Source organism: Ovis aries, chromosome 4, assembly GCF_016772045.2.
Source record: "Ovis aries strain OAR_USU_Benz2616 breed Rambouillet chromosome 4, ARS-UI_Ramb_v3.0, whole genome shotgun sequence".
Taxonomy (NCBI): domain Eukaryota; kingdom Metazoa; phylum Chordata; class Mammalia; order Artiodactyla; family Bovidae; genus Ovis; species Ovis aries.
In genome coordinates, this window is record NC_056057.1 from 78,935,720 (window position 1) to 79,007,808 (window position 72,089).

A 72,089-nucleotide genomic window follows, 5' to 3' on the forward strand; every position below is an offset into this window, starting at 1 on the left:
GCTCACAAAGGCAAGTAGGGAGCAGGAACAAACAGAGAGACACTGACATAAGCAAGACTCTTAACACCAACTTAGAAGATGCAACAGGGCCACCAGTGACACGGAAGAGCAGCTGCCTGGGACTCCACTCTGCCTCAAGGTCAGCAGACAGAACTGGACATGAGTCCAGAGGAGCCAAGGGCTGCAGCTACAAACACACGTGGCTCCCCTGGCCATCTCCTCCTGGGTCTCCAGTCTCCTCTCCAGGCAGCCTTCTTAGTTCTCTACCTAAACCAGAAACCTAACCATGCACACCCTCGCCCCCCTGCTTTAAGTAACACCTTTTGGTGCCTCTGCACAGCCTAATAACTCCCCAGCCCTTCACCTGGTCTACAGGGCCCCCACCATCAGCTCTGCCTCCCTGGGACTCCCACTTCCAGACTCAGTGCCCCAGGGCACCGGCCAGGCTGTTCCTCACTCCCTTCTGTTCACCCTGCTCCCCGCCACAATGCTCTCTCCTCTGACCTTCACATGGTTGACCTCTTCATCATCAGGACCTAGCATGGACATCTTCCCTGAACCCTTCTCCAGACGGCCAGGAGTACTCTGGACCTCCGGCAATGACTAGTTTATGTGACTTGCTTCCCTCTGGACATTGAGTTTTTGAAGGCAATGGCTACATCTTACTCATTTTTGGGATCCCCAGCACTAGGCATGATCACCCAGTTTGGTGGGACAGGGGTGGGGGGCACGTGGGTGGAAAGCAGGCTTTCCTGGTGGCTCAGATGGTAAAGAATCTGCCTGCAATGTGGGAGACCTGGGTTTGATCCCTGGGTCAGGAAGATCCCCTGGAGGAGAGCATGGCAACCCACTCCAGTGGTCTTGCCTGGAAAATTCCAGGAATACAGGAACCTGGTGGGCTACAGTCTATGGGGTCTCAAAGAGTGAGACATGACTGAGTGACTAAGACTTTTCCAAGGCAGGGAATAGGGGTCAAGGCACTGTTTCTTGGTGATTTAGCGTATGAGAGGGCTTTAAAGGCTGGTTCTGCTGTTTACTATCTGGGTGACTTCAAATAAGGTTTTCAAAGATACTAAGGAAAACATATCTGATAACACTCATCTGGCAGGGCCACTGGGAAGCCTGAGTGAAACCAGGCATCTTAAAGCATTTAGTGCTGCTCAACCAAGGTTGGCTGCTTGTTTTTTTTCATTCCCATGGGAGCCCCCACTGGAGGCCCCAACATAGCTGGTGACAATAAGCAAATCCTGTTTACCCAAGACATGTTTAATGGTAAGAACAGAGAGAAAGGTCAACTCTCGATAAAGATCAGGCTCCAGTTTTGCTGAGCAGAGCAGCACTGCCCCTTCCCCTCACTGCTTCGAGCAGCAGTGTTTCTGGATCTCTCCTGCGAGCCACAGGCAGTGCAGGATGCGTTTCTTCTCGGCAGCCAGCTCCTCTTCCGAGAACTGGCCCAGGAGTTTCTGGACAAATATATTCTGATCTTTCAGGAAAATATTCTTATTGATGCCTACGTTGGGCATATTCTCCAGGGACCCAGATCTGAAATGGAAGCTTAAACGTCTGTTTCGCTTTAGGCCAGGTGCTTTCTCTTCAATCCAGGTCAGCGGGCTGCAGAGGCAAGAGGCACAGTGTTAAATTCACTGAGGGCACATGGATGCTTGCTGGCACCTGAGCACCCCCTGCTAGATCTTCCTGTGAGCCCATCTCTCCTGCAGCAGCTGCATCCCAACCTCCACCAGCCCCCCAGAAGCCATGGCGACTGTTGGCAACTCTACTGACCAACGGTTCTTTTATTCAGTTTTGCCACCAGGCACGGGAATCTGTGCAATGATTTTGGTGTGAATATCAGTTCATTATTCAGGACTTTCTACCCTGAGCCCTGAGGATGCAGACCTGAGGTTCTGGAGCAAACTGCTGTTTCCAAGTATATGTGCATTTTTATGGGAAAGAATTCTTAGAGTGCTTTCATCCCATTTCAAAGAGGTCTGTGATCCCCCGCACATGCCAGAAAAGACTAGATACTCTCTGCCTGCTTGCAAAGCATTTGTTTCCATTTTACATGTGCCCCCCAGGTCAAGGTCAAGGTCAGCACTCAGAAAAATCTCCAGTCCTAATGGGACATACCCCACTTCTCTAAAGTTTCTCCTTTCTCTGGGTTTACCTCTTCTGTCTTTATAGTAGATAATAACTGTGTTACCTGCTTAATCAGAAACAGAGAAGCCTAATTACGCCTTTGATCTAAAGAAGCTTCACTGAATAATATGACAGCAGAAATACAAAATCTGCTTTAAAAAGTATTCTAAAAACAATACAGCATTGATTTAGACTTTTACAAGAAAAAGAAAAAAAATCCATAATTCTTTCACCTAAATAAAAACCTCTTCAGTTTGAGACAATCCTTTCAAGTATTTGTCTATAGTCAAGGCTATGGTTTTTCCTGTGGTCATGTGTGGATGTGAGAGTTGGACTGTGCAGAAGGCTGAGCGCCGAAGAATTGATGCTTTTGAACTGTGGTGTTGGAGAAGACTCTTGAGAGTCCCTTGGACTGCAAGGAGATCCAACCAGTCCATTCTGAAGGAGATCAGCCCTGAGATTTCTTTGGAAGGAATGATGCTGAAGCTGAAACTCCAGTACTTTGGCCACCTCATGTGAAGAGTTGACTGATTGGAAAAGACTCTGATGCTGGGAGGGGTTGGGGGCAGGAGGAGAAGGGGACGACAGAGGATGAGATGGCTGGATGGCATCACTGACTTGATGGATGTTGAGTTTGAGTGAACTCCGGGAGTTGGTGATGGACAGGGAGGCCTGGCGTGCTGTGATTCATGGGGTCGCAAAGTGTTGGACATGACTGAGTGACTGAACTGAACTGAACTGATGTGGTATATAAACCCTAAAGTATAACTAATTTTTGACTATGTTTATTTAAAAATATCATCCTACAGATACTGCTATCTGCATATCATGGACAACTGATTATTCATTTACTATTTTATTATTGCCAAATATTCAAGCTCTTTCCAATTTTAATTTAATATGGATAGCCTGCATTCAAACTTTTCACACATATACACGTAAGTTTTCCTTCCTTCTTCTGGGAACAAAGTTTCAGGAAGTCTTAAGAGGACTTGCTCTGGCTACTTCTCTTTGCCTTCCCGTCCTTACTTCTCCTACAAGGCTGAGTCAGGGTCAAGGACAAGGCAATCTGGTTGGACGGCTGTGATATGAACAGAGAAAGGGTTCAATCCTGAGCAGGCATCAGGGTCTTGTCTCCCATTACCCTTCCTCGGATTCCTTCCCCCTTTCCCCCAGGGTGCAGGCGGGCAGGTCCAGAATGGGCAGTTTAGACCAGTGTTGCTAATGGACAAAGCGGAACTACCTTTTGTTTGTTCTCTGCCTCTAGAGGGATGGGACATAATAAAGCTAAATGTACAGGTATGTGGGGACTTCCCTGGTGGCCCAGTGGTTAAGACTCTATACTTCCAATGCAGGGGGCATGGCTTAGACCCCTGGTTGGGAAACTCAGGGAACTAAAGTCCTACATGCTGTGAAGCATAAAACAAACAAACAAACAGATATAAGGTATGAGGTTGCAAGAAAGGGGCCCAGACGGATCATTTAAGATTCTTTTGAGTGCTGCAGGGAGCTCAGGGTAAACGAACCCTCCCTTCAGCTTACCGAGACCTACACTAGAGAGTGAGTAAAATGTTTAAGAGAAAAATATGTGAAGTATATAAAGGGGGAACCATGCCAACACCCACACATGCCGGGAAACATCAAGAGAGATGTGGACAGAGAAACTTCCTCCTTTTGTGGTCCCGCCTACTCAAAACTTGGTTATGCTGTTTCCTGTTCATATATATATGTGTATATAAATATATATATATAATTTTTGGCCGCACCATGCAGCATATGGATCTTAGTTCCCTGACCAGGGATTGAACCTCCACCCACTGCATTGGAAGCAGGGAGTCTTAACTACGAACCATCAGGGGGAGTCTCCCTGTTCACATATTTAAGTGAGGACACCAGCTGTTGGGACTTTACTGTCAATTAGAGAGGAGCTAAAGGTGGCCCCGGGCCTACCCATGTTCTGGGCTTGGACAGCTCTTAGCTCTAGGCCTCCCGACCCAAACCACAAGCTTGGACTCAGATGGCTCCTCTGGTCCTCTCTGGAAACCTCCACTTGCAAATATCTGCATTCACCAGCCTGAGCTCTGACTACCTGCAAAAATGCTTCTTACTTCTCACCTTCCACAGGAAGGTGTACACCCACAGCCACACTCCTCTAGTCAGCATGTGTCTCAAGCACTGCAGAGGTGGCAATTTCTAACTGTGTTCTTCTAACAGGACGAGGGGGTGGGGGTGCACCTGGCTCTGGTCCCAGCCCTACCAACCAGCTTGGACAAGAGGACTGAAATGTGCACCTCTTCTATATAGGTTTGGGTTGAAAAAGTGTTTGAATGCTTATTTTTACAAAGTTTGGAAACTGCTAGTAAAATGGAAAGAACACAGGCTTGGAAGTGAGCTGCACTGGGTTTTCCTGGATGATCTGGGGCCTGAGGCTAATGATACCTACTTCACTGATAGGTAAGGATGAGGTAAAGATAAGGCCTGATGTGTTTTCAATGATATTCCTTTTTTGTGCCCTTCCTGTGCATTGTGGAGGAGAAGGTGTGATCATTCGAGGACTGAAGACAGGCTGCTTGAGCATGATTCTCACATAATCATTTATTAGCTGTGTGCCCTTGGCGAGTTTCTTAACCTCTCTGAGTCTCGGGTGATCATAATTTCCCAAGTGATCATAGTAATGCCCGTTCCAGACAGTTGGTATAAACATTATATGAGAAAATTCTTGTAAAAGCGCTAGGCCCTGGCACATAGGCGAGAACTCAGTAAACGTTAGCAGATACTAGCACTTTGTGCAACAGGGCTTCAGGCAATGACCCTGGTCTCACTGGTCCTTTTACTGTGACCTTTCAACATCATGCCTCCCCACCTCCTCAATCCCTGCTGCAGCTCTGCTCTCTTCCACTATGTTGTTAGAAGGTGGCTCTAACTTAAGGAATTGTGTCTGCAAACAACTCGCAGAGGCTCCTAATGTTTTAAAGACTTGTTATGAAGCTTTTTATCTTGAAGGGTTGTTTGCTGGTGAAAGAGCTGCATTTCGTACCAGATGGGACCCATCATGATGTTGGTTTCCCAAATGGACCAAGAGGACTTGGTTTCAAAAAACAACACATCAAGGATATTCAGGTAAAATCTGCAAACATTTAGTGATTATTTCTGGCATGTTTTCTGTCATTTATGGACGTGTGGCAGTTTATGGAAGATGCTGGGAATCAAAGAGTATCACTACTACCCAACTGGAAGAATTATCAGGGTGTGTAATGAACCAGGATCAAATGGAGGCTTTAGCAATGGAAGAACCAACAGACACCACCTCAGTATGATCTTATAGTCAACCTGAACATCTTTGTACTATTTTAAAGCCTCTTGAACATTTTTAAATGAAAAAAAAAAAAAAAGACTTGGTATGGAGAATAAAGAATCAGTATTTGGGGAACATTACAACAGTATGATGTGATAAAGCTGATAAAGAGCTGGGCATGATACAGGCAAGCTGAGTATAATATTAATGGCAAGATTTAGGTGGTAGCTATACAGATGCTCATTGCAGAGTTCTTTCAACTTCACCAGTGCCTGCACCTTTCACAATAAAATGTTGGAATGAATGCAGGTCACAGATATAACTGGACTTCTGCTCCTATATCTGATATTGTTCACTGTGTGGCTTAGGCAACCTGCTCATATCTGTGTGTTATGTCTGAGTCGCTCAGTCATATCTGACTCTTTGCGACCCCAGGGACTGTAGCCCACCAGGATCCTCTGTTCATGAAATTCTCCAGGCAAGAATACTGGAGTGGGTTGCCATTTCCTTCTCCAGGGCTCCCATAGGGAAAATTAGAATTGGATGCCTCAAGTCCAAGGGAGCTCCTGGGGGCATCTTCATTACTAGAGTGTTCCTCCTCTGTAAGGCCTTCTGACTTCCAGATTGTTTAATTGTGAGCCATTCGGGGGCCCTTCTGATCCAAACATATCTAACATATCAGATCTGTATGCTTCTCTTAACCTTATGGGGCTACTAGGAGGAAGGCGTGAAGCAACGTAAATGAGATTTCAGCACCTTTCCCACTGCAGAAGCAGATGGCTCTTCTGGAGTCGGGGGTTGGGGTTTAGGTCCCTGGGTCTCCCCGAATTCTCCCTCATGAACACACAAGGATGTCCTTATATTGCCCATTCCTCACAGCTTTTCCCGGACTACCTTTTGTTCTCTGTCTCCAAGCACACGGTCATCTTCATATACTGGTCTTCCTTTCGCTCTTCCAAAGTGGCAGACACGAGAGAAAGCTCCCCGAAGAGGGAGACCAGCCAGGTCAGGCGAGAGATGCCGCTGAATGCAGGGAAGCCAAACCGCTCTTCTTCCAGTGGGGCAGCTGTGGGGAAACACAGACAAGTCGGGGACTGGAGGGGAAAGGCTGATGATTTGGGGGTGACAGGGAGCCAACAGATGTGGCTGGGGATCAGAACACACAACCTTGCCTCATAGCGGGGGTATGCAAGATGATTCTTATGGAGACTTTCAGAGAAACGTCTCCCTTTGCTCCTGCTTCTGAAATTCAGTTTGTTGGTAAAATAAAATATCTCATTGGATATTGCAGGTTATCTGGCCCACAGGGAAATAAAAATGTTTCAGGCTTCTAACATGTATATGTTATGTGTGTATGCGTGTATATATATATATATACACACACACACATATATATATGTGGTACACACATATGCATATATATTCTCTTAGTAACTTGAGGTAAAAGAATTAACATATTTTAGTCCTGCAAGCCTATATTCCTATAAATATATAACTGTATAAATTATAAGAGGGTGAAGGAATCGTGATAACTGTGAAGAAAACAGTAATACCTATAGACTACATCAATATCAAGATAATTGATACAGTGGTGTTTTCTTAGACTTCAATATCTATCATCCCAGGTACAACAGTACATTCCAAAGAGGATCTGGGTGAGAAACCTGGTCAAGATGTTACTCCCCTCTGTTCCCAGTCTAAATTTTAAACATAACTTCAATTTATAAGACATCATATCTGTTACACTGATTTTTAAACCACAGATTTCTTATAACTTGATACTGACTTAAACCAACTCATAATTATGAGTATGTTCTAAAGAAGATCACAAGCAAATCAAATAAAAAAGTAAATAATAGCAAACCAAGACTGTAAGTTTCATAGACTACATGGTTTGAAATAACTAGGACCTAAGTGTCAGACTTACACAGGAAACACAGCTCCCTCTGGGCTGGTCACTGTTTGCTCCTTCTCTTTGCAGAGGACTGAGCAGCTGTCACAAATCTGAGCCCCAAAGTCATAACTGTTGGGTCAACTTTGTGAAGCTACCCACCTCTGAGCTTCATTAAAAAAAATCTGTATGACGTAATGAATACCCACTTTATGGGATTATCCTATGAATCAACATGAAATAATGCATGTCACATACTTAGCACAATTCCTTGTGCACATTGATGGTTATTATTTGTTGCCACAATGCTCATTAGGTGGTCATTTTAAAGGATGAAGATGGATCTCAGCCTTGGAGAATGAACTTCTACAGTGGGGAAGAGAGTAGGGATGAGATGGTTAGGGTATTTGGGATTGACATGTACACTCCGCTATATTTAAAATGAATAACCAGCAAAGTCCTACTGTACAGCTCAGGGAACTCTACTCAGTGTTATGGCCGCCTGAATGGGAGGGGAGTTTGGGGAGAATGGATACATGTATATGTATGACTGAGTTCCTTTGCTGTCCACCTGTAACTATCACATTGTTAAATGGCTATGTGAAGTGAAGTCACTCAGTCGTGTCCGACTCTTTGCGACCCGTGGACTGTAGCCCACCAGGCTCATCCATCCATGGGATTCTCCAGGCAAGAATACTGGAGTGGGTTGCCATTTCCTTCTCCAGGGGATCTTCCTGACCCAGGGATCGAACCCAGGTCCCCCACATTGCGGGCAGATGCTTTAACCTCTGAGCCACCAGGGAAGCAATAAAGAGTTTAAAACATACAAAGCCACAGTCATCAAGACAGTATGGTACTGGCACAAAGACAGAAATATAGATCAACAGAACAAAATAGAAAGCCCAGAGATAAATCTACACACCTATGGACACCTTATCGTCAACAAAGGAGGCAAGAATATACAATGGATTAAAGACAGTCTCTTTAACAGGTGGGTGCTGGGAAAATTGGTCAACCACTTGTAAAAGAAAGAAACTAGAACACTTTCGAAGACCATACACAAAAATAAACTCAAAATAGATTAAAGATCTAAATATAAGACCAGAAACTATAAAACTCCTAGAGGAGAACATAGGCAAAACACTCTCTGACATACATCACAGCAGGATCCTCTATGACCCACCTCCCAGAATATTGGAAATAAAAGCAAAAATAAACAAATGGGACCTAATTAAAATTAAAAGCTTCTGTACAACAAAGGAAACTATAAGCAAGGTGAAAACACAGCCTTCGGAATGGGAGAAAATAATAGCAAATGAAGCAACTGACAAACAACTAATCTCAAAAATATACAAGCAACTTATGCAGCTCAATTCCAGAAAAATAAATGACCCAATCAAAAAATGGGCCAAAGAACTAAATAGACATTTCTCCAAAGAAGACATACAGATGGCAAACAAACACATGAAAAGATGCGCAACATCACTCATTATCAGAGAAATGCAAATCAAAACCACAATGAGGTACCATTTCACACTAGTCAGAATGGCTGCGATCAAAAGTCTACAAGCAATAAATGCTGGAGAGGGTGTGGAGAAAAGGGAACCCTCTTACACTGTTGGTGGGAATGCAAACTAGTACAGCCACTATGGAGAACAGTGTGGAGATTCCTTAAAAAACTGGAAATAGAATTGCCTTATGACCCAGCAATCCCACTACTGGGCATACACACTGAGGAAGCTAGAATTGAAAGAGACACGTGTACCCCAATGTTCATCACAGCACTGTTTACAATGGCCAGAACATGGAAGCAACCTAGATGTCCATCAGCAGATGAATGGATAAGAAAGCTGAAGTACATATACACAATGGAGTATTACTCAGCCATTAAAAAGAATACATTTGAATCAGTTCTAATGAGGTGGATGAAACTAGAGCCTATTATACAGAGTGAAGTAAGCCAGAAAGAAAAACACCAATACAGTATACTAATGCATATATATGGAATTTAGAAAGATGGTAACAATAACCCTGTATGCGAGACAACAAAAGAAATGCAGATGTACAGAACAGATTTTTGACTCTGTGGGAGAGGGAGAGGGTGGGATGATTTGGGAGAATGGCATTGAAACATGTATAATATCGTATAAGAAATGAATCGCCAGTCTAGGTTCGATGCAGGATACAGGATGCTTGGCTGGTGCACTGGGATAACCCAGAGGGATGGTATGGGGAAGGAGGTGGGAGGGGGTTCAGGAGTGGGAACATATGTACACCCCTGGTGGATTCATGTTGATGTATGGCAAAACCAATACAGTATTGTAAAGGAAAAAAAAAGTTTAAAACATACAAAAAGGAATAAAATAAAGGATGAAGATGGATTCTGAAATGAGATTAGAGATGAATGGTTTTCCCACTTAACAATGTCACACTTCCCTTCCTATAATGCAAGTCCTCAGGAAAGGTGGCCCAGATGCTTTAGGGTGCAGAGCTGGAGGCTCCAGCTTGTTAATTTCCTACTGCTAATGCCTTAGGGTACAGACAAATCTAAGGAGTCCGCCCAAAGGAGACTGCAGAGCTGGAAGCTCCAGGTTGTTCATTCTCTACTGCTAATGGAGGTGCTCCCAGGAAGACTAACATAAATAGCTGAATATATAGTAGACTGGATATTTTGGCTGCAGCTACTGTTCTGATAACTTGTTGGAGGGAGGAAGGAAGGGGCTATGCATATTCTATTTGCTGCACAGAGAAGTATAAAAATATTCTCTTCTCCAACGAACCTTTTCCTCAGTCCTTTTTAAAAGAGAGCTTTCATTTTTAATCTGTAGAATATAATCTCCAATTCGTCAGGATTTCATGAGAGAAGCTTCTGTCTAATCGACTGGGCCAAAAGTATAAATGTGCTTCAGATTTCTAACACATATTTTACCCAAGGCCCACCAAGCAATCAAATCTCATTTGAGGAAAGAAGCAAAATAGACATTTTTATTGTCTGTGGCTATTTGGGAAAATTAAATTGGCCCGCAGAGACTCTTTGGCAGAAATGAATCCAAGTTCACATCCTAGAGAGCTAGGAAAGAATTCAGCCTCCCCACCTCAGACCACCCTGCCTCACCAGTTACATATGACCTGTGATCTCACCAAGGACTGACCTGTGAAGAGGAGAGACCCTTTCAGCAGGTCCTTCCCCACCACTTCTTTCTTCAGGAATGCAAACTCCTCCATCAAGAGTTCAACATGCTCCTCATGCAAGACTTTCCCTGTCATGACAAGGATGGAGTGAAAAAGGCAGTTATCATCAACTGTGTTATTTGTAGGATATACACATGAAATTATCAGGGGATCAGCTGGGCAACTTACTCTTATATGATTCAAGAAAAAGTAGTTCTCTGTACTGTATTATATTTACTACTCTTCTGTAAGTCTGTCATTATCTCAAATAAATAATCTTCCACAAAACAAATAGTTATAGCAACAAAAATATGAGAGCAAGCCAGAAACAGCCATGGATTATGAAATAAGAACTTCTTAGGAGAAAATGAAAGGGCAGCTTGCAATTAATGGACTTGAAGTCTCAACTCATTCATTTTCTCCCACATATTTCAGCAGCTTTCTAAAATAACTAGTAATTTATGAAATTCTCAAGAGCCATTTTGGCCTCATCTTTCAAAATAGAGTGTTTTGTCTATCTTAGAAATAATACGTGTTTTTAAATTTGGGAGGAAAATGAGAAGTAAAAATACCATGATCCTATTTACCAGAAAGAACCACTACTAAGATATTGGTTTATTTCCCTTTTGTCATTCTGCTGTGAATTATTTTTCATGATTGTGATCATACGGTAGAAACAAAATTATTTTTATTTTTAAAGTATAAATGTAAATTCATTTCATTGTAGAAAATTGAGAAAACGTGAAAGAGCATAAAGAAAAAAATGAAACCACTCAGAATGCTACCAGTTAATCATTGTTGCCATTTTGTTTCATTTGCTTTTTTTCCCCTCCAGTGTATGTGACATGATGTTGACACTGATGTTTAAGCAATACAGAAAAGATCTCAGGTCCTAGCTGAGAGATAATCGGAAAGGTAGTTTGGTAGTAGATAATCAATGTTACTGTGGGTATAAATGACCGACAGGACGTGGGCACTAGGGAACTTTCTGGAATAATAAAAATGTTCTGTATCTTGACTGGAGTAATCATTACATGGGTATATATACTCTGCCCAAATTCATTTAACTCTGCTTAAAATCTCTGAATTTATCACAAGGCAATTCTGTCTCAAATTACAAAAACTCAGATAATCAGATGAACACCAGAATTATTATTCAATCTCTTCAGTGGCTTTGGTGTTAGCCTGTTCAGAGCTACTTTTGTAGAAGAAATAAAACGTACTTCTCAGAAATTCTTGGGTCATAGGGTTTGTGATTTGTAACTAGTTTAACCACTGATTCAAGTGCTAGAAAAGCTTATCTCACTCGTTATTTAAATATGTCAGACTTGGCAAGCTATCTCATCTGATTGGTGAGGAAACAGATGGGGCTAGAGATTCATTTTATGTGTGCCTGCCCATGAAAACAGAAATATGATTTTCCATTATATTTGTAATATTTAAAATGCAAACGGTACTCTTAACCAAGGAGTAGTAAACTATATGATACTCAATGCTGAAACTATTTTCTATGGCGTCCTGTTGGAACAGTTATGATTCTTAGAAAACTCTTTCTTGTATGAAGATGAGATCTCCATCTCTATAATTCTACCCCCTACCAGCAGAAGCAATACAACATAAATTTATTTTCTCTTTCTATGGAGCGCTTTTATTATATCTTAATTTTTTTCCTTTATATTAAATATTTAAATTTCTCTAGTGATTTGTCCAAATTATGTGTAACTTTTTAAAATTTGTTTTTGTTTTGGGGGGCTATACTATATATACAATTTCACACCTTAACAATTTTTAAAAATGTATTATTTCATATTACTAAAACAAATTATGCTCATTATAGGAAACATGAAAAATAAAGAAAAATAGAAAGTAAATAAAATCATCCAAAATACCACTACCAAGAAATAACCATCAAACAAATTGTCCACATATCTGTATTTGTTTTAAAGTGATACTACATGTAGTTCTGTTACCGTTTTGTATTTAGTCATGTATCATGTACCTTTTTTATGACAGTAAGAATCTATGACTTTTAGAGCCTGAATAGTATTCATCAGATGCAAATACCATAATTAACCATTAACCATTCTCTTTTGAATACTGAATTTGCATGCCAATTTTTGCTCTTAAAATGTTGGCATGTACACTTCTGTACAAAATAATTTTTTAATGTATTTTTGTAAAATTAGGTTTACAAAAGATCTGAATTTTTTACTATTCTTTGATACATATTTTGACTTGCCCAAATTGTTAAATTAATGATGTTGCATTTGGGGCTTTCTAATTATTGTGCATCAACATTCCACTTGAGGTCAAATCCTCTCTTCAATTTTGATTGCTCTGATTCTTCTAAATTTATTTTGTTTTTTAAAAAAATTGTAGTAAGATGTATAATGTAAAATTTACCCTATTAACCAATTTTCAGTCTACAGTCCAGTAGTATTAACTATAAGGACACTGTGCACAAAAGATCTTTAGAACTTTTTCACTTTGCAAAACTGAAATTTTGTACCCAACTAAAATAACTCCCTCTGTTCCTCCACACCACTCCCTAGCAGCCATCCTTCTATTTTCTGTTTCTACAAATTTAACTATTCTAGATACTTCATATAATCTCTTTGTGACTACTTATATTACTTAGCATAATATTCTCAAGATTCTTCCATGTTGCAGCTTGTGACAAGATTCACTTCTTTCTTAAGGCTGAATAATATTCCATTGTATATATTCACCACATTTTCTTTATCTATTCATTCATCAATGGACATCTGAGTTGTTTCTACTTCTTGGTTATTGTGAATAATGTGCTGTGAACCAGAGTGTGCAAATATCTCTTCCAAATCCTTTAAAGTCTTTTCAGATTATATCCAGAACTGGGATTGCTGGATCATATGGTAATTCTATTTATAAATTTTTCAGAAACCTCCATACAGTTTTCCAGAGTGGCTGAACCATATTATATTCCCACCAATAGGGCACAAGGGCTCTAATTAATTTCTCCACACTCTCACCGGCATTTGTTGTTTTGTTTTGTTTTTTTGTTTTGTTTTGGCCTTACTGTGTGGCACGTGGGATCTTAGTTCCCTTGCCAGGGATCAAACCTGTGCCCCCTGCATAGAAGCTTTGAGTCTTAACTACTGGACCAAAAGGGAAGTCCCAGTTTCGTTTTGTTTTTAATAGTGGCTGTCTTCATGGGTTTGAGGAGATATTTCAATGTGGCTTTGCTTTGCATTCCTTTAATCCTTAGTGATGTGTGCTCAGTTGCTCAGCTGTGTCCAACTCTCTGCGGCCCAGTGAACTGTAGCCCACCAGGCTCCTCTGTCCATGGAATTTTCCAGGCAAGAATACTGGAGCGAGTTGCCATTTCCTTCTCCAGGAGATCTTCCCGACCCAGGGATCGAACTCGCATCTTGTGTCTCCTGCATTGGCAGGTGGATTCTTTACCAGCTGCCATGTAAGTTTCTGTACCAATTATGGTTTCCCTGGACCCAGTGGTTTTGCAAACAGCAACATTAGCTCAAAGAATCGTGGCCATCACAAAGTATGGTTCTTTTAGACTTGAGAAATACATGCCCTTCAATAGTGCCTCAATACTCTATAATTTCTAATTTGAGTAAGGAAAAAATTCAGGCTGCTCTCAGAAGCACTTGGAAGTGAGATTCAATTCAGACCGATGGCCCCTCAGTTTCCTCCAGTGACCCTATGCTGAACAAGGAAATTGCAAATTCCATGTTCATCTATGCCTTTCTCTAGGGTGAATTCTCCAGTGTTCAAACAGATTTGCTCATAAAACATTTCCCACGTTTAGTGTACTCTTACGGCCTTTCTCCCGTGTGATAATCATTAGTGACAATCTTTATTGTATGCTTGTTGGTCATTTGTAAATCTTCTTCAGAGAAGTACCTTTGCAGGTTCTTTGTGTATTTTAAAATCAGGTTATTTATTGTTGTTGTCGAGTGTTAAGCGCTCTAAATAATCTGGATATTAACCCTTATCAGGTACCTGATTTGCAAGCTCATTCTCCCCTTCTGTAGGTTGCCTTGCCACCCTGTTGACTGCCTCCTTCGTTGTGCAGAAGCCTTGTTTAGTTTAGTGCGAAATCCCACGTCTACTTTTGCTTTTGTTGCCTGTACTTCGGGTGTCACACCCAGAAAAAAAGTCACTGCCATGGCCAATGTCCAGAAGCTTTTCCCTACATTTTCTCCCAGGAGTTTTATAGTTTTACACCTTACATTTAGGGCTGTGTGAGTTAAAATGGTATAAAGTAAAGGTACAACTTCATTCTTTTGCATGTGGCTATCCATCTCTCCCAGCACTTTCTGTTAAAGAGACTGTCCATTCCCTCCACTGTGTGATCTCAAAGTCCTTGTCAAAGATCACTTGACCATCTATATACACAAGGGTTTGTTTCTCGGCTCTCTATTCTATTCCATTGGACTACATGCCTTTTAAAAAATATTTCTTTATATTTGACTGCATCAGGTCTTACTGGTGGCATGTGGGCCTCTCTCTAGTTGTGGTGTTCAGCAAGGCTCAGAGGGAAAAACGTGGACTTCAGAGCCCAAAAGGATTGAAATCAAATCTCCACCTCTCATTTAGTGGTCACATTACTAGCTTTGTGACCTGGTACAAAACTTTTTTTAAAAGTATAGTAGATGTACAATATTATATAAATTACAGGCATACAATTTTTGAAGGTTATGCTCCATTTCTGGTAGAAAATTTTTGACTTCTGTGAGCCATGGATTCCTATACATAAGCTAGAGAAAATACCTACCTCCAAGGATTTCTAAGAGAATTAAGCAAAATAACATATGCTTAGAAGAGTTTCCAAGTTCCCAGTATTAATAAACAGTGCTCCTCTTGAGAAACAACAAAAACTATAAACTGTGCACATCAGACAATCAATTACCCTAATCTAGGCATTTTTCCATTAGCAATACAAGTATCACATGAATAAAAGCAAGATAATATTAGCATAAGTAGAAGCTAATTCATATTTTTCATTAGAGTAAAAGAAGCTGGTAAGTCTTGAACAAAAGTCTGCAAATTCCCATCCCTCCCTCTGCCCCGTGTTCCTCCACAAACACACCCCCACCCGACAGTATAGTGGGCTGGGCTCGGAGCCCCTAGGCCAGTAACATATCTGACACAGGGTTGTTTATAAGGCATGAAGATGGTACCATAGAAGTCTTAGAGGCAGGAATTCTTAGTAAGAGGGTGTGCGCTCCAGACGCACAGAACATACATCACCTTTCTGCTCGGCCAACTCCCACAGGTCCTTAGCTGCCACCCAAGACAGTGTCATGGGGTATTCTACAAGGACATGCTTTCCAGCATTCAGGAATTGCCTTCGGGAAAGAGGGATAAATATAGATAAAATGCACTTCAATTAAACTTTGCTTAAGTACCCTGCAGGACAGACTGAAAAATGCCCACAAGTCTCCGGGTAAATGTGTTATGACAGAATGCAGATGAGAGTCAGGGCCAGGGGATGGGGAGGATGAACTGCATCCAAGCTATTTTCTATTAAGCAGTAAGAGAAAGGCTTTCTAGTTATGTGCTCACTTGAACATTCACCCATTCATCCACTGACATATCCAACCAGGTACTGTTTACCAGTTATTCTGGAGGAGAAATATAGCCATGTCAACAGGTAAATTGTCTATTACCACAGACAGTTCCCAACTCTGGGAGTTGGTGATGGACAGGGAGGCCTGGTGTGCTGCAGTCCTTCGGCAGCGACTGAAAGTGACTCAGTCTTGTCCAATTCCTTGCAGTCCTTGGACTGCAGCATGCCAGGCCTTTCTGTCCATCACCAACTTCTGGAGCTTACTCAAATTCATGTCCATGAAGTCAGTGATGCCATCCAACCATCTCATCCTCTGTCGTCCCCTTCTCCTCCTGCCTTCAATCTTTCCCAGCATCAGGGTCTTTTCAAATGAGTCAGTTCTTTGCATCAGGTGGCCAAAGTATTAGAGTTTCAGCTTCAGCATCAGTCCTTCCACTGAATATTCAGGACTGATTTCCTTTAGGATGGACTGGTTGGATCTCCTTGTAGTCCAAGGGACTCTCAAGAGTCTTCTCCAACACCACAGTTCAAAAGCATCAATTCTTCAGTGCTCAGCTTTCTTTATAGTCCAACTCTCACATCCATACATGACTATTGGAAAAATCACAGCCTTGACTAGACGGACCTGTGCTGACAAAAGTAATGTCTCTGCCTCTTAATATGCTGTCTAGGTTGGTCAGAGCTTTTCTTCCAAGGAGCAAGCATTTTTTAATTTCATGGCTGCAGTCACCATCTGCAGTGATTTTGGAAGCCCCTCAAAATAAAGTCTGTTACTGTCTCCACTGTTTCCCCATCTATTTGTCATGAAATGATGGGACTAGATGCCAGGATCTTAGTTTTCTGAATGTTGAGCTTTAAGCCAACTTTTCACTCTCCTCTTATATTTTCATCAAGAGGCTTTTTAGTTCTTTTTCACTTTCTGCCATAAGGGTGGTGTCATCTGCACATCTGAGGTTATTGATATTTCTTCCAGCAATCTTGATTCTAGCTTGTGCTTCATCCAGCCCAGTGTTTCTCATGATGTACTCTGCATATAAGTTAAATAAGCAGGGTGAAAACATACAGCCTTGATGTACTCCTTTCCCAATTTGGAACCAGTGTGTTGTTCCATGTCCAGTTCTAACTGTTGCTTGTTGACCTACATACAGATTTCTCAAGAGGCAGGTCAGGTGGTCTGGTATTCCCATCTCATTAAGAATTTCCCACAGTTTGCTGTGATCCACACAGTCAAAGGCTTTGGCGTAGTCAATAAAGCATAAGTAGATGTTTTTCTGGAACTTTCTCACTTTTTCAATGATCCAATGGATATTGGCAATTTGATTTCTGGTTCCTCTGCCTTTTCTAAATCCAGCTTGAACATCTGAAAGTTCACAGTTCATGTACTGTTGAAGCCTGGCTTGGAGAATTTTGAGCATTACTTTACCAGTGTGTGAGATGAGTGCAATTGTGTGGTAGTCTGAACATTCTTTGGCATTGCCTTTCTTTGGGGTTGGAATGAAAACTCACCTTTTCTAGTCCTGTGGCCACTGCTGAGTTTTCCAAATTTGCTGGCATATTGAATGCAACACTTTCACAGCATCATGTTTTAGGATTTGAAATAGCTCAACTGGAATTCTATCACCTCTGCTAAGTCGCTTCAGTCGTGTCCGACTCTGTGTGACCCCACAGACGGCAGCCCACCAGGCTCCCCATCCCTGGGATTCTCTAGGCAAGAACACTGGAGTGGGTTGCCATTTCCTTCTCCAATGCATGAAAGTGAAAAGTGAAAGTGAAGTCGCTCAGTCGTGTTCGACTCTTTGCAACCCCATGGACTGCAGCCTACCAGGCTCCTCCGTCCATGGGATTTTCCAGGCAAGAGTACTGGAGTGGGGTGCCATTGCCCTCTATCACCTCCAGTAGCTCCATTACCACATGACAGCTATAAATAAAGACTACAAAACTCGTGGCAGCCAGCTCTGTCTGAGGCAACTGGAAAACATTTCACTAAGGCTCTGAACTGGGTCTTGAAATGTAAACAGGCATTTTCCAGGTGCCAGGGGATGAGGGTGTTTCACGATAAGCAGCATAGGCAGGGGCTTGGGCATTTATGGGGCTTTGTTCATTAAGACACGGTGTGAATTTCAGCGTTTCTGTGTGGCAGGGGAGGGGAGAGAGAGAGAAACGAGGTCCTAAGAGGAGCTGGGAGTCTGATGTAAGGGAAGGACCCAGAGTGCTGTGCTCAGAAGTTCACTTTCATGCTCCAGATATTCTAGGGGACAAACATTGATAAGTATGGGAATTATATGATTACTTCGTTCAGGTCTTCTCTGGTGCCAAAGAAGCTTAAGGGGCTCCACATAAAGGCGCTTCTGTCCACATTTACAGTGAGTGTAATAAAGAGACAGCAGCTGACTTCTGGGCAACCACACTGTGGAAGTAGCTGTAGTTTAATGTCAGGACCTAAACGGAAAGCTGAGCTCTAGGGGCAGGTGGCACTGCCTTGCTGGCTGCCAGGTCTTCCATGGGGCTCTTCCTTCCAGGCTCCATTCCACCAAATGCCTGGAGAGCTCTAGGCTTTGCATTCAAAGGTGGGGCAGGCGGTAGGGTATGTGTGGGGGAAACATTTCATTTCTCTTACTCTATGAATATAATACGACCTCCCCAATCTTCAGTTCAGTTCAGTTCAGTCGCTCAGTCGTGCCTGACTCTTTGCGACCCCATGAATCACAGCACACCAGGCCTCCCTCTCCATCACCAACTCCCGGAGTTCACTCAGACTGATGTCCATCGAGTCGGTGATGCCATCCAGCCATCTCATCCTCTGTCGTCCCCTTCTCCTCCTGCCCCCAATCCCTCCCAGCATCAGAGTCTTTTCCAATGAGTCAACTCTTTGCATGAGGTGGCCAAAGTACTGGAGTTTCAGCTTTAGCATCATTCCTTCCAAAGAAATCCCAGGGCTGATCTCCTTCAGAATGGACTGGTTGGATCTCCTTGCAGTCCAAGGGACCCTCCAGAGTCTTCTCCAACACCACAGTTCAAAAGCATCAATTCTTCGATGCTCAGCCTTCTTCACAGTCCAACTCTCACATCCATACATGACCACAGGAAAAACCATAGCCTTGACTAGACGGACCTTAGTCGGCAAAGTAATGTCTCTGCTTTTGAATATGCCATCTAGGTTGGTCATAACTTTTCTTCCAAGGAGTAAGTGTCTTTTAATTTCATGGCTGCAGTCACCATCTGCAGTGATTTTCGAGCCCCAAAAGATAAAGTCTGACACTGTTTCCCCATCCATTTCCCATGAAGTGATGGGACCAGATGCCATGATCTTCTAGGCCACCACTATTTCCTTAATCAACTCATGGCAAAAAACACTTCCTATTAAAGAACTCCTAGAGATATTTTCAGAGAGATTTCATGTTGTTTAAAGTACAAAGGATAAAATGTTGGAAGCTGAAAGAACTATGGCATTTCTCCAAGGCACAAAAAAGACATTGGCTCCATATCCTAAGCTATATGCTGAGAAGGCGGCAAATGTTGGTTGCTCAGTCGTGTCTGACTCTGTGGCCGGTGGATTATAGCCTGCTAGCCTCCTCTGTCCATGGAATTCTCCAGGCCAGAATATTGGAGTGGGTAGCCTTTCCCTTCTCCAGGAGATCTTCCCAACCCAGGGATCAAACCCAGGTCTCCCACATTGTAGGCAGATTCTAAGAAGGTAGGCACTAGTCAAACTACTCTCAATAAAATTTTTACAATGAAATAAGGCACTATAATTCTTTATGTGTCTAATGTTTTTAATTATGGTGAACTAAATATTAGTTCTATATTTTTCATGTCCTTATACCTTTATAACCCATATTGAGAGTTAACATTTTGACGATAATTTTTTAAAGTCCTGGATCCATCCCACTGATTATTAAGATCCCTGTGTAAGACGCTAGCCCAGGCATTTTCACCGTCCTGTACTACTGTGCAAGCAGAGGACTTGAACACCCACCTGATGTAGTCCTCATGGCTGGAGCTCTCACTGCAGATAAAAGCAACCTCGACCTCTTGACTGGAAAGAGCCTCTTCCAGAGAAATTTGCGGCACCTCATCAATGCTCCCCAGCTCTCGTCTGTTTGAGAAGAACAGACAAGTGGAACTCAAAGCAGGCAGAACATCAGCTGAGAATAAATGAGTGTCATCCTGCTCCCCAGCTCCCAACAATGTCCTGGTGATCAGTTTCTGGAAATGAAGAAAGCAATTTCTTCCATCTCATTTCCAGGGCACTTCCAGCACAGAGTAGGAAACAGAGCCTCCAGCACAGAGTAAGAAACTGGGGAACTGGCATTGAGTGCTGATACCACCGCTAACAGCCTGTATGATGTGGTAGCCTCTGAATTTATGTCGTCTCTAAAATAAAAAGAACGGATCTCCTGTTATCTCATAAGAAGTAATCTCTATGGTCACTGCCAGCTCCAAGCACTTGGCCAGACACTAGGACTGTCAAACCTAATCCAGATCCAAGACACTAACACCTCTGAGGGGCACAGTGCTGTGTGGCTTTGAGGTCCTTCACGTATATCATGGCCTTGTGTCCATCCAGCAGAAGGCAGGCGTCACTGCCTCCTTTATAGCCGAGCTGACAAAGCCCAGAGAGGCAGGGGCTCCACAGCTGACTGTAGTAGGGGCAGGACAGGAGCCTGAGCCTTCTGACTCCCACACAGTAAGAAGGACCCCTGCTTTAGAACAGCTGAGAGTGCTGGCTGCACGCTGCCCCAGGGCCGAGGCTGGAGCAGAGGAGCAATCCTCCAACATAGGTTGTCACAGAGGAAACGGGGCAGCTGGCAGGAGGCTTGAGGGCAGCGCAGAGCCCCCTTGAGTGGGAGCAGCCAGAGGGCAGCTGGGGGAGTTTGGCTGCTGAAAAACATTCTGGTAGGTTCTTTCCTGTGGGGGCCACCCCATCTGCACTGTTTGGTCTGACCAATGCCTCTTGCTTGCCTCCCTGTGCCTTCCCTAAGAAGGGAAGCTGTGGTGAAGAGGAAAGGTTAAAATTTTACATAACCTCCTGCTCGTTCTGCCTCTGTAACTCAGCTTGCTCCTTGCAAAGTCTGGATCACATAGGTCACGTAGTCTCAGAAAGACTTACAACACTAGGAACTGGAGCTTATCTCACTCACCCTTGTCCTGCTGTTTGCGATTGCCCAACCCTGCAAACCTGCTTAATCATGCCTGTCCATGTAAAGGTCAAGCATCCCCCTCCCCATCTTGACTGCTGTTCCCACACTCACGAAACCCCTTAAACCACCCTATTAGCAGCTAGATTTGCCCACTATAGTCTGTCTACAAAAACTCTGTAACCCCTTTATCTGGGGCTCAGAGCTTATAGTGTTGACTCTTGTGGGCTCATCGGCATAATAAACCTGAGCTCTCCAATTCTCCAAGGGTGGTGCTTGGTTTCTCGATTACTGGATTCTGCAACAGTGGGGAATGAACTAAAGTCCTCAGCTTCTAGCAAGCTTGGTCTGGTAGAGGGAGGAAGAGACTACATAACTACAACACAAGAATAACAGGAGGTGGGGTCTTCCCTGGTGGTTCAGTGGCTAAAACTCTGTGCTTCCAATGCAGGAGGCACGGGTTTGATGCCTGGTTGGGGAACTAAGATCCCACAGGCCATGCAGCATGGCCAAATAAAAATAACCAGAGGAATGCTGTGCCAGGGGTACAAGTGGGAGATTCCAGGAAGGCAAGGAACACCCAGTTCAGGGTTTCAGAAGAGGATTCCTGGGGAGGTGACAGGTCTTAGCAGGTAGGTTGTGAGGAACAGAGCATGTGGTGAGGGGACAGTGTGGTAACAGCAGAGGGGTGGTAAAGCGAGAGGAAGGGAGGATGATGGCCATCCTATGGGACCTGGGTAGGTCAGGCATAGCACCAGCTTGCAGAGGAGGGCTGATGGGGAAGCAGAAGCCCCCCTTCAGCCCAGAGCCCTTGTACGTGAGATCCCAAATGCAGGCAGGGGAGCAGGGGGAGCTGCTAATCGTGATATCAAGTCTCCCATCTGTGCTGCTCCCTTAGAATCCTCCTGCGAGGGGAAGACTGACCAAGGGCAGGTTGCCAGCACTTCTGGGTTGCCTCTGTGCCCCCAAATTCACTTTAAGTCCTTAAGGAAGGGCTAGGTTCTGAGACAGGCAAACTGGAAGAAAGCAGGTCCCATAAATTAAAATATGAAAGACCTTCTACATGGACCATCATGATGGTTACTTACGCTGGTCTAAGTACTGACATTTAGGTGATTTGTCTAAAGCACTAAAAAGCAGAGACCTGCCTGACTTGCTCTCTGCCCCAATGCCTGGGCTGATATAGGGCCTACCTCAGGTTCACAATGACTGCTGATAACTGATGTTACATGGTGTAAGTTTTGTTAAGTAGTGTGTGTGGAAGTGGTGGGGGTCAAGGAGGAGCTGAGGGTGAGTAAGGGAAGAAGAAACGCAGTTAAAGTTAGGTTTTGGCTGAGTTACAGGAGATAAATGATAATCCTTAAAAGCAGGGTTCGGAATTATCAAAGGGGAAATGAATACACGGTGTTTAAAAGCCGGGCTTTGGAATCGGATAGACGTGCACCGTCGTCCAGCTCTTCCATTTCTCCAGCTGTGTGACATCGGGCAAATTACTTAACCTCTCTGCGGTTCAGCTTCTGGATCTGTCAAGTAGGTTGATATTGGCATTGATGTCAAATAACTGGTCAGGCTTACAAAGCCCAGGGCCCTGGAAGGCTGTCGTAGTTAACTGACGGAACACACCTAAAGCCTTCTTTCAGGCCAGCCCACGTGTGTTCACTGCGCCCCTCCTGTCACCGTCAGGCCCTGTGCTCACCTTCCCCGCCTCTGCCTTGGCAGTCCCCTATAGGATGACTCACTGCACATCCCAGTTGCGGGGCCAGCACTGTTTAGTTCCCAGACCCGTCTGAGATCTTGTGGGGCTGACCCTGCACAGTTCCCTGGAATGACCCCAGAGCTGGCTTGCTCTCTCTGGGGTCTGGACAACCCTAATCCATTGCACCCAGCTCCCGGGGAATTACAGGGCACAAAGCAAAGCCACCTGGACACGAAGCCAATGAGGTTCAGGAACGCTGAGGAAGCGTGTGGACTCCGCAGGTCCCGGATCCGTACGGAGCCGGCTCTGCCGACGCCGACCACCACCACGCCAAACTTCCTCTCGGGCTGAAACACACGGGATTAGGTGGGATTTAAAAATGGTCCAGGCTCATACTTACAATGTTTAACTTGAGTATTTGTGTCCTCCCTGCCGTGTATGGATGCTGAGCTTGTTTGGTTTGAGTACAATATCAACTGAAAAGACCAAATATTTTTCATTCTGACAAAATTTAAAATCCAATAAACATTTATTAAAATCTAAAAGAACACCCCCCAGATGAAACAGTCTGGGCAGATAGCATAGAACAGCAAAACAGACACGTGGGCAGGACCAGTCAGGGACCAGACAAGCAAGCCAGGAGCCAACACAGATCACAGAAGCCACAGCAGGGAAGAAGGGGAATGAGACTCCCTGAACTGCAGGGTTGGAGAGAAGGCTTCCCCCAAAATATTTCTGTGGCTGCTCTGACCTGTGTCATCCATGGAAAAGGCTCCTTGCACACTTGGCTCTCTACCCACTTCTATGGCCACCTCCCCACTAATGAAAGATCTTCATCTTGAAGCTGTACCCAGCCCTAAGCTGGTACCTCTGTCCTCCCTAAATTTCTCCTCCTGTGGACATACAAATCTGATGCAGCGGAGAGTCATACAGAAGTGACAGTGCTCAGTGAGATTCGGGGGGACGGGACACATGGGCACACGGTCAGCTTATTCAGACTCCTCACCACCCTGCTTTCTGGGTTCCAGCTCATGTCACTCTCACCCTACTGTGACAGCCTACTCATTATCTGGGTATAATGCATATAGTATTAGAATGAAAAATCAACTCAAGTTTTTCAAGTTATATAGCAACCTACTATAATCCAAACTGATAAAAATCCTCTCTCTACATAAACTTCAAACCCAGTTCTTTTTGGATGCCTCCAAGCACAGAAACTCCAATGTCCCCCTTAGATTCCCCTTCTCTTCCCCTTTGTCATCTGGGTGTCACCATTTCCTACAGAGTTTGCCCCCCTTGCTGCATCCACTGCTCTGGTCTTGGCCCAGGACTTCTTTGCGTCCTGCCTAATGATCTGATAAATCCTCCCCTGGTCTCACCCTTCCCATGGCTGGTACCCTGGGCTGCCAGAGCAGATGCTTCAGATGAAAACTAAGTCCTTCCCCTGATTAAAGCTCTCCATTTCCCCAGCTGTTACAGACTGAATGACTATATTCCTCAAAAGGCATACTGGGGTCCCTGTCCCCCAATATGATGGCAGTAGTAGGTGGGGCCTCTGGGTAATCAGGGTGAGATGAAGTCACGCGGGAGGAGCCCCCACGAATGGGGCTGGCGCTTTTCTAAGAGTCACAAGACAGCCTGACCCTCTCCCTGCTCTCTGCCCACGTGAGGACATGATGAGGAGTCAGCAGTCTGTAGCCCACAAAGGGGGCCCCCCATATCTCAGCCTGATCTCAGACTTCTGGACTCTGAACTTCAAGAGAATTTCTGTGGCACTGTACAGCAGCCCAAACCATGAGACAGTTTGTAAGAAAACAACTGAGGGGGAAAAACAATCCAAGACCATGTTTTACCAAACACGAGTCCTTCCACAACCCAGCTGCATCCTGCTTCTCCAGCACTGCCTTTCAGTCACCTCCTCCACTTTACAAATTCAGACTTTCGACCTTCCGAGAACACACAGGACTGTTTGCTCCCTCCCAGTCTTTGCAAATCCTGTTTTTGCCTGGAAAGAGCTTCTCCCTACCATCCACAGGGGGATGCCTTCAAAGCTTTCAAGACTTAGGCAAATTAAACCATATGAAGGCTTTCCTGATGCTATCAGTTAGATTTTTTTTTGCATATAATAAAGATCGCCCATTTCGTGTACAGTTCTATGGATTCTGACCAACACAGACTTACATACCTACCACAATCAAGATACAGAACAGTTCTATCATCCCCTCCAAAATTACCCGTATCTCTTTGCAGTTCCCCTGCCAGGCAACCATCGACTTGTCTACCATCCCAGTAGTTTTGCCTTTTCTAGAATATCATATAAGTGAAATCACAATATGCCGTCTTTGGGGTCTGGCTTCCACTTAAAACAATGCATTTTTCATCTGTGTTGTTACGTATATCAATCATTTCTTTATATTACTGAGTACTAGTCATAATAGCTTGTTTATCCATTTGGCAACTGAAGAACATGATGCTTCTGGTTCAGATGAATTCATAATTAATTCAATTATGAATAAAGCTGCTATAGATAGACATGTCCTACTTTCTATGTAAGCAGAGTTCTCATTTAACTTGGGTAAATACCTGGGCATGAGTTTGCTGTGTCATAGGGCAAGTGTAGGCTTAACTTTATGAGAAACTGCCAAACTGTTTTTTTTTCCAAAGTATACCTTTATATTTTGCCTGGAAGGAGCTTGTCCCTACCATCCACAGGGGGATGCCTTCAAAGCTTTCAAGACTTGGGCATCTTAAACCATATAAAGGCTTTCCTGATGCTATCAGTTAGATTTTTTCTTTTTTTTGCATATAATGAAGATCACCCATTTCGTGTACAGTTCTATGGGTTCTGACCAACACACACTTACATACATACCACAATCAAGATACAGAACAGTTCTATCATCCCCTCCAAAATTACCCATACCTCTTTGCAGTCAACTGTTTCCCCTGCCAGGCAACCATCAACTTGTCTACCATCCCAGTAGTTTTGCCTTTTCTGGAATATCATATAAGTGAAATCACAATACGCCATCTTTGGGTCTGGCTTCCACTTGAAACAGTGCGTTTATACTGGTCTGCATTCTGTCACTGAGGTCTGAGGGGTCCAGTGGTTCTGCATTCTCGCCAGCACCTGGTATCACCAGGTCTCCTCTCTCCATTTTAGCCATTGTTATAGGTGTGCTGTGGTCTCTCATCGAGGTTTCTATTTGCAGTTCCGTAATGACTAATGCGGAGAAGGCGATGGCACCCCACTCCAGTCCTCTTGCCTGGAAAATCCCACGGATGGAGGAGCCTGGTAGGCTGCAGTCCATGGGGTCGCTAGGAGTTGGATACACCTGAGTGTCTTCACTTTCACTTTTCACTTTCCTGCATTGGAGAAGGAAATGACAACCCACTCCAGTGTTCTTGCCTGGCGAAAGGGACAGGGGAGCCTGGTGGGCTGTCATCTATGGGGTCACACAGAGTCGGACACGACTGAAGCAACTTAGCAGCAGCAGCAGCAGCAGCAGCAGCAGCAATGACTAATGATGCTGAGCACTCTTTCATGTGTTTATTTGCCATCTATAAATCTCCACTGGTGAGGTGTCTGATTATTCCACAGGCTGTATCAACTATCTACAACTAGGCAGGGGATGCCAGGCCTGTCTTTAAATATACTGGGTCCTTAAACCCAGCTCACAGGTCACCTTCTCTGGAAGCCATCAAGCTTTTCTGTTTTGTTTTATTTGCATACACTATCCAATTGTTCTAATATCATTTATTGAGAAAGACCAACGTTGTTCTGTTGAAATGCCTTTGTACCTTGGTGGAAGCTGTCTTGATCACTATAGTTTTATGGTAAGTATGGAAGTCCATCACCGTGAATTCATTTTATTTTTCAAAATTATGGTTCTCCTGCCTTTACATATAAATTTTAGAACCGATGACTAGATAAATAAAATGAAGTAAAATAAAAATTCCTGCCAGAGTTTTGAATGGGATTATACTGAATTTATGGATAAGTATGAGGGAAAAAACCCAACATCTTCAGTAAAATGAATCTTCTAATCCATGAATATGGCATATATATATACATTTATTTAGGTCCTTGATTTCTTTCATTCTGTCATTTTCAGTGGATAGATTCTGCACACATTTTTGTTAAATTTATACTTAAATTTTTATGATTTTTAGTGCTGTTATAAATTTATTTATAAATGAAATGATGCTTTACCTTCCACTTCCAATTGCTCATTGTGCGTATATAGACATACAGCTGATTTCTGTATACTGACTTGGCATCTTGCAATCTTACTGAACTCACTTATTACTTCTAGCAGTTTTTTTTGTAATTCTATTAGATTCTCCACATAGACCATAGAGTGAGATGTGACTAGAAATGATTTTACTTCCAATCTGTATGTGCTTTACTCATTTTTCTTGCCTGACTGCCCTGGGTGGGTATGATTTTGAATAGGAGCAATAAAAGAGGGCAATCTTGCTTACCTTTTAATCTTTGGGGATAAAATTTGTTCTTTCACCATGGCTGTAGATTTTTTTGTAGATATCCTTTATCAGGATGTGGATACTTCCATTTATCCATATTTTGCTTACATTTTAAAATCATAAATGGTCTAATTTTGTCAAGTGCCTTTTCTGTGTCTATTGAGATGATCATGTGATATTTTTCTTTTTAAAGTCCGTTGATACAATGACACCTTTCATTCCTAGGATAAACCTCACTTGGTCATAATGTATTATCCTTTACATATACTGTTGATTCTATTTGCTAAAATCTTATTTTAAATGTTTGCATCTGTGTTCATGAGAGTTGTTCAGTTGCTAAGTCATGACTGAGATAACATTACCATTTCAAACATAAGAACCTTACAACAGTATACTTCCACTTCCTCTCTCCCTGACTTTGCACTACTGTTGTTACATAACTTATAAACTGCTCAAGGTGCCAGTCAGGATTCAGTAATGTGTTCTAAGCACAGAGTTTTAACATGGGGAATCAGAGGTTTACATCACCACTGCAACCACTGGGGAGCTAAAGCCAGAGAAGCCGTCACTGACCATCTCCTACTGCAATCAAGCAAGTGATTCTCCAGAGTTCGCCTGGAAGCCAAGACCAGGAAAGCATCTGCAGCCTGAAGCTTGGAAGAGCAACTGTGCTCTCTGAATAAGTTTCTTTCTTCAGCCTCCAAATCTCCCAGGAGCGCCTCTCACTTTCAAGTTCACACATGAAATGGAACTTTGGGAAATGTAGTTCTAAGCTTGTGGCCACAATGCCCAACTGACAATAGGCCGTTTAGTCCAGTTAGTGCCTTCTGGGTTACAAGTCTAGCTTTTAATTTTTATTTTTGACAGTATCATACACAAAAAAGCAGAAAGACAGTCTTTAGAGAAATCTCTACTGAACAGCCAAAATACAAGTCTGATCAAATATTTGCTTCTTCTTTCACTCAGAAAAGGAAACAAGCAATTTCCTTATGAGGCTGATCAAATATTTGTTTCTTCTTTCACTTGGAAAAGGAAACAAGCAATCTCCTTATGAGGCTGAATATTTATGGTATTCCTAAGATTAAGTACTAAATTACTACATTACAGAAAATAACGAGGATCATAGGTTTCTGTTAGCTTTAAAAGAGGCATGAGGTTAAGAAACAGCTTCCTTATCTGTAAGGAGCCAAGTCACTTTTTCCATTTTAATAATTAATGATACACACACACTTGTAAACCTGGCTTGCATACTGTCTGACTGAAAGTGCTTTCAAATTTCGTTTAGACAACATTCCCTTGCAAAACTGATACCAAGAGACAAGATATGGGTGAAAATGCTGACATATTAACAACTGAGTTCCTCGTTGGGAAAGAACTTCATTTTTGAGAAAAATGACTTTGCTAGACCATTTCACCTGCGTCTGTTCATGTTACATGAGGCATCAAGGCACGTTCTGAAAGGAAACTGCAAATCAAAGAGATGAAGGCTTCTGGTTTTCCACTTCACACGTAAAGAGCTTGAAAGCTGCTGCTCTACCCTGACAAATAAACAGCTAACCAGACTGAAAAGCTAACTAAAACCAACTCCTGTAGGATCCTTAAGAGAGGTGAGAACATGAGGCGAACTGCTGCCCCCACGACTGGAGAAACAGAGGGACTAATGCAGAGAATAACTCGGTGGAGCAGACACTCCAGAGTGGGAAGCGCAGCAGGAACCAACAGGAAAGTCTGACCTGTAACAGATGAGTGACTGGGGGCTCAGCGTGGACAACTCTGAGACCTAGAAACCCCAGAGGGACCCAGTCACAGGAAGCCCCTCTCAGTTTTGTGACATTTACCTCCAGGAGCTTGACCAGGTTCTCACAGTAAATACTGGAGACACTTCCGCTCATGTTTCCAACAAGACTGGGTAAAAGCATCACTCTTGAAATACACCAGTGCTTTGTATCTCCTAAGGAGACTGCCCTTACAGGAAACTAGTTAACCAGACCCTAACCTGCTGGGGTATTATTAGACCCTAACTGACTGCAGGGTAGGAAAAAACAGTTGGCCCTTGAACAACATGGGTTTGAACAGTGCTTATGCGTGAATTTTTTTCAATTCTAAATTGTCACTGTACTAGACAATCGTGGCTGGTTGAATCTGTGGATACAGAATTGTGGATATGGAGGAATTGTGTGTATGGAGGGTGGACTATGAGTTATAGGCAGATTTTCAACTATACAGACAGTCAGCATCTCTAACCCTGGTACTGTTCAAGGGTCAACTGTACAAAACTCCAGGCTACTCTAGAATTCCATTTGGGAGAAGGGAAACACCCAACTCTAGCCCACACTAGCCATACTCCCCCACCTAAGAGGGGAAGGAAAATAAGCTGAAAAATACTTCTGTGGTTCACAGTGCAGAGCCACAGGCTCACCAGAAGACTGAGACTCAATCACGGGACTGTAGAATGTGTCCCCTCCCCCTACACCCCCCCACCATGTGAGGCCCATTTAAAGCAGTTCCTTTCATATGATACATCATGTTTGGAGATCAAGAAAATACGACAAGCCATAACAAGACAAAAAACACAATCTGAAGAAAGAGAGAAGCATCAAAACCAGACGTAACAGGAGTGTTGAAATTACCGAGACTGGGAATTTAAAACAACTATGATTACTATGATTAGGATCTAATGGATAAAGTAGAAAACATCTAAGAACAGATGGGCAATGTAAGAAATTGAGAGAAATCCTGAGACAGAATAAAAAAGAAATGCTAGAGATCAAACACAATGCAACAGAAATGAAGAATGCCTCTTATGGGCTTATTAGTACACTAGATACGGCACTGGAAAGAATCCCTAAAACTGAGGATATCTCGATAGTAACCCCTGAAAACTTGAAAAGCATAGAGAAGAGAGACTGAAAAAAGGAAGAGAATACCCAAGGACTGGGGGTCACTACAAATGGTGTAACACTCATGTAACGAGAACACCAGAAAGAGGAGGAAGAGAGAAAAGAACACGAGATATATCTGAAATAATAATGAATAAAAATTTCCCTAAACTAACGTCAAGACACCAAACCACAGATCTAGGAAGTTCAGAGAATGCCAAACAAGATAGATGCCAGTCCCAAAAAATGATGTTCAGGCATACCATTTTCAAATTACAGAAAAGCAAAGATAAAAACCCTGAAAGAAGCCAGGGGAAAAACCTTACCTGCAGAACAAAGATAAAAATTATATCCAACTTCTCCTCAACAACCATACAAGGAAGGAGAGTGGAGTGAAATATTTCATGTGTCAAGAGGAAAACCTTACCAACCTAGAACTCTGTACCCTGTGAAGTTATCCTTCCAAAGTGAAGGAGAAATAAAGACTTTCTTAGACAAACAAAAATTTGAGGGAATTTGTAGTAGACCTACCTTGCAAGAAATATTACAAGAATTTCTTTAGAGAGAAGAAAAATATTACAGGTGAAAAACTCAGATCTACCTAAAGAAAGGAAGATGGATTAAGTCAAGGTAAAATACAAACTTTATTTTTCTTATTCTTAATTAATCTAAATAAAATAATAACAGCAACAAAGTACTGAATTACTTATGCTTATGTATACATTTACGTTTATGTAAATGCACATACATAAGTGAAATGAATGACAGCACCGATCCACAGGACAAGAAGGAGGAATGGGATTACTGTTATTCTACAGTACTCACACGACCTGTGAAGTGGTACAGTTATTATTTGAAAGTGGATTTGAATTAGTTGTAAATGTATACTGCATGCTCTGGCACAACCAATAAAAAAGTTTAAAAAAATGAAGTATAACCAATATGCTAAGAAAAAAGAGAGTATGGAACCATATAAAATACTCAGTTTAAATCACAAAAGGCAGAAGCGTGGAAGACAAAAATAGGACCAAAGAACAAAGTCAGTGAATAGAAAACAATAACAAATATTAATCCACCTGTATCAGTGATCACTTTGAATGTTAATGGTCTAAATGCATCAATTAAAAGATAAAGATTGTTGGAGTGGACCAAAAATCAAGACTCAACTCTACGTTGCCTACAAGAATCCACTTTAAATACAAAGGGTTGGGAAGATCCTCTGGAGAAGGGAAAGGCTACCCACTCCCGTATTCTGGAGTGGAGAATTCCATGGACTGTATAGTCAGTCCATGGGGTCGCAAAGAGTGGGACGTTGCTTAAAAAACAAGTGAAAGAGATGGCTAAAATCCTCTGCAATTCAGTAGCTGAAACTTTCAGGGTGAGAACTTGCAGAAAGCAGAGGAAATGGGAGGAAAGGGGAACGTGCATGTAGCCTACGAGGCTGAAGTATGCAGAGAAAGGAGATGGTGAGGTGTGTCTAAAATTCCATTTCAGTTGTCTTGCTGTGCCCTGCTGTCTTGAACTTTTGATAAAATGCACCATATATTCAGCCCTGTAGAGGTGCCATTTTAAGGAACAAAGGAACAGGAATAGTTTCAAGACGCAGAAAAGGGACAGATAGAACACCAAAGTGACTCAAAAACTAATTGGGGACCAACTTATCATCACAAAATGAGCCTGTTCTCTGTCTTGGATGCAGAGAAGCTAAGTGTTTGGAGCTCGAGAATGGATGATGGGATTCCGAGATTAAGAACACATGCTCTGCCAACTCAGAAAAAAAAATTTTTTTTGTTTTGAGATAAGGAGGGTAGAAAAAAATGTAAAATCACCATAGAACTTCAAGGTGGAAGGTATGAGGGCAAGTGCTAGGTTCCCACTCCAAGAGGGGGTACGATGATTGCAAAGTCAGGAAGGACAACCTAATGTTTTTCACTCATTTACAAGAATCAGTAAGTTTGACCACACATTGGCTGGCATGGGAAAACAGGCATGTTCATATGTTGCTGGAGGGTGAGGAGAACAGGCAACCTTTGTGGAGAACAGCTTGGAAACATTCAACATGCAAATACTCTGTTGGGCATGGGGGGGAATCCATTTTTAAAGCACATACATAAGTGAAATGACTCAGGTTTATTGCAGCCTTGCTTGTAACAGCAGAAGACTGAATATAAAGTATACGTTATCAATAGCAGGCTGGTTAAATAATTATGGTATACTTTGAAAATGGAATGCTACATGGCTATAAAAAAAGAACAAGGAGGTTTTTTATGTACTGGAAGGGACTGATCTCCAAGATACATTGTTGGGTGAGAAAAGCAAAATATAGACCAGTGTAAGATATGTGCTCTAGTTTATGTTAAAAAAAAAAAAAAAAAAGGAGGGCAGGGCAATGGCTGAAGGAAAAAAAATACTTGTATATGTTTTGAATCTCTCTGGAAGGACGGACAAGAAACCAGTAAAGGTAGTTGCCTTGGACCATGAGAACAGAGTAGCTGGGAGAGAAGAGGACGTCTCAGGATCAAGTTTGTGTGTGTGTGTGAAATTCTTTAAAATTTTGAATCATGTGAATGTATGTTATCCAAAACAGAAACACTTCAGATAGATCTAAAAATCCGAGGAATGCTCTGAGTAAATGAGAACTCTACAGTTTGTACAGAGTTGGGCGTACACCCTGCTCCCTTCCGGGGCCCTCACTACAGAGCCGGGTGTCCTCTGCTGTCTGCCCTCCAGGACACTCTGCCACCCACTGCCCCCAGATCAGCCGACAACCCGCAACTCCAGGCTGCGTCTGCTCTTCCCACTCGCCCTTCCAGTTCAGCTGTAATGTGGGTTTCACTACAAACCTCTCTGCCTCATTACAGGTCATCTCAGATCTTCACCAACTTCAAGGGTTCAACTTCAAGGATCTCCCTAGGCTGCATTCTCCTGGACCTCACTCCTGTTTGATACTTGAGGGGACCTTCCTAAAATTCACTCCTTCCCTGTCTTCCCTCACCTCACAGCGAGATTTCCTTTTCACCCTTCACCGCTTTCCCTCTTCATCCTGCACCCTGGTGGTGCATGTTCCCCCATGCTCAATCCTGTGCCCCTGGTCTTCTCTTCTCCCCGTATTCCCCGAGTAGGGGAGGGGTGCCTCTCCTTAAGGTTTCCAAGACCACCGTTGTGCTGAAGGCTCCAACATCGTGCACGGTGAGCTGTCCTCTCCTCCAAGCTCTAGACTCAGGAAGGAATGCCAACTGGGCATTTCCACCTGGCCGTCCCACCCTGACCTGGATCCTCACGTCCTGTGCTAGACTCCAACCACCAGCCTCACTTGACAGACTGTGCTCTGAACTTCCGGGCAAAGGCCAGGGGCTCCGCAAATTCTATCAGGCACCCAGCGTGACGTGCTGGAAATCCTGGGAGTCTTTGCTGCCTCGGACAAATCCTCTGAAACCAAAGGGCTGACTGCAGCTGAGAGCCTGCTCCTCCCTCCCCGCTCCAGCCAGCCTCAAGTCACTGCAGGTTTCTCTTCCTCTGCATTTTCACTAATCCACGCAAGCTCTGGATTGCTGTACACAATGACTAGACAGTCTCTGAATCATCCCATCACTGAGCCAACTGCCACACAATGAGAACACATGGTGTTTGAAGCACCAGGTCAGATGCTGTGGGGATGCTAAGGTGAAGGAGGCGCACGGACAGTTCTATTCAAGTCAAAGAATGGAAGGTCACAAAAGAAGTGATCATTAAAGGGCCATGGAAATTCACACAAGGGAGGTATCACTTCCAGAGACAGAGAGAGCTCTGAGATGTTTTACCGGAGCAGTGAGGACCATGTCAGGCTGCCCAGGGATTAGACACGAAATGGCAGTGAGAAGGGGGTCACAGAAGGTAGTCACAGGGTATTTAAGGAAGAAGAGAAAGCAGACAAGTTAGAGAGGGGTCTCACGATCTGGGAATATTTTTAAAAGGTTAAGAGAGAAAAGCCACCAAAAGAAGGAAAGTCGAAATTACAGAACAGAAGGGGAGGTTGACGATTGACAGAACGATTACTGAGCCAGGCTCCGTGAGCTTAATATGAGTGCAAAGTTTCTACTCTGTGCACAATGTCCAAGACCATGAGAACTAGAGCGAGCCATGGCGCCTTCGGATAAGAGGGCAGAGGCACCAGAAAATGGTTAACAGAGGTCAACCCTGGGGTAGGGGAGGCTGGGGTGATGAGTTAGTGAGGATACTCACTTTTGACTATTTAACATTTTGTAGCTTTTGAGTTTTGTTCTAGGTCTGTGTATGGACACTACTACAAAAATGAATTTTTTATAAAAACTTGTTCTTTGTTTTACACATACATATTCTTTTTTTATATTCTTTTCTATTATGGTTTATCACAGGAGATTGGATATAGTTCCCAGTGCTGTACATTAGGAGCTTGTTGTTTATTCATTCTAAATGTAAGAGTGTGCATATACCCACCCCAAACTCCCAGTCCATCTCTCCCTCCCCACTTCCCCCCTGGCAACCAGAAGCATGTTCTCTATGTCAAGGAGCCTCTTTCTGTTTTGTAGATAGGCTCATTTGCGCCATATTTTAGATTCCACATACAAGTGATACAGTATGTGTCTTTCTCTTTCTGATTTACTTCACTTCAGGAGGATCATCTCTAGTTGCGTCTGCGTTGCTGCAAATGGCGTTGTTTCCTTCTTCTTGCGGCTGAGCAGTGCTCCATCGTATGCATGCCCCACACCTGCTTTCTCCATTCATCTGTCGATGGACATTTAGGGTGTTTCCGTGCTGTGACTTGTGAATAGTGCTGCTCTGAGCATAGAGGTACATGTTTCTTTTAGAATTATATTAAAAAACTACTTTTAAAAGATGAACTTCAGTATAATACTAGGAAAAGACTACAGCAAGTTGAGCATGTCAACAACCCTCCTTCTGAAGGGGATGAGAAAATAGGATTACAGTAGCTTGAGAAGACCTCAGGTGTTGTTTCCTTCTGAAAAAGTGAAAACTAAAGCAGTTGGAAATGCGGATGGGAAAGAACTGGTAGAAACAAGTTGAACAATGCAGCTGGTCAAAGAGGAATTCAGAGAGGTGGTACAGAATCTGAACAGGCAGCAGAGTCTTTGGTTCTGAGTGTGGACAGTTGCTTATCATGCCAGTAAACAAAGGATGTTGAGGCTACCCAGCCAGCAACCTCTGCAGCTACCCAAAATGGTGCACCCTCAGGGGACTCAAGATGGGAAGGAATAGGATACTGGTCTAGGGTGCTAAGGTGCATGTCAGAAGAATGATTTCAATAAGCCTAGACTCTTGCATCTTCTCCTACACACACAAGTGATAAATTCATTAATTTGAGATAGTTGTTTTCCTTTAATTAATAACAATCTTTTGATCACCTTCCAACTACCTGTTTTTTTGGTTTTTGTGTTTGTTTGCAAAAACTTCTATATATCCTTGGCACATCCCTTACCTCTTTAGAACAGTCCCTCAGAGCTATAAGAGAGGCCGTAGCCCAGGCTTAAGTTCTCAGTAAGTCTGCCCATAAAACATAATTCTCAACTTTGCATGTTTTTCAATTGACCCACATTCACAAGAAATGTCTGGGAAGGGATGCAGTGGGTCCTCACCAAAGTCCATTCCCCCTCCTCCTTCCCAGATCCAGCTCTGGCGTAGAGGAGAAGATGCTCTAGCTGAGAAAATCCTGGCTCCTCCAACACAGCAATTGGTCCAGGAATGGGGATGTGACCCACATCTGGCCAATGAGGCCTAAAAAGGCACTTGGTGGAACTTCAAGAAAGGAGGCTCCCACTCTTCTGGGAGAGCTGCAAGAATCCATCTCTTTCTCCCACTCAGAGTAAATGAGGATGCATGTAGCCCCAACTGCTGCTGGCAGCCATTCCTATAACCATGAGGGCCACTATCTCCCAGATGAAGCCAACACCTGGATGAGAGCAAAGAGATGAAAAGACCCTGGATCTTTGATGAGACGGCTGAGCCACTGGATCAGCCCGCCTTGGAGCCTGCCCTCCAGCTGGACTTCCAGGACAAAAACCACATTAAATTGGGATTTTCTGCACTCGCAGACTGGAGCTCTCTCACTGATAAACATCCCTTCCTCTAGGAAGAAAAACAAGACAAATGGGGAGGCAGAAACTGAGAGAGATGATGTCTGATGGTTCCAATTTTTCTCCGCAAAGTAAAAGGCTAAGAGTGAGGAAGGAGCTGGGAGGAGCGAGGAAGACCGGACCTGGTTATTCAGGGCAGAGGGAAAGAGAGCTGTCTGGGGGCCAAGGAGGGGGCCTGGTGGGCATGCTGAGTACCCAGATGAGGGTTTTGAGAAGTTTGCCAGCTGCAAATAGCATGAAACTGTGCCACTCACCCAAGACCACCATCCTGTGGGCATGGCCTCTGGGCTTGCCGTGCAGGATCGGGGGACAAGGGGAAGGGAGCTGGGGGCATGAGCACAGCAGTAGTGGAGGAGAGGACCCCAGGGTCTAGCTGGACCTGAAGGGAGTGAAAGCAGAAAGGGCTGATTGGTCAGGAAAACACAAAGGTACAAAGAAACAAGGCATCTCAATGGACTGAAGAACAGGTTCAGTGGGAGTGAGAATACAAGGAGGTGATGCAGAGGAAGGTCCTTCTAAGCAGAGTTAATCGTCCCCAGAATAACACTAGGGCCCAGCAGCTGCCATGCTCCATTGTAGCCCACTCCACCTCAGCCCATGCGTGTTGTTTTAGGATTAACTGAGGTAGATAAATTCTAATCTAACTAAAGCTGGACAGACACAGATAAGAGCTCAGAAGGGCCTAATTCTTCCCATATCACCCAGAGCCATGTGTGTGGCAGGATGCAGGGGACATCTTTTCAAGTTTGTGCTGATGTTTCCAAAAGCTCTGGAGGGAAAGATGCTCTGTGAAGGAGGAATGAGGCATGCTGCAAGAAAAGCATCTTTAAATCGGTCCTCTTAGAGAACTCACCTCTGTGTTCATCTTGGTCTCTTTCTGTAGAAGCTGTGAAAACAAAAGCAGAGGATCAGGACCTTGGTGGCACTCACCCCCAACTCTGTGCAGACACTCTCCTTGATCACCTCCCCTTCTCCCCCACTTCCTGTCCAATTGGCTCCGTCTCCCTCAAATGCCTTCATCACCTTGCCCTCCAGTGAGGGGACCCAGGTGTCTGTGCTGAGGCAGGTCCTCGCTGCCCACCCTGGGACATCACACCAGTACTGTTTCTCTAAAGGATACTGCCAACCTCTAAGGTGTTCTCCTATATTGGAAGGGATGCCTCTGTGTACTTAAAAGAATGATGCATTTCCCAAAGTTGGGGCTTGGAGAGGGTCTACCCTTCTTTCATGGGGACAAACAAGGCAGTAAGAAATATATACCTTCTTTTTTCCCTCCTCGCTGCGTTTCCCAGGGACTTAAATATGTTAAAAAATCAGGACTGATGCATATACATTACTATGTATAAGACAGATAACTACTAAGGACCTACGGTATAGCACAGGAAACTCTATACTCAGTATTCTGCAGTGACTCATATGAGAAAAGAATCTAAAAAAGAGTGGAGATATGTATATATATATTAATTGATTCACTTTGCTATACACCTGAAACTAATACAATATTGTAAATGAAAATTTACAATAAAAATTAAAAAAAAGAATAGTTCAGTGGGCTACTCTGAAGCCTTGGCATTAAGGAGGAGGAAGAAGGGGGGAGACAGGTGAGCAAGAGTCACAGGGAATAAGGAAAGAAAAAGAAAAGATGAGGGGAAACAAGAGAGAGAAGGCAAAGAAATAAGGAACTTGTACAGAATAATGGGGCTGCAAAGTTTGGGGGTTCCAAACTTTCATGGGCTCCTGGGGCTGCCTGTTGGAAATGCGCTTTTCCGGGTTGCACCCCCAGAGCTTCTACTCTGGGGAGAGAGGTTAAGAGTGTGCATCCTCAACAGGCATCTAGGAGACCGTGCTCAGACGGTCAGAGAACCACTCTTGGAGAATCACTAGAATTGAGAATGGAACGGATGGGTCCCAAAGAGTGAACTTTTTCATTCATTTTCAGAACAGTTAGAATTTTCACTTGATTTTAACTAGGATGGTGAGTGAGGGTTGGAGGACAGAAGTGATGGAGAAGGGACTAAGGAAGCCTCTCCAGCCCTTCCACCTGGGGTGAGGGGTTGTCTGGGATGCCAACAAAAAGGATGCTCCTGAGGAGCTGAGAAGGGGAAGGAGAGCCCTCCAGGGCCTCCAGAAAGGGAGGCTGAGGTAGACCCTGTCCTTGGACCAGTCCCGCATTTGATTTTATTCTCTTTCAGAATACAAGAAAGGTTACATGTAGTGAAATGAACTGACTGGCAACAGCAAAAATAACCCCCATCTTTAAAAGCCTTGACTCCTGGCAATCCTCAGATCACCTAGGCTGTGTGTTGAAAATAACCGGTTTTCAGTATTTCCCTTCTGAAAATAACAAGTTTCCAGTAATTCCCTTCCCTCCTCCCTTCCTGTTCCTCCTTCCTGCTTTTGACGGTGGGTCTCATGACCCAAGCTGGTCAGCACACATGTCTCTCCTTTGGCCATATGGAAGCTTTCCAAGTTTCCTGGAAAATCTGAATAGAGGAACTTGTTAGAAATCAGACCCTAGAAAGCAGAGAGTGAGTGATAAAGAGGGTGAGCTTTCTTCTCAGGCCCTCGGGAGTCAGTGTGGGTATGATGTCTTCTTGTTCATAAAATACCTCCAAAGAATAACCAAGACACTGATGGCAAAGCCAGAAAAAGCCAGAACTAAGTCAAGGATGTGTGCTGGGCAATGGTCTAGACTACAGGGGTTCCTGGAGGAGCCTGCCCCTCACAGATTCCTCTCCATCACTCTATGGCAAGTTACTTATCCTGTTGAGAATGTTAGTGTGAGTGTTCCTTGGGGCTTACATGTGGGTGGGGAAGTCTGATAACAAAACAGGAGGAGGTGGTTAACAGTTGTGAGACTGGGTCAACTACTTTATCTACATGAACCTAATCTTTGAAAACTGACAAAAAGGCTAATAATATTAACTCCAATTTACATATGAGGGACCTGAAGTTCAGGGTAGGTTAAAGCACTTGGCCTCACAGCCAGCGTGTTGTGGTTCTGAGCTGTAACTTTCAGCTTCCTGGCTCTGGAGCCAAACCCAGAATGCTCCAGAGATCTTTCCAGGGCTGTCTGACACTCAGCCAGAGAGCTGCTATAATAAACAGGAGATAGAGGGTTTGATCTGGCTTCAGTCAAGGACTGCTCAAGTGACCCTGGTCAAACAGGTTCCGCATTTGTAGGCTAAATGGCTGGACTTCATCTTTAACATCTCTTCTAGCTCTATAATGCTCACTGATTCCCAAAATAGGAATATCTGGTGAGTCCTGAAACAGTGCTCAGCCTCAGCTGTGAAATGACTTTACCCAGATCCTCTATCAGACTGACAAAGAATTCAGAATGTTTGCCACAGAGTGTTAGTCATATATCTTTTTTTTTTTTTTGCCATGCTTTGCAGCTTGTAGGATCCTAGTTCCCCAACCAGAGACTGAACCCAAGGCCCCAGCAGTGACAGTGCGGAATCCTAACCACTAGACCACCAGCGAATTCCTTAACATCACTGGGGAACTATAGGTAGGTATCTCCACAGACAGCAGTTTAGCAACATCCATTAAAATTCCAAATGTAAGCAAATGAACTCTGACCTGGCAATTCTACTGCTTCCCCCTTTTTTTTAATTACAAATTTTTTTTCAAGATTTAACAGTTAACTTACAATGTCGTGTCAGTTTAAGGTGCACAGCAAAGTGATTCAATTATATATATCACACATATACATACATAATTTATACGTAATAGCCAAAACGTGGAAGAAACCTAAATGTTCATTGAAGATGTGGACATATACAATGGAATAATACTCAGCCATAAAAAGAACTGAAATAATGCCATTTGCAGCAACATGAATGGACCCAGAGTTAATAATCATCATATTAAGTGAAATAAGTCAACCAGAGGAAAATAAATACCATATAATATCATTTATATGTGGAATCTAAAAAATGATATGTGAACTCATTTACAAAATAGAAAAAAAAAAAACTCAGAAATAGACTCACAGACACAGAAAACAAACTTATGGTTACTAAAGGGGAAAGAGGGTGAGGGATAAATTAGCAGTTTGGGATTAACATATACACACTCTTATATATGAAACAGATAAATAAAGACCTACTGTATAGCATAGAGAACTATATTCAATATTTTGTAATAACCATTGCTTTCTATTTCTGTCTCTAGACCCCAAACCACATTCAGGAGAAATCAGTAAATTGCCCTGAGTCCTTTGTCCTTTTTTTTCTTTAACTCTTTATTTTATATTGAAATATAGCTGATTAATAATGTTGTGATGGTTTCAGGTGGACACCAAAGGGTGAATCCTTTGTTCTTGTAGAAATACTATTGCTTGCCTTCCCTTTCTAATAAGAACTTCCAGAAAAGCTTTCCTATAAAGTCTATAAAACATTACTTATGAACTTTACTGCTTTCCCACAGGATCTGGGAAAAGCAAAACAAAACAGAAACAATTTGCAGAGCTACACATGCATAAGAAAGAACCCCACCTGGAAATCCTACCACCCTAGGCACCAGCAGTCTACCACCAAGGATGAACTGAATTACCATTTACAAAGCACATTCAGCAGGAGTATCCCGGAGAGACACTTTCCGTTCTCCTCCTCCTCCAAGTCTCAACTTCCTTTGTAATAAGACGGCACTGCTGGGGGAGGCAGCAACCCCAGGCCACCTTTTAACACCTGTCCTGCCCATTTTCCCCACTGTCCTGCCAAGACCATTACAGTCTGAACAGAACCCAAGGAGGACTTTATTCTATATTTTAACATATTCCAGAAGATCTAAGACCTAACCCTGTAACTAAAAGATCTAAGACCTAACTGTATAACAAGAAGATTTACTTCTGTTTGTACTCTTTTATTTTTCTTGGAGCATAGTTGATCTATACTGTTGTGTTAGTTTCAGGGGTAGAGCAAAGTGTGTCAGTTATAGACATACCGATACGTATTCTTTTTCAGATTCTTCACCCTGTACATTATTACAGAATATTGAGTAGAGTTCCCTGTGCTACACAGTAGGTCCTTGTTGGTTATCTATCTTATAGTAGTGTGTATATGTTATGTATGTTAATCCCAGACTCCTAATTTATCCCTTCCCCCCAACATTTTCCCCTTTGGTAACTGTAATTTTGTTTTGGAAATGTGTGAGTCTGTTTCTCTTTTATAAATAAGTTTATTTGTATCCTTTTTAATATGAGAGATGAGATGGTTCGATGGTACCACTGACTCAGTCGACATAACTTTTGAGCAAACTCCAGGAGATGGTGAAAGACAGGTAAGCCTGGTGTGCTGCAGTCCATGGGGTCACAGAGCCAGACAACTTAGTGACTGAACAGAAACATCCTTTTTAAAATTAGATTACACATATGAGTGATACCATGTTATATTTCTCTTTCTCTGACTTACTTCACTTAGTATCATAATCTCTAGGTCCACTCATGTTGCTGCAAATGGCACCATTTTGTTCTTTCTTACGGTTGAATATATGTGCCATTGGATATCTGTACCACATCTTTTTAATCCTTTCCCCTGTTTAGGCTGCTTCTATGTCTTAGCTATTGTAAATGCTGCTGCTAAGTCACTTCAGTCGTGTCTGACTCTGTGCGACCCCATAGACGGCAGCCCACCAGGCTCCCCCGTCCCCCTGGGATTCTCCAGGCAAGAACACTGGAGTGGGTTGCCATTTCCTTCTCCAGTGCATGAAAGTGAAAAGTGAAAGTGAAGTTGCTCAGTCGTGTCTGACTCTCAGCAACCCCATGGACTGCAGCCGACCAGGGTTCTCCGTCCATGGGATTTTCCAGGCAAGAGTACTGGAGTGGGGTGCCACTGCCTTCTCTGCTATTGTAAATAGTGCTGCAAAAATCACTGGGGTGCAAGATTTACTTTTGATTTTTATTTCAAGGGTTTAATATTTTAAGATTATTTAAAACATTTTAATATTTTAAAGCTTAAAGGCTTTAAGTTCCTGACTTTCAGCATTATGTTTAGAAAGATTTATATATACATTTTTCCTTTTAGATTTTTAACTTTATCCCCCTTTATTTACATGTTTAGTTATAATCAATCTAAGTTGTTTGGTATATGGCATAAGAGAAGACTACTGTAATCTTCCCAAATAGGTAAATTGTTCTCATATCATTTATTCTCATAAATTTATTTATTCTCATAAAGATTCACTCTTTTCCCCAGTGGCTCATATTTAAATTCTTATGAATATGGTTATTCTTTCTTCCACATTATTGACCCCGATTTCCATACCTGTAATATATTATTTACAGGACTGTGGCTTTACAGCATATTCTGCTTTCTGGTAGTTCAAGTTTTCCCATTAAATTGTTCCATATTCTTATCTATTCTTGCTCACTCAGACTTCTACATTAAATTTAGAACAGCTTTGTTAAGTTAAGGAAAAAAATTCCACAGGGACTGTGCTTGTGATTGCATCAAATTGATAAATTAAATTAGGATTAATCATTCAGCCTTCCCACCCAGAAATATATGGTATGCCTCTGTAGGAGAAGCCACTTGAAAGCAGAAAAAGAATCTCAAATTAGTTTTTGAATTACTGCATAATTACAAATGACAGCTCAGGCTGCAGTGGCTCACTAGAAAGTTAATTGAAAAAAGTCAACACTTTGGCATAAATAACCTGCTTAAAGCATTTTCAAGTAGGTAAGCCTCTCCTCAGATGTCCTGCAGCAGACAAGCTATCCTCTGGGAAATGGGGTTACACATCATCATACTAAGTGAAGTGAGTCAGAAAGAGAAAGACAAATACCCTATGACATCACTTATATGTGGAGTCTAAAATATGACACAAAAAGGAACTTACCAATTAAACAGAAACAGACTCACAGACACAGAGAACAGACTTATGGTTGCCATGAGGGAGAGGCGGCAGGGAGAAATGGATTCGGAGTTCGGAATGAGCAGATGCAAGGTATTATATATAATGGATAAACAACAAGGTCCTGCTGTATAGCACAGGGAACTATATCCAACATCCTGTGATAAACCATAAAGGAAAAGAAGATGAAATAGAATGTATATGTATGTATAACTAAATTACTTTGCCACAGAGTAGAAATTAGCAAAATATTGTAACTCAACTATATTAAAAAACATAAAAAATTTAAAACAAAGGCCAGTTCTAGACCTGGCTTGGGTATCCACTAGTTGTGTGACTGAGGCCAGGGCACATGGTCTCTGAGCACCTTGAAAAAGGGGGGCAGATGAGTGTAAATGAACTTAGATGACCCCTAACACACTCCTTCAGTGCTGACATGCCATAAATTCTAACTCACTTGTATTTATTGTTTCTTCGTTGGTTTAGCTTTCTTCATGTTTGGCTTGGTTCCCTGGAGGTTATTAGCTTCTCTTGGGTTCACTTAGGGCTTTTCCCTTGTGGCTCAGTTGGTAAAGAATCTGACTGCAATGCAGGAGACTTGGGTTTGATCCCTGGATTGGGAAGAACCCCTGGAGAAGGGGAAGGCTACTCCAGTATTCTGGCCTGGAGAATTCTATGGACTGTATACTCCATGGGGTCACAAAGAGTCGGACACGACTGAGTGAGCTCACTTAACAGACAGACACAAGTAATCGAGGACAAGGTTCAGGTTATCAGATCTAGGGAAGCTGCTGCCCAGCTGCCCTGAGTCCCCGTCACTCAGCAGGTAAAGCATTCCTCAGCACTCTGTTTGAACATGTCACTGTCCTTCCCTTCCCAACTTTCAAAGCTCCTCCCACCTGCTCCATGACCCTCCTATTCCTCCTAGTGGCCATTTCAAAACCTTCTGCCTTTCACCGAGAGTGATCTTGATAGTCAATTCAGTTCAGTTCAGTGGATCAGTAGTGTCCAGCTCTTTGCGACCCCATGGACTGCAGCACGCCAGGCCTGCTTATCCATCGCCAACTCTCGGAGTTTATTCAAACTCATGTCCATTGAGTTGGTGATGCCATCCAGCCATCTCATCCTCTGTCGTCCCTTTCTCGTCCTGCCTTCAGTCTTTCCCAGCATCAGAGTCTTTTCAAATGAGTCAGCTTTTCGCATCAGGTGGCCAAAGTACTGGAGTTTCAGCTTCGGCATCAGTCCTTCCAATGAATATTCAGGACTGATTTCCTTTAGGATGGACTGGTTGGACCTCCTTGCAGTCCAAGGGACTCTCAAGAGTCTTCTCCAACACCAGATTTCAAAAGCATCAATTCTTCGGTGCTCAGTTTTCTTTATAGTCCAACTCTCACATCCATACATGACTACTGGAAAAACCATAGCTTTGACTAGACAGACCTTGATATAACAGGAGAAAAATGTTGTATCAGGAGTCAAAGCACTCTTACTAAGAATGAACAGCTGGTATCCTGTATTTAAACTTACAAGGGTATATCCATCCTTTAAAAGAGCAGCTTATTCACTCAAATAATTGCAAACAATACAATCTGAGAGTAACTCAATTTTAAAGGTGGGTTGAGAGAAGGACATTCTGGGGCCCATACATGCTGTTAGGCACTGATACCCAAGAAAGTCCAGGTCAAAACCTTGGTCCCCTATTGCTGAGATTAGTTCTTTCTGGCCAAGTGCTTTTGAAAACCATGAACTGCTGGAACATCCGAGCATAGCACAAATGACAAGTGTATTGGGGCTGGGACAAAGGAATATAAATCTTCCACCCGGGAAGAATCTGTGTAACTCTGGTTTCTAACTATCTATTTATGTCTAAAACTTACTGGTTGCTTGGCTGCATCAGGGCTTAGTTGCAGCATGCAGGACCTTTGACAAGTCGCGCGGGGTCTTTCCTTGTGGCACACTCACTCTCTGGTTGTGGCCCGTGGGCTCAGTAGTTGCAGCACTCGGGGCTCAATTGCTCCGGGACATGTGGGATCTTTGTTCCCCGACCAGGGATCGAACCCACATCCTTTGCATTGCAAGGTGGATTCTTAACCACTGGACTACCAGGGAAGCCCCTGGTTTCTAACACTTTAAAATCTCAATAATTATGCTTTTCAGGATTGTTAAGAGGGAATGTGCTTTCTTTCCCCTTAGCAGATCAATTAAGACTTTCACAAGCAAAATTTCACGTGTTATGTGTCACCTCGATGTTAATTGTATAAATTGTATTATGCTCTACAACTGAGCATATGTTTTTCTGCTATTTTGTGTCTGTTCTGTTTTCCTATGTTGCTTTTTACCAACTTCATAGAGATATCGACAGATTACATCCTATCAGTTTAAGGTGTATCTATGATAGTTTGATTCATGTATATATTTCTCATGCAGTTTTTCTTAACAGGCTGCAAATTCTCATATTTCAGATGAGAAAATTTAAGGCCCCCTTTCAAACTCTGAAGTATTATGACATGGTTTCTGTGATGATAAAAAAGTAAACAGTTAAGCTATAAAAACAATCATTCTGTACAAGACATGTAGAAAATATCAAGCTATTCAGGCACAAGCAAAGATATGTTTTAGTATATCAAACAACACAACTGAGTTGGCATATGGAGGATTAAAAAGCTTAAAGAAATCCTGCAATAAAGTTGACCAAGATGACGACATAGAAGGCTCCTGGCTCCCCTCCTGGTATGGGCACACTGAGTATACAGCTACAGTGGGAGGAGTCCCTTCTGAAAGAGATCCAGAAACTAGCTCAGTGACTTCTACACATCTGGTAAATAAGCAAATATTCACATCAAAACAGGTAAGAAAGGCTGAGTCAAATAACAAGGTCCTACTGTATAGCACAGGGAATTCAGCATCCTGTGATAAACCATAATGGAAAAGAACATATAGAAAAGGAAGGTATATGTATGCATGATCGAATCACTTTCGTGTATAGCAGAAATTAACACAATATTGTAAATCAACTGAATTTCAATTTTAAAAAAGATCTTTACAAGGAACACTACAAGGGAATTCCCTGGCGGTCCAATGGTTAGGACTCTGTGCTTCCACTGCCGACGGCCCAGATTTAATTCCTAGTCAGGGAACTAAGATCCCACAAGTCACATGGCATGGCCAGGAAAAAAAAAGAAAAAAAACTATAAGACATTAATGAAAAGAATGGAAAAAGACACGAAAAAATGAAAAAAATCTGTGCTCATGGATTGAAATAATTAATATTATTTATGTCCATACTACCCAAAGTGATCCACAGATTCAATGCAATCCTTATTAAAACTCCAGTGGTATTCTTCACAGAAATAGAAGAGCAATCCTAAATTTTGTATGGAGCCACCTAAGATCTGAAACTGTAAGTCTCCTGGAAGAATACATAAGGGGCAAGTCAACTCCTTACCTTTGGTCTTGGCAATGATTTTTTTGGATTTGACACCAAAAGCAAAGACAACAAAAGCAAAAATAAACAAGACAGACTATAGGAAACTAAAGAGCTTCTGCAAGGCAAAGGAGGCCATGGAATGGGAAAATATCTCTGCAAATCAGGTATCTAATAAGGGGTTAATAACCAAAATATATGAGGAACTCCTACAACTCAATGGCAAAATACCCCAAATGGTCCAATTTAAAACTGGGCAGAGAAACTTAATAAGCATTCTTCCAAAGACATACAAATGGTCAACAGGTACACAAAAGGCTTTCAGCATTCAACACTATTAATCATCGGGGAAATAAAAAAGAGAGATTATCTCACTAGAGAACGAATACTGGTGAGGATGTAGGAAAAAGTGAGAGCTTGTGTACTGTTACCGGGAATGTAAACCGGTACAGCCACTACGGAAAACAATATGGAGATTCCTCAAGAAATTAAGAACAGAACCACTGTGTGATCCAGCAATCCCACTGCTGGGTACACACCCAAAGGAAACAAAATGATTATCTCAAAGAGGTATAAATGTACTCCCATGTTCACTGCAGCATTATCTACAACAGCCGAGACCCAGAAACAAGCTAAGTAATGCAAACAGTGAAAGGATAAGACTGATTCATATAGAGTCAGCCCTGCATACCTAAGGCTGTGTAATGCACAGATAAGGAAACTGACTATATTCATTATATTGCACCATTTTATACAAAGGACTTGAGGACCCAAAGATTTTGGTATCCACAGGGGCTCCTGGAACCAATGCCCTACAGAGAGTGAGGGATGACTCTATATGGAATATTATTCAGCCTTAAAAAGGTTAGAAAATAGTTATTTGTGACAACATAGGTGAACTCAGACAGCATCATGCTAAGTGAAATAAGCCAGGCAGAGAAAGACAACTAATGCATGGTATCACTTATAAGTGATTCCACCACTTAATGCATGGAATCTACTAGAAAACTGGTACCCAGTGTAGGAGAAATAGGGAGAAATAGGTAAAAAGATACAAAATTTTAGCTACAACATGAATAAGGTCTGAGGATCTATTGTAAAACATGGTAACTACAGTTGATAACAGTCATGTATGACTGAAATTTGCTAAGAGCAGAACCTAAATGTTCTCACCAAAACCAGTAAATGTGTACTAGTTTACTGCATGGAGAGAATACTTTCATAATGTTATCTGTGTATCAAACATCACACTATATACACTTTAAGTATCTTAGAATGTTTTTGTCAATTATACCTCAATAAAGCTGGAAAAAAAAATCCTGCCTTAGCTAAAATAACATGACTTGACATTACCACTTAAAACAGCCAGAGATCAAAAGCAGCAGTGGCTACATGTGTTTGTGTTTTCTTTTTCAAAAACATCTTTGCCTATCGCCTTTTATTCCCACAGCAACCCTTAAGAAGTTAGAGCCCTCAAACTTTCATTCTGCAGAGACAGGAAGACAGTAAATCACTTGCTGCTGGTGGTTCTCCATCTGCCCTCCTCCTCCCCACTCAGGAACTGGCTGACCTCCCTAGGCTGCGTCTCCTGGCCTGCTTCACCCTCCAGCTTCCGCCTGGCACTGGCCAGAGAAGGAGATCAGAGGAGGGGAAAGGTGTAACACAGAACAAACCTGACTCCCTGCCTGGTCACTCTGGATCTTACCTCTTTGCCAAACAATGTTGCCTCTGGCCCGAAATATGCAAGGCAGCACATTCTCAAGGCTTTGCCTCCCAGGCTTGCTCTTTCAAGGCCTAACAGTTTCCATTTATATAAAGATAAAAAGTTGCACAACAGAGGATCACACTGGTCCTGTTGGAGGTTGACAGCAGACCTACATGGACAGCTGCAAGAGCGAAGCATTATCACATCCCCTTCCTGGTCTGGTCCGCACCAAGACTTCTGCAACAACTAGCTACACCCCTGCCCCCTTTGAAGCCTGGATTCTAACTCAGGGGTTAGATGGTTCCTTGGGACACTAGGTTACCATCTTCTCTCTCTCTTCTCTCTCTCTCTCTTCTTCTCTCTCTCCAAAAAGAGTCACTATACTTTGCCCCAACACCTCGCCTCTTGATTGAGTAGCCAGTCGTGTGGCTGAGCAGTATGGGGTTTAGACAAAAGGAGAGGCTGGTGAACTTTTCCCCGACTTGTCCTGTCCCACTAAGCTGCTGGTCCAGCAGTGGCTGACTTCTGCCAAGGGCCCCCTGCAGCCCTGGAGGGCGAGCCCTCCTTGGGAGCTGCACCCCGACTCTCACCTCCAAGCTCTGGAACCACAGTCCTTTCCCTGCCCCTTCAGACAGGGGTGGGGATGGCATCCCACCAACCCTCTTACCTGGGTGCCTTACTGTCATTTGTTGGTTCCGTGAAACCTATCCCCTCTTCTATAGAGTCCCTTCAAAAATGTCTTGCATTTTTGTGTGTGTGTGTTTTTTTTTTCCTGTTTCCATTCTAACCAATATACTTGCCCACCAAAATCTCTCCGTAAATGAATGGTACAGCCAGGACTAAACAGCTTCCTTGGTTAAACTATGCCTCTCTTTCCATCTTAGTCTTTCTTCTAAGTGCAAACTGGAATATGAACCTCTCTAGAGCATACCATGAATAATATGGCAATTTCCGGTAACCCAATGGTCTCAATCAACATTTCTGATTGTTAGAATGAGAAGCGGGGAGTGAGCCAGCATGCTGCTGACCATCTTCGTTAGCAGCCAGCATGCTGCTAACCATCTTCGACAGCCTCCCACAACAAAGAGTTATCCAGCTCCAAATATCAACAGTTTCGAGGTTGATTACTCCTCCTGCAGAATGACCCACAGCTGTGACTTTCCTCCTCTCTGAAATGCTCTCAGATGCCTATAACCACTGCTCTCAAGCCAGGCCACTGGCAGAAGTATGTTGAGTCCTGCCCCAGGCCACAGGTGCCTTGCACCAAGGCCTCAGAAGTGGAGCCCAGAACCCAGGTCACCTCCAAAGCTGATTGAGCCCCTCTGTAACTGTTGTCCAAAGCCCCTGATATCACTGACAAGCTTCCTGACTCCCAATTAGGCAAAGATGCCCATTCCTGTAAACACACTATAGCGTCCCAGTCAATCGCCTAACGCCAACCTTTCAGCAGGAATTTTCTTCGTCTTGAGGCTATAAAAATTTGACTTTGAACACATGAAAATTGTTGGCTTTCCCTGGTCTGTCAGGAGGTCAGCCCACTGTGCTCACATTATCTCTGCCCACATTATCTCTGCTCTTTGTTCTTAATAAACTCATTCCCTTCTGAAATGCTCTATGTCTGAAAATTCTTTTCCAACTTGTGCTCACACTGACTCAACAAAGAATGGGGGAAGGATTAGGGAGATGGTGACCTTCTCAGATAGGGCTGGGTGCTGGCCTGAGAGGTCCAAGAGTTAAGGTAAAAGTGACCTTTACCCCTAGGCTGAATTTTCCTTTCTTGAAGGGAGCTGATACTTTGGGGCCTACCAAGGAAAATAAAATGACTACCTGGGGCAAAACTCTGGAAAAATACATCAAAATAGTAATTGTAATTATGTCTCTGAGTGGTAGAATTTTTAGTGATTTCTTTGTGGTTATCTATATATTTTAAATTTTGCAGGTCTTCCCTGGTGGTCCAGTGGTTAAGAATCCACCTTTCAGTGCATGGGTTGTAGGTTCGATCCCTGGTCAGGGAACCAAGATTCTACATGCCACGTGGCAAATAAGCAATGAAGACCCAGCGCAGTCCAAAAAAGTTAATAAAATAAATTTTGCTATAAAGGTTAGTTAACATTTATATAATTATTTAAAACTCTAAAAATAAGCTATTATGCCATATTCACTGATTCCATCCCTCCCAGCCCCAGTTCCTCGAGTGCATAGAATTTCACATGGCAATATATCAGGGTGCTTTAATAATGAAAACCAGAAAATTGTCTTTACAGCCAGTTATAAGGAATGACTCTACTTCCTTCAAGGTCATTCATATTTGAGGAATGAATGAATGAATGAAGTATTCTTTACTTTCAAATGACATGTACTTATGCAACTGACCAAGTTTACTTTCCTAGAGGCAAACTTGAGATTCAGCACAAAAGCAATATAGACCTGCAATGTCCTATATGGTAGCCACTGTAGGCTAATTTGTTTCAGTCATGTCTCTCTGCAACCCCATGGACTATAGACCGCCAAGCTCCTCTGTCCATGAGATTCTCCAGGCAAGAATACTGGAGTGGGTTGCCATTTCCTTCTCCAGGGAATCTTCCTGACCCAGGGATCAAACCTGCATCTCCTGTGGCTCCTGCATTGCAGGCAGATTCTTTACCGCTTGAGCCATCAGGGAAGCCTCAAGGTAGCCATTAGACACACACTGTTTTTTTAAATTGAAGTATAGCAGATTTACAATGTGCCAATCTCTGCTGTACAACAAAGTGACTCAGTTATACACATATTAAATATTCTTTGTAAAATATTCTTTTCCATTATAGCTTATCCAGGAGACTGGATACAGTTCCCCGTGCTATACATTAGGACCTTGCTGTTTATCCATTCTAAATGTAATATTTTGCATATACCAACCCCAAACTCCCAGTCCATCCCTATCCCTTCCCCTCTCCCCCTTGGCAAGCATAAGTCTGTACTCTATGTCTGTGAGTCTATCTCTGTCATTTGTGCTATATTTCAGACTCCACATATTAGTCATATCGTATGGTATTTCTCATTCTGACTTACTTCACTTAGAATGATAATCTCTAGTTGCATGACTGTTTCCTTTTTTGTGGCTGAGTTAATACTCCACTGTTTATATGTATCTTATCTTATTTATCCATCCGTCACTGGACATTTATCTTGTTTCCATGTTTGGCTGTTGTGAATAATGCTGTTAGGAACATCGGGTTGCATGTTTCTTTTAGAATTACAGTTTTCTCAGGGTATAGGTCCAGGAGTGGGATGGCTGGATCCTATGGTAATTCTATTTTCAGTTTTCTGAGGAACCTCCATACTGTTTAACAAACACACACACTATTTAAAAGTCAATTAATTAAATATAGAACATTTCCATTTTCACAGCAAGTTCACACTTTATTTTTCCCCCTGGACTTACTTTCTGTCTTACATTATCTTTGCTCCCCATATCTGGTTACATTTATTTTCTGCTGACTTGCTACGCCTCTACATGATTTTGTTGCAAACCACCCTAGTTCCTTTGTGGGACAATTCAGGATATCAGTACTTCTAAATATTTGTGTCTAGATAACCTTGTTGCTGGGAGCTCAGCCTTAGTTTTACTAGAGTGCACTTAAATCATGTAACCCGCAGAACAACGTTTGAAATGCTAAGAGTTTCCAGTTTCCAAAGGGGAAAGCGCAGTCAGGAAAGGTTAAGTGACCTGCGGAGGATTCATACCAAGGAGCAGAACCCCAGGCCGGCGGGACCCTGGAGTCCCGGCCGGCCGAGTTCTCACCGCCGCTGGAGATGCCGAGCAGAGCCGTTCGCTGCCGCCCCACTACGCCACATCGCCCGAACACTAGCTGAATACCTCTACATAAAACCCGAAACCATCACCATTTTACAAATGAAATAGGGATGAAACGTTCTTAATACTCGGCCTTTGTTTATTTGACTCAGGCCCTCCCCAAGGAGCCCGTAGCGATCGCCGGCCAGTCGAGTCTCGCTTGCGCCCGGTCCCTGCCGGTCCGGGCGAGGTGGGCGGCGCCGAGAGCTCTCGGCCGGTGGCTGGCCAGGCGCGGGATCTCCCGCGCGCCTCGGTTTTCAAGCTCCTTCTGGAGTGTTTCAGAAAAAGCCTGACCCCAATTCCCCCGCGCGCCTTACCTGTCGCCGGGCACAAAGCTGAAGCTCTCTGAGCCACCTCCGGGCTCCGCGCCACCACCCGCCCTACGAACACTGCAGGAGCGCGGCTGGGATTGGCTGCCGAGTCGAGGGACGAGGAGAGGCGAGCGAGGAAGGAGGAGGAGAAACCGGGCGGGGTGGGGAGTGTGTGGGGAAGGGGTCCCGCCTACGCCTCCTCCCTCGAGGGCCCAGCCCCAGCACTCTGCTAGGTTACCCGAGCTGCAGGGCTGGCTGTGAACTTGTCTAGGCGGCAGTCTTCAGCCCAGCTCCTGCCCTGTCCCTTGCGCCTTGCTTGGCGGCGCCAGTGGGCAGAGGGCGCGCATCCGCAGGGGAGCGGGGAGCCCTAGGCTCGTGCTCCGGGCCCGCAGAGTGTCTGGGGCTGCGCACCGTGTGCCCCATCCCTAGTTGGGGGGCATCGGAGCCCCCTCCTCTGCCCCACTCCCTCCACGGAAACCGGCTGGATCCTTTTTGGGTTAGTAGCTCCAGCTCTGGTGGAACAACCAGGGAGGCATTTTTTTTCTCCTCTGTGTGCATGTTGAAATACCTGTAACATAACATTTCCATCTTAACCATTTTTAAGTGTATACAGTTCAGTGGTATCAAATACATTTACTTAGTTGTGCAAAAACACCACTATCCATAACTGTTTTCATCTTGTGAAACTGAAGCTCTATACCCATAGAACAATGACTCCTTGGTCATTTCTTGCCCCCTAGTAAGCACGATTCTGCTTTCTGTGTTTATGATTTTGACTGCTGTATCTCGTGTCTGTGGAGTCATACATTCTGTATCTTTTTCTGACTGGCTTATTTCATTTGGCAAAATAACCCCCGGAGGCATCCATGTTGTAACATATCGCACAATGCCCTTCCTTTGTAAGACTGAACAATATTCCATTGAATGTATAATATATTTACATTTTGCTTATCTGTTCATCCACTGATGCACACGACTTGCTTTGTTGGGTTAGTTATTACAAATAATGCTGCCATGAACATGTGTGTACAAATATCTCTTTGAGACCCTGCTTTCAATTCTTTGGGGTATATGCCGAGAAATGGAATTGCTGGATCATAGGTGGCTCAGAGGGTAAAGCGTCTGCCTACAGTACGGGAGACCTGGGTTTGCTCTCTGGGTGGGGAAGATTCCCCTGGAGAAGGAAATGGCAATCCACTCCAGTACTCTTGCCTGGAAAATCCCATGGCCTGAGAAGCCTGGTAGGCTATATTTCATGGGGTTGCAAAGAGTTGGACAGGACTGAGCGACTTCACTTCATAACTTCATAGTAATTCTATCTTTAATTACTTGAGGAAACACCAGTTTTCCATAGTGACTATACCATTTTACATTTTCACCAATAACGCACAAAGTCCTAATTTCTCCATGTCGTTGCAAACACTCATATTCTGTTTGTTTGTTTCAGTAGTAGCTAGCCTAATGGATGTGAGGTGGTATCTCAGTTCAGTTTTGATTTGCATTTCCCTAATGATTTGGAGGGCCTAGAGGAGCCATCCCATGTTGAAGGTCAGGAAGGGCGGCGGTGAGGAGATACCCCTCACCCAAGGTAAGGAGCAGCGGCTGCTCTTTGCTGGAGCAGCCATGAAGAGATACCCCACGCCCAAGGTAAGAGAAACCCAAGTAAGATGGTACGTGTTGCAAGAGGGCATCAGAGGGCAGACACACTGAAACCATACTCACAGAAAACTAGTCAATCTAATCACACTAGGACCACAGCCTTGTCGAACTCAATGAAACTAAGCCATGCCCGCGGGGCAACACAAGATGGGTGGGTCATGGTGGAGAGGTCTGACAGAATGTGGTCCACTGGAGAAGGGAATGGCAAACCACTTCAGTATTCTTGCCTTGAGAACCCCATGAACAGTATGAAAAGGCAAAATGATAGGATACTGAAAGAGGAACTCCCCAGGTCAGCAGGTGCCCAATATTCTACTGGAGATCAATGGAGAAATAACTCCAGAAAGAATGAAGGGATGGAGCCAAAGCAAAAACAATACCCAGCTGTGGATGTGACTGGTGATAGAAGCAAGGTCCAATGCTGTAAAGAGCAATATTTCATAGGAACCTGGAATGTCAGGTCCATGAATCAAGGCAAGTTGGAAGTGGTCAAACAAGAGATGGCAAGAGTGAACGTCGACATGATAGGAATCAGCGAGCTAAAATGGACTGGAATGGGTGAATTTAACTCAGATGACCATTATATCTACTACTGTGGGCAGGAATCCCTCAGAAGAAATGGAGTAGCCATCATGGTCAACAAAAGAGTCCGAAATGCAGTACTTGGATGCAGTCTCAAAAACGACAGAATGATCTCTGTTTCCAAGACAAACAATTCAATATCACGGTAATCCAAGTCTATGCCCCAACCAGTAATGCTGAAGAAGCTGAAGTTGAACGGTTCTGTGAAGACCTACAAGACCTTTTAGAACTAACACCCAAAAAAGATGTCCTTTTCATTATAGGGGACTGGAATGCAAAGGTAGGAAGTCAAGAAACACCTGGAGTAACAGGCAAATTTGGCCTTGGAATGCGGAATGAAGCAGGGCAAAGACTAATAGAGTTTTGCCAAGAAAATGCATTGGTCATAGCAAACACCCTCTTCCAACAACACAAGAGAAGACTCTACACATGGACATCACCAGATGGTCAACACCAAAATCAGATTGATTATATTCTTTACAGCCAAAGATGGAGAAGCTCTATACAGTCAACAAAAACAAGACCAGGAGCTGACTGTGGCTCAGATCATGAACTCCTTATTACCAAATTCAGACTTAAATTGAAGAAAGTAGGGAAAACCGCTAGACCATCCAGGTATGACCTAAATTGAATCCCTTATGATTATACAGTGGAAATGAGAAATAGATTTCAGGGACTAGATCTGATAGATAGAGTGCCTGATGAACTATGGAATGAGGTTCATGACATTGTACAGGAGACAGGGATCAAGACCATCCCCATGGAAAAGAAATGCAAAAAAGCAAAGTGGCTGCCGGGGAGGCCTTACAAATACCTGTGAAAAGAAAAGAAGCAAAAAGGAAAGGAGAAAAGGAAAGATATAATCATCTGAATGCAGAGTTCCAAAGAATAGCAAGAAGAGATAAGAAAGCCTTCTTCAGTGATCAATGCAAAGAAATAGAGGAAAAAAACAGAATGGGAAAGACTAGAGATCTCTTAAAGAAAATTAGAGATACCAAGGGAACATTTCATGCAAAGATGGGCTCGATAAAGGACAGAAATGGTCTGGACCTAACAGAAGCAGAAGATATTAAGAAGAGGTGGCAAGAATACACAGAAGAACTGTACAAAAAAGATCTTCACGACCCGGATAATCACGATGGTGTGATCACTCATCTAGAGCCAGACATCCTGGAATGTGAAGTCAAGTGGGCCTTAGAAAGCATCACTACGAACAAAGCTAGTGGAGGTCATGGAATTCCAGTTGAGCTATTTCAAATCCTGAAAGATGACACTGTGAAAGTGCTGCACTCAACATGCCAGCACATTTGGAAAACTCAGCAGTGGCTACAGGACTGGGAAAGGTCAGTTTTCATTCCAATCCCAAAGAAAGGCAATACCAAAGAATGCTCAAACTACCGCACAGTTGCACTCATCTCACATGCTAGTAAAGTAATGCTCAAAATTCTCCAAGCCAGGCTTCAGCAATACGTGAACCGTGAACTCCCTGATGTTCAAGCTGGTGTTAGAAAAGGCAGAGGAACCAGAGATCAAATTGCCAACATCCGCTGGATCATGGCAAAAGCAAGAGAGCTCCAGAAAAACATCTATTTCTGCTTTATTGACTATGCCAAAGCCTTTGACTGTGTGGATCACATTAAACTGTGGAAAATTCTGCAAGAGATGGGAATACAGACCACCTGACCTGCCTCTTGAGAAATCTGTAGGCAGGTCAGGAAACAACAGTTAGAACCAGACATGGAACAACAAACTGGTTCGAAATAGGAAAAGGAGTACGTCAAGGCTGTATATTGTCATCCTGTTTATTTAACTTATATGCAGAGTACATCATGAGAAATGCTGGACTGGAAGAAACACAAGCTGGAATCAAGATTGCCAGGAGAAATATCAATAACCTCAGATATGCAGATGACACCACCCTTATGACAGAAAGTGAAGAGGAACTAAAAAGCCTCTTGATGAAAGTAAAAGAGGAGAGTGAAAAAGTTGGCTTAAAGCTCAACATTCAGAAAACGAAGATCATGGCATCCAGTCCCATCGCTTCATGGGAAATAAATGGGGAAACAGTAGAAACAGTGCCAGACATTTTTGGGGGGGGGCTCCAAAATCACTGCAGATGGTGACTGCAGCCATGAAATTAAAAGATGCTTACTCCTTGGAAGAAAAGTTATGACTAACCTAGATAGTATATTCAAAAGCAGAGACATTACTTTGCTGACTAAGGTCCGTCTAGTCAAGGCTATGGTTTTTCCTGTGGTCATGTATGGATGTGAGAGTTGGACTGTGAAGAAGGCTGAGCAACGAAGAATTGACGCTTTTGAACTGTGGTGTTGGAGAAGACTCTTGAGAGTCCCTTGGACTGCAAGGAGATCCAACCAGTCCATTCTGAAGGAGATCAGCCCTGGGATTTCTTTGGAGGGAATGATGCTAAAGCTGAAGCTTCAGTACTTTGGCCACCTCATGTGAAGAGTTGACTCATTGGAAAAGACTCTGATGCTGGGAGGGATTGGGGGCAGGAGGAGAAGGGGATGACCGAGGATGAGATGGCTGGATGGCATCACTGACTCGATGGACGTGAGTCTGAGTGAACTCCGCAGGTTGGTGATGGACAGGGAGGCCTGGCGTGCTGTGATTCATGGGGTCGCAAAAAGTCGGACACGACTGAGCGACTGAACTGAACTGAACTGAATGATTTGGATCTCTTCTTTAGAGAAAAATCTATTTTGTTCATTTTGAATCAGGTTGTTTTGTTGTTGTTGAGTTTTAGGAGTTCTCTATATATTCTGGATATTAATGTTTTATCAGATAAATGATTTGTAAATATTTTCTACCTTTCTGTGTGTTGCCTTTTTACTCTTTTTACTTTTGATGCACAATTTGTCTTAATTTCATGAAGTCCAATTTGTCTATTTTTCCTTTTGTTACCTGTGCCTTTGGTGTCATATCCAAGAAATCATTGCTAAATCCATGTAGAAGTTTATGCCTTATATTTAGGTCCTTTATCCATTTTGAGTTAATTTTGTATATGTCAGGTAGGGGTCCAACTTTATTCTTTTTCATTGTCGATATCCAGTTCTAACAATATTTACTGTACCTTCCCCCATTGAATGGTATTGGCTCCCTTGTCAAAAATAATTTGACCACATTTGGGGTTTATTTTTGGATGCCCTATTCTATTCCATTGGTCAATGTCTCTGTGTTTATGCTAATACCACACTTTTTTGATTAGTGTAGCTTTATGATAAGTTTTAAAATCAGGAAATCAGGGATGAAGTCCTCCACTTTAGCTCTTTTTCAAGATTGTTTTGGCAATTTGGGTCCTTTGAAATTCGACATGAAGTTTAGGGTGGTTTTTTTTCTATTTCTGCAAAAAAAAATTGTTGCAATTTTCATATGGATTGCTTTGAATCTATAGATTAGTTGAATTATATTGACATTTTGATAATATTGTCTTTTACTTCATGAACATGAAATGTACATCCATTTATTTATGTCTTCTTTAATTTCTTTCAACATTGTTTTGTATTTTTCATTGTATGAGCCTTTTGCCTCCCTACTTAATTCCTTCTGTTTGATGCTGTTATATATAGTATTGTTTTTGTAATTTCTTTTCAGATAGTTCATTGTCGGTGTACAAAAATGCGACTAATTTTTGTGTGTTGGCTTTATGACTTGCTACTTTGATGAAAATTTATTAGTTCTGGTAGTTTCTTTTTTTTCCTTGATGGATTGGGGCTTTCTATATATTAGATCATATCATCCATGAACAGATGCACTTTTACTCCTTTTTTTCCAATTTGGATGACCTTTTTTTTTTTTTCTTACTTAATTGCACTGGCTAGAATTTCAGTACTGTATCGAGTAGAAGTGGCAAGAGTGGGTATCCTTGCCTTGTTCCTTGTCTTATAGGAAAAGCTTTCGGTCTTTCACCATTGACTATGATGTTCACTGACAGCTTTTCATAAATAACTTTTACTATGGTGAGGTAGTTTCATTTTACTCTAGCGGATTGAGTGTTTTTTATCATGAAAAGGTGTTGAATTTTGTCAGATGCGTTTTCTACATCAATTGGAGCGATCATGTGTTTTTTCTGCTTCATTCTATCGGTATGACTCATTATATTGATTGATTTTCATATGTTGAACCATCCTTAGTTATTGTGAATAATCCTTCTAATTTGCTGCTGAATTATATTTCCTGGTATTTTGGTGAGCATTTCTCATCAATGTTTATAAGGGATATTGATCTGTAGTTTTCCTGTTTTAGGATGTGTTTGTCTGTCTCTGGTGTTAGGGTAATGCTAGCCTCATAGAATGAGGTAGGGAGTATTTCCTTCTCTTCACTTATTTATTTATTTTTTCTGGAAAATTAGAGAAGGATTAGTATTCTTCTTTAAGTGATAGCTTCACTGTGAAGCCATCAGGTCCAGGACTTTTATTTGTGGAAACTTTTTACTACTGATTCAATCTCCTTACCAGTTGTAGCTACATTTCAAATTTTCTGTTTCTTCATGAGTTAGTCTCGGCAGGTTCTGTGTTTCCAGAATCTGTCATTTCATGTAGGTTCTCCAATTTGCTGTTGCACAGTTGTTTATACTGCTCTCTTAAAATCCTTTTTATTTCTGTAGCATCAGTAATGTTGTCACTACTTTCTTATCTGATTTTAGTAGTTTGAGTCTTCTTTTTTTTTTTAGTCCATGTAGCTAAAGGTTTGCCAATTTTGCTGATCTTCTCAAAGAACCAACTTTTGGTGTCAATGACTTTCTCTATTGTTTTTATATTCTCATTTTCATTTATCTGTGATCTAATCTTTATTGTCTCCTCTCTTCTAGCTTTGAGTTTGTTCTTCTTTTTCAAGTTCCTTAGGTTGTTGATTTGAAATCTTTCTTATTTTTTAATGTAAGCATTTATAGCTATAAATTTTCCCCTTAGCACTGCTTTTGATAAGTCCCATAAGTTATGGTACACCGTGTTTTCATTTTTATTTATCTCTGAGTATTTGCTAATTTCTCTTATATTTTCTTCTTTGATCCATTGGGTGTTTGTATGTATATTGTTTAATTTTACAACTTTGTGAATTTTCCAGTTTTCTTCTTGTTATTGATTTCTAATTCCATCCGTTGTGGTCAGAGAAGATACTTTGTATGATATCTATGTTTTCAAACCTATTGAGACTTAATTTGCAGCCTAACATGTGATCTATCCTGAAAAATGTCCAATGTGCATTTGAGAAGAAGGTGTAGTCTGTTGTAGAGTGCTCTGTGTATGTCTGTTAGATCAGTTGGTTTACTGTATTAAGTCCTCTATTTCCTTTCTTATATTCTTTTTTTAAAGCCATTATTATGAACGGGGCATTGAAGTCTTCAACTACTATTGTAGAACTGTCTATTTCTTCTTTCAATTGTGTCAATTTTTGCTTCATGTATTTTTGATATTCTATATTAGAGTGTGTATATGTCTATACCTGTTAAATCTTCTTTCTTGATTGAATCTTTTATGCATATATAATGTGCTTGTCACATAATCTTTTTGGATTTAAAGTCGGTTTTGTCTGGTATTGTTATAGCCATATCTGCTCTCGTTTGGTTACTGTTTTCATGGATTACCTTCTCCCATCCTTTCTCTTTCTACGTGTTTGTGTCTTTGGATCTCAAGTGCACCTCTTATAGACAGGATAGACTTGCATCATGTTTCTTATTTATCCTGCCAATATGAGTCTTTTGACTGGAGAGTTTAACCTATTTAGATTTAAGGTAATTACCAGTAACAAAGCTCTTCTCTCACATGCTAGTTGTTTTCTATATACTTTTTGGTCTCTCATTTCCTGCATTACTATCTTCTTATGTGTTTAGTTGATAGTAAAATGGATACATTTCTATCTCATTTCCCTTCGTGCATATTCTATAGCTATTTTCTTTGTGGCCACCAAAGAAGATTATATTTAACATCCTAAAGTTATCACATTATAACTTTAATTTACTCTAGCTTCACTTCAATAACATGCAAAAACTCTGTTCCTCTATAGTTCTTTCCCCACCTCCTTCAGCTGTCGATGTTGCACATTTACATCTTACACATTGTGTGCCCCAAAACATAAACGAATAATTATTTTAAATCATGTAGAAAACAAAAAGTGCAGCTGCAAACCATTGTTGCAAGGATATAGCTTTTATAATTGCCCATGTACCTTTTGAAACCATTATTCCTCCATACAGTTTTGAGTTACTACTGAGTGTCTTCATTTCACCTTGCAGGAGTCGCTTGAGCATTTCTTGCAGGGCAGATCTAATGGTTACAAACTGCCTCAATTTTTGTGTATCTGGGATTATCTTAATTTTCCCCTCAACTTTGAAGGACAGTTTTGCCACATTTAGGATTCTTATTGATATGCTTTCCTTTTAGCACTTTGGATATATCAGCTCATTTCTGGCTTCCAAGTTTTCTGAAGAGAAATTTGCTGATGATAATCTTTTTGAGTAGACTTGTATGTGATGATTTTCTCCTCTCTTTGCTTCTTTTAAGATCATTTCTTTGGCTTTTGTAAGTTTGATTATGCATATGTTGGTATGGATATCTGAGCTCATCTTATTTGGAGTTGGTCAAATTTATTGGACGTTTATGCTCATGTCTTTGACCACGTTTGGGCATTTTTCAGTGACTGTTTCTGCAAATATTCTCTTTGCCCCCTTCTGCCCTTCCTGGTCTCTCACATGCGCGTATTGTTCTGCTTGATGTCCTGTCGGTCCCTCAGGCCGTGTTCATTTTTCATTTATTTTCATCCTGTTCCTCATAGTTGATAACTTTAATTGTCCTATTCAGTTACTGATTGTTTCTTCAGTCTGCTCAAATCTGCCTTTGAATCCCTCTTGTTGATTTTTCATTTCAGTTGCTGTACTTTTCAGTTCCAGAATTTCTTTCTTACTTCATCTGAGGCTTTCTCTGTATTGGTATTTCCATTTTGCTCACATATTGTTTTCTTGACATGTCCCACATATCTCTCTGGTTCTTTGAGCATCTGTCAGACAGTTGTTTTAAAGATTTGTCTAGTATATCTGCCATTAGATCTTTTTCAGGGACAGTTTCTGTTCATTTCTTTTCTTTGAATGGGCTATACTTTCTCTGTATGCCTTGTGATTTTGTGTGTGCATGTGTGTGTGTGTGTGTGTGTGTGTGTGTAACACTGATCATTTGAATCTAATGTGGTAATGCTGGAAATCAGATCTCCCCCTTTCCCCAGGGTTTACTGATTTCTGTTGTTTTTGTTTTTATTGATTGTTGTAGGTTACTTGTGTGATGAGGATCAGCTTAATGTGTAAATTTAAGGTTTTCTCTGGTCTTTTGTGAGACTTTTCCTGGGTGTGTGCGGTCACTTTCCAATTCCCCGTTTACATAGTTGTCTTTTATGTCCTAGTCTTTAATGTCTGGCCCCCTACGGGGGAAAAAGCAAAAGAGGAAGGGGAGGCGGGGAGGGAAGGGCCCTTCTAATCCTCTGTAGGTCACTTCAGTTGGGGAGGAAGGACCTGCACCAGTGAAGGGAGGTGCAACTATGGCTGCCCGCCTCTTTGATTGCACCTCTGTGATCATGAGTAGTAGTCTGTGCTCAGACACAGATATTCAGAGGACAGGCTCCTGCCTCCTGCAAGCTCTACATAAGCCATTCCAGGAATGTGTACACAGCTGTCTGCCGTGCAGCTGGGGGTGGAGGATGGGGAGCTGCTGCTGTGCTAACAGCTGAAATTGGCTGAAATTAACCACAGTTTGCTGTCCAAATCTTCCCCTGAAAGTTGAAAGCCTTCAGCACACTCCAGAGTTCCAAAATAATTACCTCAGACAGATTCTGACAGTGCAGGTGTTGTCTAGACAGGCAGACAGATTCTTGATGTATCCTATTCTTTGCACAATCAGGACTGTGACCTATAGGTTGACTGGCATTTCCCTCAACAAACAGTTTTCACACTTTACCCTGGGCTGTGTCTGACTCTGCGACCCTATGGCCTGTAGCCCGCCAGGCTTCTCTGTCCATGGGATTATCAAGGCAAGAGTACTGGAGTGGGTTGTCATGCCCTCCTCCAGGGAATCTTTCTGACCCAGAGATCAAACCCACCCACACTTCATCCTTTGACCTGACAAACCTGCTTAACCAAGGGAGAAGAGAGAAAGCAAGGCTGCATCTTGCATTTAAATTCCCCTGTCTCCTAAGCGCCATGCTCTTCTCTTTCACAGTCCACTTAATATTTCTCCTTGGATGTCTGAAATACATTTCCATCTTAACATGCACAGATCTGTACCCCTGATTTTTCCTCACAAATTTCCTCTTCCCAGACTTTACCAACTCCATCCTTCCAGCTGTTCGGGCCAAAAACTTAATGTTACCTTTGACTTATCTTTCTCTCACATCCCACATCTGTGGGCCAGGAAATTCTGTTGGGTGGACCCTCCGAGCATATACAGTCTGACTACTTCTTACCATACCACCTTCATCTCCGATCTGAGTCACTGAAGTCTTCTTCCTGGCCTTCCTGCAGTTTATCCTCATATAGTAGCCAGAGTGACCTTGAAAAAAATAAAAGATTACGTACCTCCTCTTCCCAAACCTTCCAGTGATTTCCCATTTAATTCAGAGTAAAAGCCAAACCCCTCAAGGCCCTAGATGATCCTTTCCTAGTACTTCAGTGACCTCAAACACTACAACCCTCTTTGGCTAATTCAGTTACTCTGGCCTTCTTGCCATTCCTTGAAAAGGCAGGCAGGCTTCTGCCATAGGGCCTTTACATTGGGTTGTCCCTCTCTGGAATGCATGACTAATTCCCATTTCCTGATCTTTGCTTAAATTCTATCTCAGTGAGAACTATCCCTACCACCTTACTCAAAATTATCATCTCCCTGCTCCTAATTCCTTAATTTGCTTATTTCTTCTCATAGCATTTATCATCTTCTAATATACTCTATTATTTATTTATTTACTCTGCTTATTGTTTCTTATCTGTCTCTTCCATTCACCTACTCATACTCTTGCTTCTTGGGCCACGATATGCCCTTTCTTGAAAAAAAAAAAAAAAAAAGTTAACTGCCGTGAGAAGGATGCTGTAGCTTCACAGGCAAGGCCTAGATCATAAGCCAAAACTCTGGGGTCTGAATGTGAGATAATTTTAAATAAACTGCATGGAGAAGAGGTGGTTCCCCATAAGGAAATGCTGTGTTCTGCTATCAGGAGAAGAGATGCTGGCTAGGCAAAAGCCACAAGATGTTCACTTGCTGAGTCAGACTATCTCACCCAGAGAAACTTTGGGAAAGCCTATGAAAGGGGCCACACGTGTCCTCAAGTGTAGGGTGTAAGGATGAGGCTGCGACGGCCTAAAAAAATGCAAAATGTGCGAGCTGCAAGTCAAATTTTATTTGAGGCAGTATGAGGACTGCAGCCTGGGAGACAGCACCTCAGATAGCTCTGAGAAACTGCTCCAAAGAGGTAGAGGGCAGGGAGGACACTGTATATGTGATTTTGGTAAAGGGGCGTACATTTGCAATCAAGCACATCTTTTTTTTTTTTTTTAGAAAGTTTCTGCTGATCTTGTGAAACTTCTTCTAGTCACAAGAAACAATTGTTACACATGAAGGATTTTAGTGCTTTTCTAGATAGGAGATATAAGAATTGGGCTCATAAAATCAGCTCCCACGAATATCTATTTGAGGACCTGCCCTGCCAGTTTTCCCAGAACACAGAGTGCCTCATTTCTGCTCTCCATTCTGGACTCCTTCAGGGGGTGTTGGAGGTGAGCAGCTACAGCGGCACATGATTTAATCCTGGTAGAGGTAGATGGCAAGTGCCCGAGGCAAGTGCCAATTTGTAGTTGATACTGCCAAAGCCCTTTCTTGTAGTAATGTGTCATGAATGTGTTGTTTATCTTAATCCTTGTGTAGTTTGATTTTATGTTCATTTTCTACTTTTATGAGTAAGAATTTCCCATTATAAAAAGTAACCTTCTCCAACCTGAAGGAGTTTGTGGAGGTTGGAGGTGGGGAACAGTAACAGACTGCCTCGGGCCACAAGTAGCAGGAGCCCCCTTCAGGCAGCATTAAACAAGGGGCTGTGTTAGGGCTCCAACTCCACTTCTCTGTTATTCTGTTTGCTCTTCCCCCCTCCCCCCAAGAGTGACAGATTTTGTATAGATTTTGATTAAGAAATCAAGACACACTAGACGCGAAATTCTAGGACCAGATCTCCAAGGATACAAGAAGGAATCAAAGGGGAGGGATGATTTGGTAATGAAATCTCTGATCGGTTCTGCTGTGCTGTGAATTCCCATTCTCCCCATTTGAGGGAAACTGCAGCCAGGATCATTCCTCCGGGCTTCAGAAGACCACTTGGAGAACTTGATAAGTGTGTCAGTATACTTGAAGAACCCTCTGGACTGTCATCTACTCTCAGCTGGGAAAGACACGCTGCAGCCGGCGGGGGAAGCAGAGCCAGCAGCGTGCCGCTTGGCTGGCACCGGTCAGCGTGCATAGAGGGTCCATTTTTAGGATGCATTCGGGTTTCCCATGGTCAGGTGTAAGTCATGCAGAAGAGACAGTCTTTTGGGGTCCAGTCCAATAAAGCCGCCTAGAGAGGCAGAGGTGAAGGTGAAGTCACTCAGTCGTGTCTGACTCTTTGCGACCCCGTGGACTGTAACCTACTAGGCTTCTCCGTCCGTGGGATTCTCCAGGCAAGAATACTGGAGTGGATTGCCATTTCCTTTTCCAGGGGATCTTCCCAACCCAGGGATCAAACCCAGGTCTCCTGCATTGGAGGCAGACGCTTTAACCTCTGAGCCACCAGGGAAGCCCCAGAGGGATCCCTCTGAAGAAGGATCCTATGCCACCAGGGGAAGACAGAGACTTTAAGACAATACCATCAGCTAGACACCAACCAGAAAATGCCTGGAATATCTGGCAGCTAAGCAACAATCAGAACATTTTGAAACTAAACAGACTTACTTAGGTCACTACCACAGAAAAATGGATACAATACCTGCATTTGACCTTGTGAGGTCTATAAGATAATGGGCCCTGAGAAAAACTGCCTTCCTATATGTAGCCAAGCCAAGAATGTAGGTGAAAGGGGGAAAGAAACTAAGCAAAAGGGGCATTATACCAAAACCTGAGATGAATGACCATATTTTAATATATGTTACCACTCTTTTGCTAATAAATACATGATTTAAATAGCGCCATGGCAGTTCTGTTTAGACTATATAGGATTAAAGGAGGAACTAATCATGTAAGCCTTGACATCTACCCAGGAATGAAAAAGAAGGTGGTTTTCTCCCCGTCCCACTTTTTCCTTGATTATTAAAATGCAGTCCTAGTTCTCAGGGCTGCGCTCCCTTGCCTGCTTGTTGTATCTCTCACAAACGTCCTATGCTAATAAATTCACTCTTTCCTGTCACTTAGCCCCACATTGAATTCTTTTTGGTCTCAGGTTCGAGACCAAAGGACCTGACTATCAGTAAGTCCTGACAGCAGGTGAGCAGTTTTAATTAAAAGACAGTGCATTCAAGTCCCCTTCTAAGTCAGGGATTGTGGATTTGAGTCCCAATCTGCAGTGCAGCTGTGTCTGAGTCCCATCCTGTGGGTTCAAATCCCAGCCTGAGGTTTGGCTGGATTCAAGTACCGTCTGAGGAGGAGTGTGGTTTCAACAGTACATCTGCTTAGGGCAGGAGAATTGCTGGAGAGAGGTCATTGGTGACAGTCACCTCCAAAGAGTTTGTAAAAATCCCAGTCCAAAATTAAGATCATATACGTATTTCTCAGGGCTTCCCAGGTGGCACTAGTGGTAAAGAACCTGTCTGCAATGCAGGAGACTTATGTAAGAGATGCAGGTTTGATCCTTGGTTCAGGAAGATCCCCTGGAGGAGGGCATGGCAATCCACTCTAGCACTCTTGCCTGGAGAATTCCATGGACGGAGGAGCCTCAGTGCTACAGTCCATAGGGTAGCACAGAGTCAGACATGACTGAAGCAGCTTAGCATGCACACAAGCATGTTTATCGCAAAATCTTATAATAAGAACTGTTCACCTAGGTTCCATTTATTATTCCTTGCCAGTCAGAACCATTTCAGGATCTCCCTCACAGAATCAGTGAGTTGCTTATAAATTCATTTGGCTTTATTGCAGAAAGTCTGCAAGTGAGAGGTATTTTTCTCCCTGTGTCTTGTTCCATCCAAATATCAAGCCCTATTTGATCTTAAGACCCAAGAGATTCTCATTTCTACTTATGGTCTCTTAACAGATGCAGAATCAAGCTCCAGTTCCCTTGCCCCAAGCCGTCTGAGTGCAATTTTAAGGCTTTATATTGCTCCTTGGTTAGAATTAGTTTCATGGCTCCATCTAACTCTGTAACTGGCTAGACACTATGGGGTACTAAAGGGAATGTCTGGAGGCTCTTACTGTCTCTGCCACTTAAGGGCATAGAGGGGGTCATCATTCTGTAATTATGTATTGAGCACATGAAACAGTCCTAGGTGGCATTACTTGGAGGACGTTGTAGTTTTAGAAGAATCTCAGGCAGAAACAGGAGAGTGCAGTATCCTGCATGCCTTGGCCTCTTTATGAAATCCTCTGAGATACCACCTGATGACCGGGGCACTGCACAGGGTCTTGCGTGTATAGATAGGAATGGTCAACTAGAAAAAAACAGAGTAAATGCAGATGTAACCTTATTTATACACAGGCAGGGGAAGTTTCAGAACACCAGAAATATATCTACATATTCTAAAATTTTGAATGTAAATTTTGAATATGTAGAAATATATCTATGTATTCTAAATTTTTGAAGGGATTACTATATTTTCTATTGTATCAGAAAAAATCCTCATGTCCATCTGGATCAACTTTAAGATCTGGAGGGACTCCTTCCTTCCCAGGAGATACTGCTTAGGAAAACCCACCTCCAGTTTGTAAAAGAAAGCAGTGGGTAAAGTGGCCTACCCAGAAAAATGGTTCAACTTCTGCCCTATCAATTTATCTCTCCATCCCCTGCATCTTCCGCCATAACCTACACTGGGATTTCTTTATTGACTCCTTTCACTTTTCACTTTCATGCGTTGGAGAACGAAATGGCAACCCACTCCAGTGTTCTTGCCTGGAGAATCCCAGGGATGGGGGAGCCTGGTGGGCTGCTGTCTATGGGGTCGCACAGAGTCGGACACGACTGAAGCGACTTAGCAGCAGCACAGACCCACATTTTCTTTTCTTCCCGCAAAATGTACCCACCAATGCTAAATACTCGCAGCTGTGGTATGGCACACCAACTTTTGTTCCCACCAGCCAAACAGTAAATTTACCAAGCATCAGTGTAGTGGGTGGACTGTTAAGGGTTGAATTGTGTCCCCTAAAAACGACCTGCTGACGTCCTAACTCCTAGTACCTCAGGATGTGACCTTATTTGGAGAGAGATTCTCGACAACAGAGTCCTCAGAGTAGACTCTAAGCAGATATCAATGATGTTCTTATGAAGGGGGGATATTTGGACAGACATTCACAGAAAGGAGATGGCCATGTAAAGACAGAGAACTGGAGTATTATGTCTACAAGTCAGTAACACCAGAGTCCCAGCAAATTATTTGAAAGTAGAGATAGGCAAGAAACAATATTTCCTCTTCAAGTTTCATAGGAAATGTGGGCCTGCTGATACCTTGATTTCAGACTCTAGCTTTCACATCTGTGAGACAACAAATCTGTGTGGTTCTCAACCACTCAGTTTGTGATACTTAGTTATGGCAGCCACACAAAGCTGCTGCTGCTGCTGCTGCTAAGTCTCTTCAGTCATGTCTGACTCTGTGCGACCCCATAGACGGCAGCCCACCAGGCTCCCCCATCCCTGGGATTCTCCAGGCAAGCACACTGGAGTGGGTTGCCGTCTCCTTCTCCAGTGCATGAAAGTGAAAAGTGAAAGTGAAGTCACTCAGTCGTATCCAACTCTTAGCGACCCCATGGACTGCAGCCCACCAGGCTCCTCCGTCCATGGGATTTTCCAGGCAAGAGTACTGGAGTGGGGTGCCATTGCCCTCTCCAACACAAAGCTACCACAGTGTGTATATGCCAACGCCAGTTATATTAGTCATTATAATTTAAGTAACTATGTCAACCAAAGAATTAATGCAAAAAGGAGCTGTTGAAAGAACCTAAAGAGTTAGAGAATGAACTTATGGTTGCTAGGGCGAAGGATGGGGGAAGGGAGAGTAAGGGAGTTTGGGATGGACACATACACACTGCTATACTTAAAATGGATAACCAAGGAGGACTTCATGTATAGCATATGGGGCTCTGCTCATTGTTACATGGCAGCCTGGATGGGAGGGGAGTTTGGGAGAGAATGGATACATGTATATATGTATGGCTGAATCTCTTCACTGTTCACCTGAAATTATCGTAATATAGTTAATTGGCTATACACCAATAGAAAATTGGAGAAGAAAATTGGAGAAGGAAATGGCAACCCACTCCAGTATTCTTGCTTGGGAAATCACATGGAAAGGGGACCCTGGCAGGCTACAGTCCATGGAGTCACAAAGAGCTGGACGTGACTGATCATGCATGCATGCACACATGATAGAAAATAATAAGTTAAAAAAAATTTTTTTAAAAAGGAGCTATTATTTCTAAGATTTAACCTGAATGCTTTGAAAGACATGATAGAAGTGAGCTTTTGAAAAACCTGCTGTTGAATTACACGTAGGCAAGCAACTGTAGTCTATTGGAAGGAAAAAAAGTAGGGTTCTGCACTCAAATTGCTAAAAGCAAATTTTTCACAATGCCTGGTGTGGTTCATGTAAGAAAGATGTTACAAAACTCTAGTCATCAGCCATACACTCAAACAAATGTCTTGAACCCATAGAAAATATTGGCAAACAAATATACACTCATGTGTCTTAAAATATATGAGATAAGTGCATGTTATGCATGCTAAGTCTTCAGTCGTGTCGGACTCTGCGTAATCCCATAGACGGCAGCCCATCACGCTCCTCCATCCACAGGATTCTCCAGGCAAAAATCCTGGAGTGGGTTGCCATTTCCTTCTCCAAATCTTGATATGAAAACCATACAAATATGAGAAAGAAAAATTGCAAGCCCATTTCTTAAATATAGATGCAGAAATCCAACTAAAATACCAACAAACTGAATTATGCAGTGAATAAAAATAGTGAAATAAGATCAAGAATGTAAAGGTGATTTAACACTAGAAAGCCATAACTAAACTAAAGCAAGATCTCTGAAATCTTCCAGAAATTGGTCACCAAGTATATGCATGTTGCTGCTGCTAAGTCACTTCAGTCGTGCCCGACTCTGTGCGACCCCATAGACGGCAGCCCACCAGGCTCCCCCGTCCCTGGGATTCTCCAGGCAAGAACACTGGAGTGGTTACTTAAAGCTGATTCTCTGCCTTTACTCTTTTGGTTAATTGATCATTTATGTGCTGATCACATGAGTAGGAGGGACTCTAATGTATTGTTACAGAAAGTTTGGAACTAGATATGAGTTTGAAACTTCGTTCAATGAACTATGCATTTTGTGCAAGTTTCCAAATTTTTCTAAGCTTTAGTCACCTCATTTGTATAAAATGAGAATAATAATACCAGCAAACCACATTGTGAAATTACATGAAACAATGTGTTTAAATTGTCTGGCAATATTAGATGTGCTTCTGTTGAAAGTGGGAGAAAACTGAATCTACTGTGGCTTAAACAAAAAGAGCATGTATTGGCTTGTGACGGTAACAAAATTCTGAGGGTAGCATTGGCTCCAGGCACAGCTGGACTCAATTCTGTAAGTAACATTGCAGAACCTGGTTGCTCTGTCTACATTAGTCAACTACTCCTTGTTGGCTCAGTTGTTAGACAGAATCTCCCTAAGGGCCACAGAAGGCATTTTTTCCATATCCTCCCAAGTTCAAGATTGGGGCAGAGAGTCTTGCTTTACTTTCAGAGCCTCATCAAGTCCTTGGTTTGGAGAAGATGCCACGCTTATCTCTGTATCAGTCACTTTCCCAGAGGAAAGCAATGATTTGATTCGGGAGGATGAGGTCCTATGTTCCACACAAAGAATGTGGTTTGAGTAGGGGCAGGGGGCTCTCTCAAAAAACAGGAACAGTATCAAAAGCATGGGGGATGAGTTTGGGGCAGGTGGAAACACTAAATGTTCATATAGTAGCTTTGAGATGATGCCTCTTAGACAAACCAGCATTAGCTATCTCTGTTCTGTCTCACACCTCCAGCCCCTAACTCCTACTCCCCCTCTGGGTCTAGCGAGGGTGCTGACTTCATTAGAGGAGATGCCCTGATCTTCCCTCTGCTTTTAAATCCTTGACGGTGTACCCCAAATCTGCCAGATGAGATTGTGGCAAATCTCCTCTGGTCCTGTTCTTCCCACTGCCTTACCCTTCATCCTCACCCACTACTCTAATTCTGACCTCCTTTAAGTTTCAAGGTTGCTCTTCAATTCTAGGATATCAGGATGCCGTAAAGTATTACATTCTTCATGAGCTTCATGACTTTGTTCACTTCTTATCTTTACTCTTTCCAAACTTAGATTTTGATTTAAGCCACACTGAGAAACGCATATATCTCCTATCACTTGCATTGGGAACCTGGACTTCTCTACCACTGTTTCTTTAATTGTTTGGAGGAGATGTCCACCCCGTAATCATAATTGGCTCTGAAGTGAATACTGTGTGGTTCAAACTACTCATCAACTTCAATATCCATTCTCCTGCTTTTGGTGCCCCAAATTTTAGCTGGGCACACTCTGTCCAGAACAGACCATGTTATCTAGTCTTCTTGGCAGCCAGATGTAGTCATGAGATTAAGTTTTAGTTGCGAATAGGTGACTCATACAATTTCCAAATCATTTCCTTAAAGGAAAAGGGTTTCCCTTCCCACTTGACTTTTGTATTACTAGTTTGTTCTTGCGTGTTTCTCTTCATACCTCCCTGACTAATTCAACTGTTATTCTCACTAGTTATCCTTCCTCCAGAGGATTCTTCCATCCATTCCTTCATACTGGTAATTACACTCTTGGTTCTCTTTCAGTCTTTCCTGGAGTCCCATAGATTCCCAAGGGTTTTGTCATACATCATATCCTAATGACTTCCAAGGGTGTACTTCCAGGGATCATTGCTCTCTTGAACTCTGACCCTCTATGCCCAACTGCTTATCTTGTTCCAGGTGATTTTATAAACCTATCATTCTCCTTCTGTTCATTAGCTGGAATTCTTCTATTCAGAAGAATTTCCTTTCTTCAACTGAAATATATGTCGAGAAAATGCAGGTGAATGCTTATTTGTTTAAGCATTTTAATCTATTTTCTGAA

General features: G+C 42.6%; 1 protein-coding gene across 1 annotated transcript; it reads right to left on the reverse strand.

Annotated features, from left to right (window-relative positions):
• Positions 1-1,245: 1,245 nt before the first annotated feature.
• Positions 1,246-52,539, reverse strand: BLVRA (biliverdin reductase A). Its single transcript, XM_004007991.4, has 8 exons — positions 52,510-52,539; positions 37,224-37,256; positions 23,122-23,243; positions 20,039-20,158; positions 15,744-15,841; positions 10,475-10,582; positions 6,326-6,497; positions 1,246-1,611 (listed from the first exon to the last, which is right to left on the reverse strand). Exons 2-8 carry the CDS (start codon positions 37,233-37,235, stop codon positions 1,353-1,355), a joined length of 891 nt encoding a protein of 296 aa, XP_004008040.1. The 5' UTR covers positions 37,236-37,256; positions 52,510-52,539; the 3' UTR covers positions 1,246-1,352.
• Positions 52,540-72,089: the final 19,550 nt, after the last annotated feature.

Excerpts from the sequence above, each read along its gene's own strand:
- BLVRA (XM_004007991.4), bottom strand. Across the intron at positions 20,159-23,121 it reads CTCATTGGCTTCGTGTCCAG|ACGAGAGCTGGGGAGCATTG; the intron begins GTGGCTTTGCTT and ends CTTCTCAAACAG. Across the intron at positions 6,498-10,474 it reads AGGGTCTCTCCTCTTCACAG|CTGCCCCACTGGAAGAAGAG; the intron begins GTCAGTCCTTGG and ends GTTTCCCCACAG.